The sequence below is a fragment of the Canis lupus genome, chromosome 11 (genome assembly GCF_011100685.1).
Source record: "Canis lupus familiaris isolate Mischka breed German Shepherd chromosome 11, alternate assembly UU_Cfam_GSD_1.0, whole genome shotgun sequence".
In the NCBI taxonomy this organism is placed as follows: domain Eukaryota; kingdom Metazoa; phylum Chordata; class Mammalia; order Carnivora; family Canidae; genus Canis; species Canis lupus.
Genome location: NC_049232.1, coordinates 1,387,462 through 1,457,299, shown reverse-complemented (window position 1 = coordinate 1,457,299; position 69,838 = coordinate 1,387,462). Strand labels below are relative to the sequence as shown.

General features: G+C 51.6%; 1 protein-coding gene, 2 long non-coding RNA genes and 1 other non-coding gene across 10 annotated transcripts; 2 read left to right on the top strand and 2 right to left on the bottom strand.

Annotated features, from left to right (window-relative positions):
* Positions 1–12,071: 12,071 nt before the first annotated feature.
* On the bottom strand, positions 12,072–51,624 carry FLT4 (fms related receptor tyrosine kinase 4). 2 transcript variants are annotated; one of them, XM_038551703.1, is made up of 31 exons: positions 51,495–51,624; positions 38,117–38,213; positions 37,308–37,552; positions 36,992–37,104; positions 36,712–36,874; positions 36,377–36,516; positions 35,888–36,056; positions 35,503–35,620; positions 32,673–32,827; positions 32,424–32,586; positions 30,748–30,874; positions 29,578–29,686; positions 28,233–28,595; positions 27,794–27,940; positions 27,562–27,693; positions 27,289–27,395; positions 26,856–26,991; positions 26,300–26,404; positions 25,903–26,016; positions 25,658–25,746; positions 25,364–25,514; positions 24,757–24,851; positions 24,271–24,393; positions 23,119–23,230; positions 21,736–21,835; positions 21,286–21,391; positions 20,590–20,735; positions 19,366–19,486; positions 18,219–18,304; positions 13,855–13,968; positions 12,072–13,132 (listed from the first exon to the last, which is right to left on the bottom strand). In XM_038551703.1, the coding sequence occupies exons 1-31, from the start codon at positions 51,559–51,561 to the stop codon at positions 13,027–13,029; spliced, it is 4,119 nt and encodes a 1,372-aa protein (XP_038407631.1). In that variant the 5' UTR covers positions 51,562–51,624; the 3' UTR covers positions 12,072–13,026. The 2 variants fall into 2 exon arrangements, with proteins under 2 accessions (XP_038407631.1, XP_038407633.1); XM_038551705.1 differs by having other exon boundaries at positions 12,072–13,968.
* On the top strand, positions 25,903–31,428 carry LOC111097974. Of its 5 annotated transcripts, XR_005366472.1 has the most exons (5): positions 25,903–26,430; positions 27,222–27,426; positions 27,612–27,902; positions 28,246–30,876; positions 31,090–31,428. It is a non-coding gene; the product is annotated as an uncharacterized LOC111097974 (long non-coding RNA). The 5 variants fall into 5 exon arrangements; XR_005366474.1 differs by lacking the exon at positions 31,090–31,428 and having other exon boundaries at positions 25,912–26,430; positions 27,222–27,529; positions 28,246–29,012; XR_005366476.1 differs by lacking the exon at positions 31,090–31,428 and having other exon boundaries at positions 25,918–26,430; positions 27,222–27,428; positions 28,246–29,012.
* Positions 47,933–55,768, top strand: LOC106559446. 2 transcript variants are annotated; one of them, XR_005366477.1, is made up of 3 exons: positions 47,933–49,044; positions 52,309–52,423; positions 54,171–55,768. It is a non-coding gene; the product is annotated as an uncharacterized LOC106559446 (long non-coding RNA). The 2 variants fall into 2 exon arrangements; XR_005366478.1 differs by lacking the exon at positions 47,933–49,044 and adding an exon at positions 51,920–52,183.
* On the bottom strand, positions 55,122–55,194 carry TRNAK-UUU. Its single transcript has one exon. It is a non-coding gene; the product is annotated as a tRNA-Lys (tRNA).
* Positions 55,769–69,838: the final 14,070 nt, after the last annotated feature.

Genomic DNA, 69,838 nt, shown 5'->3' with positions numbered 1-69,838 from the left:
CTCCGCTAATAGAGCCCTGGCCAGCACAAGCTGGGGGGCCCTGGGAAGCCCGTTCCCCCACCCGGCCTGGGGCCCAGGGACTTCCTGCTGGTAGGATCCCCTGGGCCAGAGGCCGGGCTCTTCAGCCAAAGCATGAATGCAGCTATGCTTTGTGGGCATGAGGCCCACCCAGGCCTTTGCCTTTGCAGAGAGCTTTCTATTTTGACCCCAGCTGGTCTTCCAGCAGTGGGCCCGGGTGAGGAAGGGGCAGAAGTGGCCCCAGTCCATCCCTCCAGCTGCCAGACCATGGAAATGTTGTACAGTGGGGGGTCCTGGCTCCCCAGGTTAGACCTTCCTCCTGGTGGGGCCACAGGCAGTTACCTCTTCAGGTGCTCTGCACTCCCCGCCTACAGATGTGGGGTTTAGGGTAGCCATGATGAGCGTGGGCACACACGAGTGGTCTTCACCCAATCCTTATATTTTTCCTTGGCTATTGGGGGGGGGTCTTTTGCATTATAAATCTATGTTTTGTTGATCATTGAAGTAATTGCAATAGGAAACGCATTTTCAACTTGTGAAACTTCACCTCTGGGAGATTTTTTCCTAAGGGATGCTGGGACACAGTTCGATGGGAGTGCCAGATGGGGTGAAGGGTGCAGCCAGGGGGAAAAGCAGCTCACCCTGCACCGCACCCGCAGTGCCCCCAGCATTCACCAAACAGATGCTTTCTCTGGCCAGCCCCCTCTGGCAAAGCCTGGGCTGGCAGCTGGGATTACGTCCTCCCACCAGTCAGGGTGACTGTGCCTCCTGCCATGGGAAAGGGTGCTGGGGCTGAGGAGAAAGCCAGAAAAGTTTGTGGACACAGCTAGGAGGTCTCGCCTTCTGCTTCAGCGTTTCCTGGCAGTGTCCCCTGCTGGGAACATTGCCTCCACTTGGCTGAGGAGATGTAGCTTAAGGAGAAGCTGCAGAGAATCGCCAGGGAAGTGTGCCAACTGTGTGCATGTGTTGGGTGGGGCGGGTGGCACTGCTGGAATGTTCTCACAGGCCTCTTATTCCTTTGAGGCTTAGACACATGGATCCCAAAAGAGCAGGCGTGGCTCATCCTGGTTTGGGATTGAGAGAAAGCCTTAGCAGCCCCAGGGCCAGCCAACCGCTGGGGTACGGCCGCAGCCTGAGGACCCCAGGCCCACTGGAGCCTTGGGGGTGGGGGTGGGGAATCTCAGCCGGAGCCTCGTGGAGAAATGGAGAGCCAAGGTCAGGCTCCATTCTCTGTGGGGACCTGAGCCACGACTTTCCAGTAACATTTGGTTGTGGGAATTGCAGATGGAGCTGCTCTCTTGTTGGTTAAACCCTGGACATGGTGGCATTGCTGGCTTCACCTAGACTCCTCAGCCACCAGTCGCCGGAGCACACCCCTGACCGCAGAGCTTGGGCAGCACTGAAATAGAGCAGGATTCTGGGTCAATGGGTCCTCAGAGTCGACTTAATTATTGACCCATTTCACAGTTCTGGGGGCTGTATCTCGGGAGCAGATCTCAGGATACAAAGGAGCCATGGACCTGCCTCTGATAGCGGGCGGTCAGGAGGTCCTGATGGCTCTCCCCGCCTGGTCATCCACACTTTTAGCTGTTAGACAGAGTGGGTTTACAGAAAAAAGAACAGGATGGACCAGATTTCCTGCAGGCATAGGAGCTGTGTGGATGCTTGCGCCTGGCCCACTGCTGCCCCCAGAGACAATGGCTCCTGCCAGCCTGTCCGTGTCCTGTGTGGCTGAGGGGTCCTGCTCATTGGTAGTCCCACTGCTCCTTGACTTCTATCCAAGTGGCTGTGGTTCAGCCAGTGCTGGTCCTCTCTGCCCCTTGGCCCCTCATCTTTCATGGGTACAGTCCAGGGAAGCAGCCCCTCGGGCCCACAATCTAGACTCCAGGCTCTGGCCCAGGCTCCAGGCTCTGTGGGTCAGGGCTCCAAGTACTCTGGCATTCTGTTCTTCTCTGCTGTTCCTCCCTGGGGGTCACAAAGGGAGGGCTGAATCAAGGCAGAATTCCTTGGGCTCTTGGGCAAGACCCACCTAATGGCACTACAAGCATAACACTGGGGGACTGGGGCAGGTGGCTTTTCTTTGAGCTTTATCTGACCTTCTCAAATGCACTAAACGAGAACTGGGTCCCAACCAGAGAAGATGGTTAAGAGTTGACGCAGACTCATGGAGCGAAGATACTTGGAATCTGAACTTTCTTGACCTTCCTCTCCAGAGCCAAACCATGTCACTGTGTCCCCAACTGGGCTTCCATCTTTGCTTCTGGTGCCCAGGGCAAGTGCCCCCTGCAAATATTCAATTACATCTGAGATAAGAGGGAGCAATAAAAGTAGTTCATGAGGTCACGTTTAACATTTTTTTGGTAAATTTTTTTCCTGATATCAAACACAAGTGCCTCGTACTTTTATTTTCCAAGTTTTGTCTACTGCTTTTGCTAATTCTTCCCAAACTCCCCAACAGAAGGTTTCATTGGGATCCTCTATAAGATGAGGACATTTACAGAGACACCCCTTCAAGTCTTCTGTCCTTCTGCTCCATTCTGGCGAGAGGGCCCCAGGGGCTGCCCCATTCTGAGAATTCTGTCCAGGAAATTACCTCCTCCTGAGTTACATGTGTCCCACTCTCTCCTCCAGTTTTCCCGAAGGATCAAGGTCAACCTCAGGCTCCAGCCAGGATGAGACTGGGTTGGTCACCAGCTGTGTAGGGTGTGGGAAGGCTCCCTGGGCTTCAGCTGCTCTACTCATAGGACCATCAACCAGTAAGCCCGTGTCCATCCCTTGCCCAACCTACCCGTTCAGAGCCCTACATGGGGCAGTGTCCTCCCAGACCATGGGGTTCCCCTTCCTTGGCACTGCCAATCCCTCCACCTACCACTCCCCCTGGGAAATTATTGCTCTATTGTTTGTCTGCTAAAGTTAAATTCTTATTGAGATGAGATTCACGTAACATACAATTAACTATTTAAAAGCAAACAGTGCTGTGCGACCATAACCTCTATTTAGTTCCAAGACATTTTCATCACTCCAAAATGAAACCCCATACCCATTAAGTTCCTGCCCATTCTTGCCTCCTCCCCACCTCCTGCCAAACCATCACACCGAGGTCTGTCCCTATGAATTTGCTTATTCTGGGTGTCTCATATAAATGTGATAATACAGGGGCACCTGGCAGGCTCTGCCTTCAGCTCAGGTCTTGATTTCAGGGTCCTGGGATCAAGTCCCATGTCGGGGTCTCTGCTCAGCTGTGAGTCTGCTTCTCCCTCTCCTTCTGCCTGCCACTCCCCCTGCTTGTGCTGTCATAGAAATAAAAAAAAAAAATCTTTAAAAAAAAGTGATCATACTATACACAACTTTTTGTGTCTGGCTTCTTTCAGGGAGCATAATACCTTGAGGTTTATCCATGTTGTCGCAGGTGTCATTGCTTCATTCTTTTTTGTGGTTGAGTGTTCTATGTACACATCACCACCTGCTTACCCACCAATGGGAGCTATTTACACCTTTAGGTTCTTGTGAATAGTGCTGTCATGAACATGTATATGCAAGTACTTATTTGAATACCTGCTTCCACTTCTTCCAGTAGATACCCAGGAGTGGAATTGCTGGATCATGTGCTCATTCTATGTTTAACCTATTGAGGAATGCCAAACTGTTTCTACTGTTTTTTATGTGAGGTTTCCAATTCTTTCTCATCCTCACCAATAGTTCCTGGTTTCCTATTCTAAGCATCCTAGTATGAATAAAATTGTACCTTAATTATGTTTTTGATTTGCATTTCCTTAACGATGGATGGCTGTTTATATATCTTCTCTGGAAAAATGTCTATTAAACTCCTTTGTCTATTTGTTGGGAGTTGGGTTCTTTGTCTTTTTGTTTTGAGTTATAAGAGTTCTTTATATATTTTGCATACTAGACCTTTGTCAGATAAATGGTTTGTAAACATTTTCTCTCACTCTGTAGGTTATTTTTCTTTTCACTTTCTTGATAGTGTTCTTTGATGCATGAAAGTTTTTAGTTTGGTGAAGTCCAATTTACCTGCTTTTTCTTTTCTTGTTTGTGCTTTTGTTGTCATATCTTAAAAATCCGTTGCCGAAGCCAAGATTTGTTCATGCAGATTTATCCTGATATTTTCTTCTAAGAGTTTTATGTTTTTTGCTCTTATATCTGGGTTATTGATCAATTTTGAGTTAGTTTTTGTATATGGTATAATGTAAGAGTTCAATTGCATTGTTTTTTTGTTTGTTTGTTTCTGCATGTGAGTATCCCGTTCATCCATTTTATTTATCATTTAGAAAATTTTTGGCTTGTTTTGTCATTGTTGTTTTCTGGCCAGTTTTCTTTGCCTTTGTGGGTTTACAACTTGAAATAATTATTATTAGTCCATTTTTAGTAGAAATTTGGGAGAGAATAAAGTAAGTGCATATGCTTAACGGGAAATCATAAGAATTAAATTTGAAAAGGTCTCTAGTATCTTTCTAATCTCACTGATGGGAGCTAACCTTCTAATTTCTAATGACCATTGTCAAGTCAAGCACAGAGAAAGCAAGCACCATGTTTTCAAGCAAGTAATGACTAAAATTGTTTTGAAATTTCTAATGATTTGATAGAAGACAAGAGAATACTTTGGGACAAAAATTACCAGTGTTTACAAAGTTCTGTAGAAACAGAAATCCCTAGTGGTGTTTAAGAGGCCTCAGAGATCAAGCATCCATCTTGTAATCTCCTTGTGTACAAATCTCATTCTAGAAATTAATCCTACAGACGTAACCGGACATGTCAACAAAAATGCCTTGTGACGATGTCCATGACATTATTATAAAAGGAAGCAGGTCTGTAGTATGGCTTTTGTGGGGTCATCAGTACTTCTGCTTTGGTAGGTGGATATCTTCTTCCATAAATTAAAAAAAAAATTAAAAAATAGGGGCACATGGGTGGTTCTGTTGGTTGAGCATCTGCCTTCAGCTCAGATCATGATCCCAGGAGCCTGGGATCGAGCCTCATGTTGGGCTTCCTGCTCAGGGAGGAGTCTGCTTCCGCCTCTCCCACTCACCCTGCTTGTGCTGTCTCTCTAATAAATAAATAAATAAATAAATAAATAAATAATCAAATAAATAAATATCTTTTAAAAAGTAAATATATATATATATATATTTCATGGCTGCACTGATCAATCTCAGCTGGATCCACTATTATACATATTCATTACTATTATATTGCTTTTTAAAAAAAATTATTTAAAGAGAAACTAACATGAAAACCTTTTCAAGGCCTTAAGTGCCTCACCAGCTCCTGGCTCTGGGCCTACTGTCCCTAGTGCAGAAGCCATCTGCTTCTATTGGAAGTAACTGGGGACAACTTGGTGCATAGTCACGGAAACCACGGGCTGTCTTCATAATGTCACTGCCAAAAATGATGCAGGAAAATGTTGTGCATCTGGACTGGGCTGGGGTATGTGGGGGATCACCTGCTCCTCTGCACTCCACTCTGGCTGTGATGCAGCCTGGGCACTCCAGCATTGCCCAAGCCTGTGTAGCCTGGTCTGGTGGTCGCTGGGTCAGAAGGCCAGGCACTAGGGCCTAGCGCAGGGCCTGGCTCTGCCCTGACTTTCAGTCAAGGTCACAGGCTGTTGATCAAGTCCAACTTGTGCTTCCCCACAGAGGGAAAGCTGACAGAAAAGGTGAGGGTCCTGTTCTTTGTGCGGGGAGAGCTCAGCCTGGCGACCTGGTCATGCTTGCTTCGCTGGCCTGTTTGCCTTCAAGTCCACCTCAAGTACAGAGACAGCTACCATGTTTCTACAAGGTGCTGACTAGGGGGAGTCGGCACTGTGCCGGGTGGGAACCCCTGCATGCCAGGACCTTATCCAGGCTCCTGTCCTGGAGCCTCAGACGTGCTGATCTGTACCTGAGCAGTCTTTGTGTGGGGCCTTGGGACTTGACCCGGGGACACCTTTCACCATGCAGATATGACCAGAGAAGGCTGACAGCCAGCAGAGACTGGAGTGAAGCCAGAGGAGGTAGAGGCTGACAATCTGTGAGTTCCTGGAAGCCCTGGCTTCCTGGTGGCGTTCCAGCAGTACCCCCGCATCCCTGTCCTGAAGTTCTCTGTGTCTAGAGCCCCCACCCCCTCTTCTGTGCCCCCTTCTGGCTGATGGTGGTCAGAGTAGACCTATTCCTCGCTTCCCATGAGCCTGTGCGCAGTGATGGTAGGCCTTCTTCAAATGCACCCCAAGATTTCCAGCTCCAGAAATAGCCCCCCACAGCCAGCCAGCAAAGTGTGTGTCATGGGGGCCCCGTGTTACAACTGAGGCTGAGGGACTGGCCTCAGGTCCCTAAATTGTTAATGGTCAAGGTCAGGACTTCTTTGCGGCCTACCTCACCCTTCGCCTCATGCCCCCACTCCCCACCCTAATCCTCTGCGAACCTCTGGCAGCAGGTGGTGGTGGTGGTGGGTGGGGAGCTGAGGGTCTGTCCTGAGCCTGGGGTGCTGCAGAGCAGGGGATGCTGACACTCCGGGAACAACTCACCACGTACTTAGTGGCTGAAAACAATGTACTTTTATTTGCTCATTGTCTGGAAGCTGGGAGTCCAGTATCTCTGGGTGGAAATGAAGACTGCTGTCAGGGCCAAGCTCCCCCCAGAGGCTCTGTGAGCCTCTCCCAGCTTCTGGTGGCGGCTCAGATCCCTTGGCATGTGTTGGTTCCACTCCCATTTCTGTCTCTGTGGTCATGTAGCCACTTTGTCTTCTGTGTGTGTGTGTGTGTGTGTGTGTGTGTGTGTGTGTGAGAGAGAGAGAGAGAGAGAGAGAGAGAGAGAGATCTTTATGCCTCCTTCTTTGAGGTTACATGCCATACGTGCATTCCGGGCACCAGGATAGTCTCCTCATCTTCGTTTCAGGATGATTAACTTCATCACATCTGCCAACACTCTTTTTCCATATAAGATTAACATTCAGAGGCTCAGGAAATAGGATCTGGATAGTTTTGGGGTACTTCTCCACCCTCCACACCCTCCAAGCTCTGTGTAGCCTCCTCCCCGTGTCAGGCCAGCAGAGGGTGTCCAGAGGGGTGTCCGAGCCTCACCAGCATGAGGAGAGGTGCAGGATGGACAGCAGCTATAGTACACACCTGGGCCTTCCCAAGCGGCTCCAGTACACACCTGCCTTCCGCTGCCAGAGGGGCCACTGACACTGAGGTGCCACTCCTGCAGGTGACACGGTCAGCCTGTCCTGGGCAATGTTCGCAGGACCTCTTTTGGGCCAAAACAAACATTGGCTCGCTCCTCTGGGAATGAGGTGCTGAAGGTGGATGAGACCTTTGGTGGCCTTGGGTGTCGGGGTCAAGTACCGACTTTTGGGCTGCAGAAGGACCATGAAGCCCACCAGACCCCAGAGCTAGGTGCTTGGGTGGGAGGGAGCTCTGGCAATGCTCTGGCAGGGAGCTGGCCGTGTCTGCCGGGGCCCCATGGCTCTGACTTCAGCAGCACTGACAGGGGCTTCCAACAGTCGTCCCTGTGCTGTGACACAGGCGACAGTCCCTTCACATCCGGGTGGGGCCACCTCGTACTGTCCGCTCTATCCCTGACATCCCGGGAGCTCCCTTATTCTCTTATTCCCTTTGTGCCAGGTCAGCGTCTCTATTTCCAAGCCCTGCCTCCTAGCCTGGCTAAGCAAGTGGAGCAAGCTGCAGTGGGCCCTGACACCAGTTCTGTCCCCTAGCAAGGAGCATGGTACTCTGGGCACTCCTGTGGGTGGGTCGAGCCCCCGGTGCAGGCTGAGGCCTTGGTTACCGCACATCACCAGAGCGCCCTGGGTCTCGGGGGGTCCGCCATACCAACCTTCTGCTTTTCCTACAACAGCTCACTGCCGCGGGGTCCCCTGATGGCCACGCACATTTGGGGGCTGCTGAGGCCAGCCCTGGCAGTGTTCCCAGGCTCAGGACAGACCCTCCGCCTGAACCCCCTGTTTGCACCTGCGCGGCCTGTGCGCACACAAGCCTGGAAGCGGTGCCCACGCTGCCCTTCTCATTCTTTCTGGGGTCCTTTCCCACCCAGGAATGGGCAGCGCTGAGGGGCTCCTGGGTCCTGGGACCCCACCCCACCCCGCCCCACGGCAGCCTGGTCTCAGAGACCCCCAAAGGCCGTGGCCATCCTGTCTCCTCCCCGGGAAGCCCTCCTGGGCCGGGCCCGCCGTGCCAGCCCACCGAAAGTGCCCCACTGTCCTGCCTCGAGCCGCCCCCACGAGGACGGGGGGCATGGCCAGGGCTCCCCTGGGAGCGGGGACGCGGCCGTCCAGCAGGGTGTCGGGGCGGCCTTGAGAGGAGCAGGCTGGCTGCGGAGCCCGACCCCGAGGGCTGTGGTGTCCTGGGCCTTGGCCCCACCTCCCCTCGGGCCCCTTCCTCTTTGTCACAGCGTGCACGTCCGGGCCCTGGCGCCTTGCGGCTCTGGGAAGTGTCCCTGTCTCCACGGGGCCTTCTCTCGGGGCAATACTGACCTGGCTTCTCCGCGTGCTTCCTTCTGCCCCTTCCCTGACCAGGGCTGCGTCCCCGCCAAGCCCTGCGGCGGGGGGGGGGGGGGCAGCCGTTGGCCGTGGCCGGAGGCATCAGTGGCCGTGGTGGGAAAGCTGCCCTGCGCGGCTCACGCCAGGTCCGAAGCTCCGGGTTCCCGGGCTCTGGGGGCTCGCGGCGCCGAGAGCCGTGCTGGCCCCGCAGCCGCTGGCTCACATCCGTATAACCAGGCCCCGTTTTCCCATTTGGCCGGGCTGGCGTGGGGCCCCAGCATCCCGGGACCGCAAATGCTGCTGCTGGTGGTTCCCTGAATGGGACGGTGTGGGGTGAAGGGGTGCCTCGTACCACACTCATAGGTCAGAAGAAACGCAGCCCCGAGAACATCAGCGGCCCCTCTGAGGTCTGGCCAGTGGGTGGGTCTGTCTAGTTCCCTGGGCGCCCCCCATGCCAGGTGTCCCTCAGGACTGGGAAGTCCCCCAGCGAGCAGCGCTGCGGCGGGAGCACCCAGCGAGGGGCGGGAGGTGGCTCGGGCCGCAGCAGGGTATGCCAGCCCAGCCTCCGGAGCAGCGCCCCACGACGCAGGGAGGTACTTGCTGCCGTACAAGGAGAGGCCTGCTAGGGGCGGATTCAACACCTTCAAGGGGTTTTAGTAGCAATCCCCTTCTGCTACTCCCATTTCTCAGAGGCCATGGGGGGACCATGACACCTGGCTGCACCCCAGGGAAGGGCAGCTAGGAAGGGGGGGAGGGCAATGCCTGGCTGCCCGCTGCACCCAAACCATCTCTCTCTCTCTTTAAGATTTTATTTATCTGCTCATGAGAGACACAGAGAGAGAGATAGAGACACAGGCAGAGGGAGAAGCAGGCTCCCTGTGGGGAGCCCGATGAGGGACTCGATCCCAGGACCCCAGGATCACGCCCCGGGCCAAAGGCAGATGCTCAACCACTGGTCTCCCCAGCGGCCCCACCCAACCATCTCTGATGGATTTCTGGCCACGTCCAGGGCAGTGCAGAGATGTCACCCTGGGAGCCGCACCCACTTGGCTCTCTAGAGCCTGCGCCCCACGGAGGGCAGCTGAGGCCCTCCAGGATGCTGCTTTACCTTCCAAATCCACACTTCCCTCTCCGCGGTCACCCTTCAGGATTACCCCCACCCCCGACACCTGCATTATGGCAAACTTTGCCACCTCTGGTCCAGCTCTGGCAGGAAAGTAATAGGGTTTCTATGTCTCCCTGCAGACTGGCTCCAAAGGGCCCGAGGTGCACCCGCCTGCGGCCCAGCATGGGGCCCACTTGCTGCCTGCAGTGGGAGGGCTCCAGGGGCTCCCTAGATAAGGAGCAGCAGATCCACAGAGGGTGCCCACTGACTCCCAGGTCAGCCTCATGCCAGGGCTACACTTCCCCCTGGTAACACCACTTTGACTCAAATCCTTCTCAAGACAGACTTCCCACTGCCCTGGCCTGTTTTCTTCCCCAAAGGCCCACCCTGTCTGGTAAACCTGATGTCGACTAGCGACTCCTTTCCTGCTGAACTTTTTCTTTTCCCTTCTGGGTTTCGGCACTTTCCTGGGCCTGAGGAAGCCAGGAAGAGCCTCGGGTGTGAGTCAGGGTTTGTGTCCTGGCTTGCCCCTGGCACTGTGGCTGCTGGGCTGGGAATGCTCTGGGCTTCCGGTGATGCGGGTGCAGCAGGTCTGGGAACCCACTTTGGTAGAAGACCACATAGGAAAAGCGTTTTTTGTTGCTTTTCCTGCATAACCAATCTGATCAGGGACCCAGCTCACAGCGAGCTCCTCCTCTGCTCCTGTGTCTCCCAGAACATCTTCTCCTCCAGCTCAGAGCCCAGCCTGGGGCAGCCCAGCATCTCTCCTCCCATCTGGGCCCTGCTTCCCAGGAGGCCCCACTCTGCTCCTTCAAGAACTGAAATGTAAGTCAGAGCACATCAGTCCTTCCTCAAAACTTTCCTCTGGCCTTAAAATAAGAGGCCACCTCCTCCTAATTTTGGGCTCCCAGGCCCCATGAGATGCCCCTGCCACTCCTACCCCACCTTCCTTCTGAGCTGAGCCTCGCTACCACTCTTCCTCCCAGGCCGAGCTCTGCCCAGTGTCACTCCTGACAGCATGGACTCTGGCCTGTGAGTTCTGTGGGACTGAGACTCTGTGTGCCCCATGGCCTAGGACGATGTGTGGCTCCCTTGGCTGTCAGATGGGTGTCAAGATGTAACAAACAGCATCAAGGGACACTCCAGTGGGCCTTGGCCCCATGCCCCCTAAAGAAGGTGAGCCACGACTCACAGGAGTGTGGGGCTGGGGCAGAGAGGTTCCCAAGGTGGGAACACACTGATGGGATGCCCCAATGCCCCAGTGCGGACTGAGTTCCCATTCACACTTGGTGCTCTGGGGAGTGAGGCAGGGCTGGGACCTTGTGACACTGAGTACAGCCCTGAGCATTCAGCCAGGTAGGACAGAGGAGCCCAGAAATGCGAGCACAGCCCTGCCAGGAACAGGGCACAGTGGTGCTTTCCTTCATGTGTGGGCAGGCTCTGGGCAACCAGGGAGGCATCCCGATGGCTGACACCCGGATTGACGTATCTCTCCAGGAAAAGTGGCTTCATCCAACCCGTAATGTGATAAAGTTGAAATGCCTAAACCTAATTGGTGTGTGTATTCTTTTCTGTACTCACATTTAGATAAGACTTATTATGGAAGTAACAACAGACCCATCCATACAGGTGCCTTTGTGGGGAGGGGCTCTTCCCACTAGAGTCAAAAATAAAGCCAGGACAGTGGGCATCAGAGCCCGAGGAGGAATGCAGGCACCCAGAAGGTTTCCCAACATCGGAAAGGCCTGGACAGGGCAGGCATAAGGCCTGCCCACAGGGTCTGCTCCCTGGGTGAGGTGTCCCCTGCCTATTTTCCACATCCCTAGGTCCAGCCTGAAGCGAAGTCTAGGGCACATGGCTTGCTCTCCCTTCTGAACCCCTGCTGCTGGGCCACATCCATATGGCTAGTGTCATGCCTCAATCTGCAGCCACCTCTAAGCCAGGCGTTCGCCTGTGATGGGAAATCACACAAGCTCAGCAGGGCAGAGCTGTGGAGGGCCCTGCCACACCTGCCTGGCTGGAACGCCTCAGTCTGGGGGTGACTGAAGCTGGGATCCCAGCTCAGACCTTCCTGACCTCAGAGGCCAGGCACACAATTAACTGGGGAGGTGACCCAGGTGCTTGTGGCACCCCTGTGGGCTGTCCCTGTGTGCAGATGGGGGTGGTCGAAGGCACCTGCTAGGCCCAGTGAAACTCAGGGGCCCGGTGGCAGCGACCCAGCCTGGGCCGTGCTCCCCGGCCATGAGTCACGGGTCCTCAGGGCCTGAGGCCACATTTGGCTCTAACAGGCAGGGACGGAGAGCCATGGCCCTTCACATCAGGACAGGTTTGCAGCAGGCCAGGCTGGGGGAGCAAGGCTTCCTGAGCGCCCCCTGCTGGTGGCCTCCGGGGACTGCCGACCCTGTGGGAGGGAGCCTGGAATCCAACCTTCCCGGGCAGCTGAGACTTAGCGGAGAACCCATTCACCGTAACTCAAAGACTGGCATCAAATTTATTATTATCTTTTGTTAAATACTTTAGATATTTTCAGAACATACGGTCTACAAGGCTGTGGTCGGTTTTCTTCCCAGTACAGTTTTGTGTGTGCAGTTACGTGACAGGAAGAGAGGTGACATACGTGGTATGCATGGAGGGAGGGTTCCAGGGCACCGCCCCTGCACCTGCATCATGAACCTTGCTCTTCTGCTTAAGAACAGCCTTGGGATGTCGACCATGTAAACCTGAGACCCCTGTCTCCTGGCCAGGTGACATCAGAGAAGGAGGGCCACTGGAGACAGCGAGGATGTCACACGTGCATTCGACATATCTCAAAGGAACAATACACAGCAGGCAGAGGGGTGGGGGGTTCTGCGGCAAGCCCCTGCTCGCTGCACGGCCGCCTGTCCTGCAAGCGCCTCATGGCGAGGGTGGAGGGACTGTCCACTTCCGTGGTGCTATCTGGAGAAGGCTCTGTCTCCAGCTGGGAGTAGGGGTAACTGGGCAGTAGGTGCTGCATTGGGGAGGGGACCTGGGCAGAACAGCTCCAGCCTCCAGAGGGCCCTGGGCTGCTCCCTGAGAGAGCAGAGTCTTGGCCGGCCAGGGCACCATCAGGCACAGACCGGGGGGAAGCACGCAGGCACCCCCAGGGCCACAAGAACACCTGCTGACAGCCTCTTGGCACAGAGCAATGTCCCTGGTTCCTCTGGGCCAGCACTAGAGACCTTCCTCAGTGGGTCCACGGTGTTTGCTTCTCAAAAGGCTATTCACAGCTTGGAAGGTGCCTTGGGTGGCAGATCCAGGGGGAAGAACCAGGCATTTCTCAGCTCTGGACCATCAGGTGCTTCTTCCAATTTTGGGCCAGGCAGGTGAGGCCAGAGCGGCTTGTGCTATGTGGGCACCTGACTGGGGCAGGGTTCAGAGGCAAGAATCATCTAAATTCACAAAAACCTTCCCTGGGCCCCCCTCAGACTAAAGTTTAGAAAGAGAAACTCTTCACAGCAGCCCAGTCTCTGAAGTTCTAATGAAAAATCATCTGTGGAAGAGCTGTCAAAAAAAAACAAACAAACAAAAAAAAAAAAAAAAAAAAAAAGAAGAGCTGTCAACACCCAGTGGAGGTACATGGTGACGCCTGGCACTGCACAGACCATGGCCCCCGGGAGGGTGAGCTGTCTGGCCAGGCTCAGGAGAGGACACCCTACCCCTCCAGTTCCTCATCTGTTATTTGAGATGGAAATATGGCACCTGACCTCAGCTTCGGAGAGGCAAGAAAGCCATTTCCACAGGACAGTGGTGTGGGACCTGGAGACCCCAGCCCATGTTGGCTCCACCCCCACCTCTGTTACTCGCAGACCCTCAGTGTCCTCCTCAGAAGATGGGGATCATGCTACCACCCACCATGGTGGGAGGAGGCAATCAGGATGCCCTGTGGATGTGGGGGTGAATGGAATCTGAATCTGGAGGGACGAAGGCCCTGGAGGAGCCACAAGGTGGCCTGGGTCACGTGTGGTGATGGAACCTAGGGGAGCCCCTGGAGCCTGGGTTTGGCTCTTCCTAAGTAGGGAGGAGGAAACACCTCATGGTTCAAGCTGAGGGAGAAGAGTTCTCAGCCTGGGCCTTCAGCCAGGCGTGGCCCCCACCAACTCTTAGACTTGAGGTCTTGGGGGCCTTGCCCAGGACTGACTCAGTAACTGTTGTCGGTGAAAAAGGGAGTGCGGGCCAACGGGGGGCAGTCGCCCTCATCGTGTGGCCCCGCCAGCTCCCCGTACTCGCTGTTGTAGAACACCTGGCCTCCCTGCGCCCCCTGGTCTGGCCGCTGTCGCCACCCCTGGCTGTCGGGGTGCACCCTGGTCATGTCCACATTCCGGCCCGATCCTTTACAGCTGCGGAGACAGGGAAGGTGACGGTCAGTAAGACAAAGAGAAAATGGGGACAAGACCCTGGTTGGGGTCTGGCTGGAATCACCCAAGACAGAGCTGGAGCATCAAGGGAGCCCAGAGACCTTGGGAGCACAGACCTGACTCACATCGAATGGGACTGACGGGAATGTTGGCAAACACGGAAGCTTCCTCTGTCCTGAACCCGGGGGCAGGACAACAGACAACGTCCCCCAGACCCGCTTCTCTCTCAGACTCGCCCATCTCTGTAAATGCACCGAGACTCAGGCCCCCGGGCATCATTCTTGTTCTGCCCTTATCCCCGAACCCTTCACACCCAATCCGGAAGTTCTGCCTGTGCTGACTCCAGAATGTGCCCAAGACCCTCTCTGCGTGCCCTGCTTGGCTCCACCTCCAATGCCCTGCACTATCCTGGCCCATCTCCTCTTCTCCCAACCCTGCTTCAGAACCCCTTCCTCCGGAGAATGTCCTTCTCCTCCTGACAGGCCCTCCAATGGCTCTTCGTCACTCTCAGAATGAGCCCTGGGCTTCTTTCTCCCACCTGGGAGGCCCTGCTAAGGCCAGCCGCCACCCTTGCCTCCTCACTGAGGGCCCTAGGATCTCCCTACTTAGCTCTTTCTTTGAGATTACAAAACAAAACAAAACAAAACAAAAACAAAAACAAAACATTTACTTATTTACTTGAGAGATAGAGCATGAGTTGGGAGAGGGGTAGCAGGAGAGGGAGAGACAGAATCCTCAAGTGGACTCCCCACTGAATGCAGAGCTGGATCTCAGGATCCTGAGATCATGACCTGAGCTGAAACCAAGAGTTGCATGCTTAACCAACTGAGCCAGCCAGGCGCCCCATTCTTTGAGATTTTTGAACACATGGCTTTGTTGCTACTAGTTTTGATTTTCCTTTGTATGCTACTAAGCATTGATTTGACTTTTTTTTCCTTCATAAATGACTCAGCCTTTTTGCCTGAGTTCCCAGAATGTTCATTTTGAAAATCTAACAGTTCAACGAAGATGTGCATCCAAGTCTACTGCTCTGGAGTATTTTTCCCAGACCCTCTTCTGATATGTAGATTCAGTTCTTCTTTCACTTAAGAGGGGCCCTTGAATTACAAGTTTAAAATATTAGTTCTGTTTCACTGCTGGCATCGTGTTTCTTGGAGGCTCCAATTTTACATATCCTGGATCTTTCCTACTCAGCTACTGCATTTACCAACTTTCGGATCTTCCTAACCTCCTTATTTATTTTGGTTTTCTTTTCTTTTTGTCTTTTCATGTTCATCCTCAGTGTCTTTCCCTGGAAGGAAGAATCGATCCTACCTATCGATCCTTGGGTACCCTAATTATATCTACTGATCCTTGGGCATCTCATTTTTGAGGGGATTTGTCTTTTATTTCAATATCTTTCCTTCACACTGGTCATTTCCATCCTAATGGAATTCCATTCTAATTGGAGTTTCTAGTTCCCAGTGCAACTTCTTGTTTAATTATATATTTAAGTCACATTGTAGTATTGTATCCACTTTTCCCTGCTTTTTTTTTTTTTTTTGTCTTTAAACCTACTGAAAAGTTTTCATTCTCATTCTTTTTATTCTTATATGTATGGATAGAGCTTATTTTTTCTGTTCATGATTATTCATGCTGAGGTTTCCTGGACTAGAAATATCTGGTTATCCTATGGAAGGGGGTTGGGAATGTGAATGGTTTCAGAAGCTTCTTCATTTAGGAGTGTTGCATTAGAACCACATCTGTGATATCACATTGAATTTCTTCAACTGCATCCTTCTTTGCAAAGGTTCTATTCATGTCCTGTGTTGTATGGCCACCAGGGACCAACCAGTCACTTTGCTGGGAGTGCCAGGTCCTGCCTGGCTGCTACTGTGCAGCCATGCCAACCTACCACAAGTCCAAGGCTTCTAGGTCTTCCTCTTACCTACACGCTTGGAGGAAATGTCACACTGCAGGGTGTGTGGATCTGCTATACTGCATGGCCACTGAAAGGGACAGATGAGTGACTCAGAAGTGAGGACCCCATGGTAGGGGTTGCTGATCAGTGGTTCACAGGAGACAGGAAAAGAACTAGGCAGGTAGACTCCCTCCTTCTTCTCCCCTACAGCGCCCTCCAAGGCATGTTCTATCCTTGCACCTGTTTGGAGAATGTTCCACCTGCGTGAATGTACCTGCCAGGTGACCTGTTGCACCTCTCAGGGGCTGGTCATATGTTTCCAAGGCAACCTGTGTGGACAATAGGGCTGTTGCTACTCCTGTAGGTGCAGTTTCTGTAATAAATGGTTTCCTTGGGTGTATATCTGTCTTCTGGATTCTTTTTTATTTTATTTATTCATGAGAGACACAGAGAGAGAGAGGCAGAGACATAGGCAGGGGGAGAAGTGGGCTCCCTGTGGGGAGCCTGATGCAGGACTTGATCTCAGGACCCTAGGATCACGACCTGAGCCGAAAGCAGACGCTCAACCACTGAGCCACCCAGGTTCCCTTGTCTTCTGGATTCTTACTTTTGGAGGATTCTTATTTTCTGCAACTTTCTTCTTCCTTCACCACTAAGCACTCACTTCCTGCTCACTGGCTGTTCAGAAGCAATGCCTTTACAAGACGGCTGCGTCTGGTGCCTTAGATTTGCCCTGGAGCCCTGCTCTCCTTCACCAGACCTCTGTCTCCTTCATCATCCCCCTGGTTTGTCCCAAGGACCTTGAAACACTTCTCTTTCCCAGGGCAGTCCTTCTCTTTCTCTCCTTCCACCATGACTCAGGTATGGCTCTGCTGGTCCCAGTACTGAGTTCCCTACTTGCACATAAACTCCAGTCTCTCTCCTGCTTATGTCATGGGCATGGGCTCTAAGTGGCCTTGCTCCAAGTGTTTTTATGAAGATGTGTGGAGATTAGAATTTAAGTGGCAATCATCCTCTGGCTAACCCTTTTATGGAATTACTGTTTTTTTTTTTTTTGAGATATAAAATACTGTTTGGTAAAGAAATATTAGCCAGAAACTATTTCCAAAAATGCAATTAGCATTAAACTAGGTTACTAACAGGGATGCCTGGGTGGCTCAGTGGTTGAGCTTCTGCCTTCAGCTCAGGTCATGATCCGGGGCCTGGGATCAAGTCTCATATAGGGCTCCCTGCAGGGAGTCTGCTTCTCCCTCTGACTGTGTCTCTGCCTCTCTCTCTGTGTCTCTCATGAGTAAATAAACTAGGTTACTAACAGAGATCACCTGATAGAATCAATAGAAACAAAAAAAGGAGGTCAAGATGCATGGTGCAGATGCAGTAATTATGGCTGGGTATGTGACCCCCACATCCACCAGCATCCCCAGCTTTGCAAACACATCCTTTGTAGGCAGCTGGGAAAAGAACCCCTACTTGGTTCAGTTGCACAGATCATAAATGCACCTACCAGAAAGGTGAAGAATCACATCAACTATTCTAATGTGATACACATAAATACTTGGGGTCTGGGGTAAAATACTTAATGACAACATCATACAATGATTAATAAACAGCATAGGCAGAGGCCAGGATTTGTTCTGGAAAATTGTGTCAGATGACCCAAAAAAGGGCTCCTGACAAAGGCACAGATCAAGAGTCCCATGCTTTACTGACAGAGGCAGTCAGGTGCCCCATAGGTCCTGTCATTTAAACAGCTATGTGCAAGTTGATTAATTGAGCGAATGGATAGACATGTAACTATAATGTCTATAACTTCATCTATACCTTTAAAAGATTAAACGTTCAGGGATTTTTTTTTGGTGGGGGGGCTAGCTTCTTAGATGAGGGTTTCTCTGTGACTGCATTCTTATCAACATAGGACACCAGCCAACTCCAGGTCACATGATCTGTCTGGCTCCTGCACCATCAAGCTTAAACGTAGTGGGGCCTGGGGATGGTGGTGGTGTCCCCCAGCTGTGGAGGGGTGTGCATGTACGGTGGGCATGGTGATCATACTTGGTTCACAGAGAGGTGGCATCTGAGCATCTGTCAAATGGAAGGGGGTGTAGGGATGAGCAGCAGGTGTGCTGGGCCAGGATGGTGATGGTTAGGGGGGGGCTTCTCTGGGAGGGCTGGTGGCCAAAGGCCTAGAGTTCTAGGGAAGCTTGCTTTGAATACACAGAAAAGCAGTAGGGAGCCATAAAAGGTTTCAGGTGAGTCAGTGATGGGTGCACACAGGCCCAGCCAGCTTCCCCCTCCCGGCCCCCTGCAGGGAAAGAGGCTCTGGATGCCCTACCTGAGCCCGCTTTCTTGTCTGTACCTGCTCTCCAGCTGCTCAAACTCCTCAGAGGCCAGCACCATCCCACTGTCCGTCTGGTTATCCTGTGTACAGAGAACAAGGCCATCTGCTGGCAGCTGCCCCTCAGTCAGGATGGCATGGGTGGCACGGACCCACATGCTGGCCTGACACCTGTCCTGCAGAAAGTGAGCGGAAAGCAGGTGGCCACTCCTCACTGGAGTGCACAGTGAGGGTCACACAGCCCTGCCAAGGAGGGGAAACTGAGGCCGGGGATCATGCCTGGTCTGTACTCAGGAGGCGGCAAACCTGGGATAGTGCACACACGCTGAGGAACCTACAAGGTGGCCATGCAAGTGCTCAGGGTGCAGACAGAGCAGGAATACAAGGACAAACAGGGAGTGCATAGAAAGAATCCAGTGTAAAAAAAATGGTCCTCATGCAGACACATCCCAGGTTTAGTGGGGCTCTGTAATCCTTAGATGGTGAGGGACTTGGCATGGTTCTCGTTTTGAATGACATGGAGGGGAACGGCAGTCCTGTCAGAGCTGGGGCCCCCCCAACATTCTTTGTGTGGTGCTTGGCAACATGAGCCTGGGGCCAGCGCTCACTGAGCAGGCCTTTCTGGAGGGAGGCTGTGTGTACTGGCACCAAGCTGAGGATGTATCTGTCCTTTTACGAAATGGATGCAGGGGCTCCAGCCTCATGGTGCCAGGAGAGGCCCACTCTGCTTGACTAGATCTGAGGACACAGCTGTGCCCTGGGCCCCATACCCCGGTTTCCTCCTCTAGGGACACTGTCCCCTTCTCTTTGGCCACATGGCTTGGAGGCCACCAAAGGGAAGCCCTGCCTCGGGCTAATCCAATAATAATCCAACCAATCCTCTGGGTTTCTCTGCTGTGTGGAGGGGAGACCCGGTGTGAGTGAGGTTACAGGAGAAAGCAGTAGAAAGACGGTGGCATTGCAGGGGCACATAGACCCCAACATGCCCGAGGCATAATCTGTGCTTGAAATTTCGAGGGGCAGTTGGTACCCTTTCCTGAGCTGGTTTCCCCTGCTGCACTCGGGAGTCCCTGATAGTTCCTCTTGGCAGAGAAAGCTTAGCCACCCTGATCTGGGGGGTGCAGGCGCACCCCACCCCACTTACCACGGAAGCCTTGTAGGTGGTCAGGGTCATGGGAAATTCTTCGAATGTTTTCATCCTGGAGGGGCCCTGGGTCTGAGTCCCTCTGGCTAGGCACCCCGGAAAAGACACACAGTTGTAATATCTGAGGGGAGAAAACAGTGCTGAAGAAATGTGCCCCAGAGAGTTCTCTCTGCCTCTCCTTCTGCTCCTCTCCTCCCAGAAGGACTCCAGGCTGGAGCTATGAGGATGGGGCCTGGATTTGACTGCTGGTCTGGGCTCCTCTCGGGGTCCCCCCTGTGCTGAGCTATCTCCTCTCCTGTGCAAGAGGAGGGACATGGGAGCTGAGGGGTATGGCATGGAGCTGGTGAGATGTGGGGAGGCTTTCACCCCAGAACGGGCCACTCCGGGCAAGGCAGGCAGTCTGGTGTGTGCAGGACTGTGCATGTGTACGTGTGTGTATGTTCACATTCACATGTGTGCTGGGGTGGCTGGTGGAAGGAGCCTGGTGGGAGCCCGCTGGCTGTTCCTGTCCTGGGACACGAGGGTGGCAGGTCTCAGAGCCCTTCTCTTGGCAACACCAGTGGGAATGTGAACAGCCTTCCTGGAGTGTAAATAGCCATCAGCAAGAGACCTCAGATCCAGAACTCCAGGAACTTAGGCTGCATTCTAAAACCTGAATATCAGGGACGCCTGGGTGCCTCAGTGGTTGAGCATCTGCCTTTGGCTCAGGTTGTGATCTCAGGGTCCTGGGATCGAGTCCTGCACTGGGCTCCCTGCAGGGAGCCTGCTTCTCCCTCTGCCTGTGTCTCTGCCTCTCTCTCTGTGTCTCTTATAAGTAAATAAATAAAATCTTAAAAAAAAAATCCTGAATACTAGTGAGTGGCTGGCCTGCTCTGCTCCCAGGATCCCAGATTTCAAATTGCAGGGAGGGGCTTTCAGGGAGTAGGAGTACCAGAACCAGAGGAGGCTTGCAGGGCAGGGAGAAGGTCTGAGGGGGTGCAGAGAAAAGCCAAGGCGCAGGCTACACGGCCTTGGAGGGGCCCCAAGGCTAAGCAGGCCCTCTAGGGAGCCACTGTTCCCAGTACTGTCACTTAAAATCACTGTGTTCTTTGAGTTGGTGTACAATGGCCTCTCAAGTCCTTATAGTTTGCGGTTCCTTGATGACTAGTGAGAATAAAATATACCACGTCCAAACTGCTTTCTCCCTGCCCCAGGGAATCCTGGGATCTGGGCAGGGCGGCTGACCTGGTGGCCAGGCTGTGTGGGTGCAGGCTCAGTGGGCTGTCCTCGATGTCGGCCTTGGCAGCATGCAGGGCCGTGGTGGACGCCTGCAAGAAGCTGCCCTCCTCCAAGCTCTGAGAGCCACAGGGGGCCATGCAGTCCTCATCCTCCTGGAAGGAATGGCAGAGGCCACCAGTATCAGAGACTGCCGTGCCTCCTCAGCCCCCACCCCTGTGCCTGGGACTGCTGGGGCTCCTGGCTGGTGAATTACTGTGCTTCCAGGCACTCTGAGGGTTAAATGAGCCTGTCTGGTAAATTCTCCCAATAGCCCTCCATTTACAAGGAGGAGGGCACAGCGGGGGGCCCCTGTTTGGGGGCAGAATTGGACTCCAAGTGCTGCAGGCAGTCCCTGCTCTCTCCCCTAGACCCCAAAGCATCGGGGAAGCCCTGGTCTGGCTTTGCTCCCTGCACCCCCAGGCACACAGTGAGAGGGAGACAGAAGTCAGGGTGGGCGCGGGGGGTGGGGCTGCAGGACATGGAAGTGCAAAGAGGCAGGGGAACACCTTATCCTTCTATGGGACACAGGGGCTCCTTGAAGACCCCTTGAAGACCAGCCTGGGGACTACTCGTGGCCAAAGACGGACCCTGGCCACCTGCTTGATGGCTCTGGGGCTGGGGCCAGAGGTTGCCACAGCTGGATGGGGCAGGCAGAGGACTTACCTGTTGGCCCCTGCCCTGGAGCAGGTCCCCCAGGATCTCCACCAGCTCCGAGAATGCAGGCCTCTCTTTGGGGTCTCCTGACCAGCAGCTCAGCATGATGCTGCGTCTGCAGGCAAAACTGGCTCTGGCCTGTGGTCGGAGCGCACCTGCACTCTGCACCAGCAGACCCCGGCTCCCCTGCGTGACCTCGGTCCCTCAAACCCCTCTGCCCACCCAGTCTCTTCTGCCTGCAGGGAGGAGAGCCCTCAATGGACCAGTGGGTGGGTCAGGGGTGGAGTAAGATCTTCATCTGCAGGCCTCTACCCCAGCCCTGTGCCTGCACCACCTCCCCACGGCTGCCCCTTGCCTGCATCCTGCTCTTCCTATGCCTGCATCCAAGAACCCCCACCTGTGGCAATGCCCCCTTTTGGCCCCTCTTCCCCCACCTGCAGAGCCAGCAGGGAGACTCACATGGCAGGAGTGGCCAGCTCCGGGGCTCTCATCCGTGTGCCCTCTTTCAGCCTCTGGCAGAACTCCTCATTGATCTGCACCCCCGGGTAGGGGGAGGCCCCTGAGGGCAGAACAGGATGAGGTAGGGGTGGGTGGGGAGCCAGCACCTGCTCAGCCAAGCTCCCCAAATTGCCTCTGTCCTGGCCCCCTGTGGCAGGGGACTGGTCCTGCTGCTTCCAGGCCAGAGTTGAGGGGGGTGGGCAGCCAAGGCACTTCTGCTCCCAATGATAGTTCCCCACTTGGTTAAGAGAGGATGATGGATGAAAACAGGGGGGGATCACCAGGGTCAGGGAGCCACACTGAGCCAATTGAGCCATGCCTGTCACAATGAACCTTCTTCAGAGACGCCCTCCCTGGCCACTCAGTCCAATCCTTTCCTAAATCTTGAGGCTTTGCCAAGATACCCAGGACCTAACTCCTCCTTGCCCTACAGCACCTCGCCTCTTCTGACCATAGGAAGAACAGCCCCGAAGAGCCTGTCTCCACAGAAGCAGGCTTATCTTTGCAAGATAAGTCACACTGCTCTCTCCCTTGCTCAAAGCCCTGAGCGGCTCCCCTGAGACCTAGTCCAGGTCGTCACCCTGGCTGGCTTGCAGGGGCTACACGGACCTCCCATCCTCCTGCCTGCTGCACCTCCTGATGCCCCTGCTCACCCCTGGCCCACCTCCAACAGGTGGGGACCTGTACCCCCGACCCTGGACTGCTGTCTTCCAGCCTGCCTGCCTGACCCAAAACCCCTTCATCAGCTGGGCCCTCCCCAGCTCACACACAGCTCCTGCCCTCCCTGTGCTCTCCAGGCCCTCGCATTTTTAGCGATAGCGTTCATCATAGTGGCTCTTTGGTGCTTTTACTTCTCCTTTTGTTCACTGCCTGCCTCTGCCCTGGCGCGGGGGCTTCATCTTGCTCCCGGGGGAAGGGCCCAGGGCCCTATGCGGAGCTCTCATAAGTAGGTACACTCTTTGAGTGAGCATCCAGTCTTCTCCAGGGCGCTCCCCAGCCCTTGAAGGCAGGAGAAGCATCCCCAGTGACAGGTCATTCAGGGAGGTGAAGATCTGGGGAACACATGAGGCCGCTCCTCGGGGACCTGTGGTGATCCCGGGGACCAGGTAGTAAACATAGGCTCTGCCTCATCAGAAGCTCGAGCACAGCACCCTCCAGGGGTGGGGCCAGCGTGGCCCATGCTGGAGGCAGAGGAGAGACAGGGAGGGCTCTTGAACCACTTGCCATTGAATGACTGCTCCAGGTGCACACCTCTGGGCCACCAGCCCCCACCCCGCTTCATTCAGAAGGGCTGCAGCCTGTGACCCTGCCTCTCCCCTCCCCCACACCCTGCCCTGCACTTACCCAGGGAGAAGATCTCCCAGAGCAGCACCCCAAAGGACCATACATCACTCTGCGTGGTATACACCTTATCGAAGATGCTCTCAGGGGCCATCCACTTCAGTGGCAGCCGGGCCTGGGGGAGGCCGAAGGAAGTATGTCTCCATGGAGGGAGGGCAGAGAGGGAGAGGCCAAACCCTTGGGTAGCCCCTCTCTCACCTGTAGCCTCCCCAGAACCCTGCAGCCACACCCCAAGAAAGACCTATGGCCAAATCCACCCCTTGTGTGTTCAGAAGACGGTCACAATCGGCCCCCACCCCGTAGGTGCCTGGTGTCTTCCTTGAAGGCTTTTGCCCTGCTGCTTTTCTCCTGGGTCTGTCTGGGCCCCTTTCTTCCTCTGTGCACTGTTGGGGGGGCACTTGGGACCCCTCCTCGTTCAGACCCGAGACCCAGTCTCTGGAGGAAATGGGACCCTGCACACCCTCACCATCCCCCCTCAGTTGTTCACTTGGCCCCCCACCGGAAGCTGGGCATCACTCCTGATCCCTCGTCCTGTGGCTCCTGATGTGCTTTCCCCATCCACTGCCGGTGTCTCTACCTCTAGGGCCTCTACCTGGGAGCCCTGAGGGTCCTGGCCCCCATGATAGGCCTCTGCCTTCACCCCCAGCACACTGACTCCTCTTTCCTCATAGTCTGCAGATGGGGCTTCACCTGACTCTCCCCTCTACCTGCCTCTGCCCACTCGCGAGTTAGAATGAAGGGCAAAAACCTTGCAGGCTGACCCACCACATCCTAGCCCCACGCTGCCCACTACCCCCTCTCTGCAAGCCTTTTCCTTCCTCCTCTGGGGATGAACCCCCAATTTGCTTTGAGTGTTCATCCAAGTGCCTCTTGCCACCTCTGAGCACCACCAATGAGACACACGCTGCTCCCAGCACCCATATACTTTTCAATGGCCATCCTGCTCAGCAGACATGCAGTCAGCTGTGTCCACCTAATGGGCACAGCCATGGGGCCAAACACAGGCTCCAGTTGTCAGCTCCCATCTCTGTGCCCCTGCCCCATGTGCCCTGTTGGGGCCACTAAGGTCCCTGTAGGTGGTTCTCAGACCTTCCATGTAGATGGCACTGAGTCCCCCAGCTGACTCTCGGCCCTCCCTCTGTGGCCTGCACTCACACTGCCCTTTCGCACATAGTCAGGGTCTTTGTAGATGTCTCGGGCCAGGCCGAAGTCACAGATCTTCACCACATCGCTTTCTGACAGCAAGATGTTCCGAGCAGCCAGGTCCCTGTGGATACACTAGGGGTACAGGATGGGAGGGGTGCGAGAGGGTGGTCAGCACAGATCCCTGAGGCCCCCTCATTCCCCCCCCACCTGAGCCCTGCTCTTTCTGGGAGAGGTTTCCATGCTCTCCCAGAATTCTCCATGCAGAGGGTTCATGGAAATGGGGAGGCAGAGGAGGCTGTGGGGTAGGACAGATCCTACAACCCTTCTGTACACTGACTGGCTAGAGATATCATGAAATCACTCGCACACTCTGGTCACAGTTCCCTCCTCTGCAAAGTGGGAGAAACGTGTGCTGACCACAGCATCGCTGTGCAGTGAGATGAACAGGGCGTATGCACCCTTCTCCCTTCTGGAGGGGCCTGCTGGGGCGGTCACCTTGCGTGAGGCCAGGAACTCCATCCCTCGGGCCACCTGGAAGCTGTAGCAGACAAGGTCTTCCATGGTCAGCGGGCTCAGCCACAAGTCCTGGGCTGCACAGAGGAGCAAGGCAGGCTCAGCTGGTGGGGGTGGGCAGTGGGGGGTGGGGCTCTTCCATGACTCCCATCAATACCCTTCCCCAAAGAGGGCACTCGATCACTAAGCCTGGCCTCATCCCTCCTGGTCAGGCCCCTGAAGCTCCTGGCACTAGCTCACAAGCGGGTGGGCCCCCTCTCCTGCCCCTCAGCATCTAGCGCTCTGCAAACCCACGAACCACTCCCAGAAAGGTGAATACTGTTGCATCCTCGTACCTTGCACCTGCTACTTTTGCCTGTCCGCTCCCACCCTTGCCTGGAAGGCCAATGCCTAGATAGCCAGTGCTGATGCCCAAACGTCAAAAGTCTCTGTGGAAACTGCCCCTGTGGGGTCCTCCTCCCTTCCAAAGGAAAATCCATTACACGCTCACCCATGCAAGCCCCTCCAGGAGGGCCTGGGGCCCGCTTCTCCCGTGGTCCCCGATCGTGCCTAAGGCCCCTCCCTGGGCAAGGGGAAGCCAGGCTCTCACCTCCCGGGCCCGGAGGCGCCCGCCCTGCCCCGCCCTTGCCCATGAGGAGCCGGGACAGTAGGGCCCTCTCGCTGCTTCCCGGCCTCCTCCGGTCAGCTCTGGCACCTTCCACCAGGGTGCGGAAGCGCCTTCGCTGCTCAGGGGACTTCTCCTGCGAGTGCAGAGCGGGCGTGAGGGGGCTCCGCGCCCACGCCGGGCGCCCCCGCCCCGCCCCCCCCCGCCCCCGCCCGCCCCCGCCCCCGCGTCCCTGCAGGCTCCCGGCAGGACTCGGGCCTTCGGCAGGGCCCCACGTACCGCACAGGGGCTGAAGGCCTCCCGCTTGGCCCGCAGGAAGTTGGAGAGATTGCCGTACTTGCAGAACTCCACGATCACCATGAGGGGGCCTAGGGCCGCGCGGGAGCGGGGCGGTTGGGAGCGCGAGCGGGGCAGCTCGGACCCCGCCCCCCGCCCCGGGAGCCCCGCGAGCCCCGCCCCCCGCCCCCCGCCCCGGGAGCCCCGCCAGCCCCGCCAGCCCCGCGAGCCCCGGCCGAGCTCCCTACCGTTGGGCTTGGTGCACGCGCCCAAGAGGTTGACCACGTTGAGGTGGTTACCGATGTGGATTAGGATCTTGAGCTCCGACATCAGGGCGCGGTGCTCGCTGGCTGTGGCGCCCTCTGGAGGGGACACGGGGGCTTCGCGCGGTGCCGGGCCCGCCGCCCCCACCCCTGCCGCCGGCCCAGACGAGGCGCAGCTAGGGCGCCTGCCGCGGCGGGCCAGGGTCCCCGGCTTGACCCGCTCGCCTCCTGAGGCCGCAGTTCCAGGCCGGATTGGGAAGGACTGCTCAGATCTGAGTCTAACGCCTCCGTGAAAAGCCCGGGGTAGACTCTGGCTCTGTGCCTCGGTTTCCCCTCCTGAACCACGGCCCCACCAGCCCACTCAGAGTCGCTGACCCCGCACCTTTCAGCATTTTCACAGCCACGGTGTCACAGCTGCTGCCCTTGTGAATTCCAAAAGCCGAGGCTTCCACCACCTTCCCGAAGGCTCCATGGCCTAGGACTCTCCCTGTGGGAGCGGGGAGCCGGGTCCAGGTGAGCTGTATGAGGGCAAGGGTGGGGAGGGACTGGCAGCAGGGGCAACTCCTGTGGAGGGCCAGGAAGGAAGGCCAGGAGGGGGAGGAAACCTGGGAGCCTCTCTGCCAAACAGGAAGAGCAGGGAGATCAGGAGTGGGAAGAGAGGGAGGAGAGAAGTGGACAGGAAGGCCTGCATCCTCTCCCGGCAGGTGTGTTGGGTCCACCCTGCTGAGAGCTGTGGGAAGTGACCCTAGGGGGCCTGAGAACTGGAGCCCTGGCCAAGTTCTTGGGGTGCCCGCCCAGATGGCAGGACAGACCAGGTGGGGGCCAGGCATAACTTTCTGGCCTGAGAACGGAGGCATCTCAGCACTTCAGAAGAAAGCAGTCTACAAGGGCAGGATAGGATGGATGGGTGGGTGAGGGGTGCTGGCTGATCCCCTCACCAAGGTGCAGCCGCTCCCGGGGGAACTCCCACTGGCTGGCATCATAGGACAGGTATTCACACTGCTCCTCCAGAGGCACCTCCCCCGGGTCCATGATGATGGACAGGTAGCCCGTCTTGATATCTGCGTGGGCTGGCTGGGGTGGGGTGGGGACAACTAATTGATTTGGCCATTCCACCATCTTGGGTGAACTTTTCCCCAGGACAGGTGGGATGTCCTTTGGGACTCTCAGGCAAGGAGGAGACAGGCAGACTGACAATCTCTGGTTGTGTAGGAGCCCAGCATGGAGGGGTCAGAGAGGCTTCCTGGGAGGTGAGACTTCCAGGTGAGCCAGGATGGTGGAGGACCCCATTCCTTATCTTACAGGCTGTGAATGGCCTAGAGAGACCCCACAGGAGCAGTGAAGAGGCTCAGTTGGGGGAGGAGCACTCACCCTCCTCATGTTACAGAAGATGAGGAGAAGGAGGACCCAGAAGAAGACAGCGATGACCCCAGTGCCGACAAGGATCACGATCTCCATGCTGCCTTTATCCTCGGAGCCTGTGCGGGCAGAAAAGGGGCCAGTCTGCGTGTGTGTGTTAGGGGGAAGGGGGTGAACCCTGCAGGAAGCCCCCCTTCTAGTGGGCACGGCTTGAGGGAAGTGGTTATGAGAAGGCACCAAGTGCAGGTGGCAGGTGGGTGGCAGGGCGCTAAGGGGAGGCCGGACCTTCCACGGCCACGCTGGCAGAGGAGTTGACGCAGCCCTTGGCATTGCAGACGCTGCACAGATAGCGGCCCGCGTCCTCCTCACGCACGCGCTGTATGCTGAGCTTCTGGTTCGAGTCTGCCAGGTCGATTCCTGTAGGGGACGGTGTGTGGCTTCGAGTTCAAGTAGGTCTAGGGCCTTGACCTGGTAAGCGTCTGCACCCCGCCCTTCGCCCCGGGGTCCACCACTCTACCGGACTCTTCCTCCAGCAGCCTCTCGTCTTTGTACCACAAGATACTGGGCACGTGTGCCCCGGCCACCGGGCACCTCATCTCCAGGGAGTCGCTCACGTTCACCAGGAGGTCGGTCAAGTTCTGCGTGAGCCGCGGGGCTTCCAGGGCTGGGGGGGGGGGGGGGGTCAAGGGGGAGCTAAGCGGGATTGCAGGAAACAAGAGGGCGTTCGGGGAAGGGGCCCTCCAGGGCTGGAAGCCGAGAGGGGGGACGGATTGTGCCAAGCTCTGGGAAGGATCGGATTTGAGCGCAGGGTCGTGTGGGCTGTGGACCTCCACCGTAGGGATGGGGAGGAGGACCCTCCTGCAGATTCAGGCTCCCGGAAAGACAGGGTTCTGGGCGGGGAGGAAGGCTCCTCGCGGGGCTCTGCCAGCCCTCCCCTGCAGCGCTGCCCGCCTCACCCTGCACCGACAGGTACTTCTTGTGGCAGTGCTTGTCGTGGCTGCGACGGTCCTGCACCTCGCATACGTAGTCGCCTTCGTGCTCAGGTGCCACGCTGGGGATGGTCAGGCTGAGCGTGGTGTGGCGCGCCCCTGGCGCCACCTCCTCCAGGCGGGCTGCCAGCGGCGTAGCGAAGAGGTGCACGTTTTTGCAGTCGAGCAGCAGCGGGTTCCCATGAGCATCGTGCAGCGTGGACAAGTTGAGGCGGTACCAACGCAGATGCTCGTAGGTGTAGTTGTCTGCCCGGCAGCTCAGGCGCACCTCTTGGCCCTCTAGGGGCTCCTCCGATGGTTCGGATTCTATGCTGAAGCCATCGGGGATGTCTGCGGAGCGAGGAGGAGCCTCTGTGACGGGCACCCGGAGCTGGCTCACCCACCTGCCCACGCTGGTGCTTGCTCTCGCTTTTCCAACTGCTTTTGAACTCACTCTGCCCTCAGCCAAGACTTGTACCACCTAAGTCTGGACTGGGGACTTTCTGGGTACTCTTTTCCCCAGCACTGACCAACGGGGCCCTCCCTGAAGTCAGCCCCACTGACTTCTCCTGCCTCACCTTCTTCTAGCTCTCTACCGTCTGAGCCCCAACCTGGCTGCTGCCCCTACACTCCCGGGAGCCCAGGTCATCCGTGTGGTTCTTGTCAGCACACTTGGTGCGGTCCCGTTGCATCCTGCCTTGCTGCTGACCACGCTCCACCACTGGCCTCTCCTTGAAATTATCTTGTTGTTTCATTAGCTTGTGGCAATGCCTCGCTCCTGATTCCTTTTGTCTGTCTGGCCACACTCCTTGTCAGGCTTGTGTGGGCTCCTCTCCCCTCCTCCCTCCTGCAGGGTTCTCTCTGGCCCCATGTCCCTTCCAGGTGCCTCATTTACACTCCTGGGCCCAGCAACTGTCCCTTTAATGGGCTTCTTAGCTTTCCTGGGGTCACTAACACATTTGAAAATTGGACGAAACTATGGACCTTTCCCCCGGGAAGTGTACCTGTGAGCCAGCTGCTCTGTTGGAAGGGGACTGGGAGGGAGGTGGAGCCATAGGGAGAGGAAGGGCACCGGTGGGGAGGCACCTCCAAGGCTGGAGGCAGAGAGTGCCACTCCATGCTGGAGGATCAGCACCCCAGTCCATAGGCTCATGACCTCCAAATCTATCCTGCCTGCTCAGACCCAGGGGCCCAGTGGGCCCTAAGTATCTCTCCTGGACACCCCACTTCATCAGAAACTCAATGGGCCCGACCTGGCCTCACTGTCCTCTCTCAGGCCTTCTCGCCTTCCTCTTGTTCCTGACCTCCACCCAGACCTGCCCAGGTCACTCACTGGTCACGTAGAAGTAGATGAGCCGCTCGTCCTGGCCCACTTTGTTGAAGACCACACACTTGTACATGGCAGACACGTTGGCATCCTGGATCACCAGCTTGCTCACCGTCTAAGCAGAGCACAAGCACACGGATCCATGTCCTGCCCAAGTTCCTCCCAGCTTGACCGTCCTCCCTACCTGCAGGGAGGCTGCCATGGTCAGCTGAGTATCAGGGATGCTAGAGGCCCAGAGCTGAGAAGGACCAAAGCTCAGAGGCAGGACCCGGAAGGGTGAGGTGGGGAGTGGAAGGTGAAGCCCTTGCACAGCAGAGGTGGCTCTCTGGGAAAGTCCAGGGCATAGCTATGAACAGCTGGCATCGGCTGTGGCTGAGGTCCGAGGACAATGTTAGGCTGAGCAAGAGGGACCTCTGGGCATGGATGGGCTGGGGCTCTGGCCATGTTGAGCAAGGGCACAGACCCAGCAAGCACTGGGCTATGATTTGGAGGGCAGGGCAAGGCTGGTCACTGTGTAAGATCCTTGTGATGTGCCACGTGTCCTGGGGCTGCTCACACCACCTCTCTCAGGGCCCTGCATGGTGGCCAGCGAAGGGAATGAGAATGGGTCCCAGATCTCCAGAAGGCCTCTGGCCTGGGCAGTAAGAAGCTTGGAGGCAGGGGGAGGAGAGAAGGCCTTAGGCCCTGCCTACCATCCAAACAACCTCTCCCCCAACCCCCCTTCCAAGCTGGGCACTTCCTGGCCAGGCCTGGAACAGGAAGAGGCTCTGGAGGTGTGCAGGAAAACAGGAAGTGACTGTAGGAAGTGGGTGCCTTTGTTTGTCCCCTCCCCCGCCTGGCCCCTTCTAGGCACTGCCTCCAGGCTGGGCCAGCAGCTTGGTTGCCTTCAGAGGGGACCTAGCTGGCCGTGGGCCTGACCTTCCTAGCCCTAGGGCCTGTGGGTGGCTGGGGCCCAGGACCTGGCCAGGCCACCTTCCATCAAAGCTTCCCTGTCTGGAAAGCAGCTAGAGGTCCCTCCCCTCCAATGCACATATAGGAAGGGTAGCTGAGGCCCAGAAACACTGCAGAAAGACCACCAACTCTCAGAACTCTGCAGGCCTGGTAGAGATGGAAGCCAGGAGATGGCCCTCCCCACCTCCCTTCTCCTTCCCTGTCAGTGGCATGGCTGGCGTGTACCTTATTCTTCCCCTCCACAAACTCGGTCCAGGTGTCCAGGCTCTCGATGGGGTTCACGGCATCCTGGGTGGTCACCTCTCGCCAGTCCTGGCACTGTGGCATGTGGTCTCTCTGCTGCCGCCGGCTGCTGTGAGCAAGGAGGGGGCAGGGCAGGGCAGGTGTGGGCAGAGAATGCCCCTCAGGGAGTGGGGGTCAAGCTGCTGTCATACTCAGGGTCACCTACTCACATGGGTGGGTAAGGCTGGCTGTCAGGCTGAGGCAAGGGCAGGGATTGGGGCTTTGTGCCTGGAACACTGTCTTCCACCCTTTACGCTCATGGCCCTGCAACAATCTTGTCCCCAGTAGGCAAAGGGTTGCTGCCCTCAGAGTAGCACATACCTGTGGCCCTGTGGTTCATCTCTAGCCTGCTCTACCCACCATCCCCTACTTGAGATGTGCCTCTTCCTGCAAAGTCCACCTGGATCTCCCAGGGGTAGCAAAGTCACCACTTCTGTTCCAGGAAGCCATCTCTCTCCTTCCAGAGCTGCAGCCCCTTCCTGGGCTGGATGTGACCCCAGTACCTTTGGTCTTTTGTTGGAATATGGGTCTGGGACCCCAGGGGAGGCTTTTATCTGCCCCCAGCAAGACCCCAACCCCAGGGTTCTTTTTTTTTTTTAAATAAAAGATTTTATTCATGAGACACACAGAGGCAAAGACACAGGCAGAGGGAAGAGCAGGCTCCCTGCGGGGAGTCTGTGTGGGACTGGATCCTGGGACTCTGGGATCATGCCCTGAGCTGAAGGCAGACCCCAACTGCTGAGCCACCCAAGAGTCCTCCCAACTCCATGGTTCTGTCAGTTGACCCAGAGATTGGGGTAGAGGGAAGGTATCAGAGGGAAACAAATTTGGAAGTGTCTGGTGGTCTAGAAGAATCTCTTATGAGCCTTGGGTGTAGCAGGCCACCCCTATAGAGCCTCCTCCACTGACTGTGTGGGGGCTACAGCCCGTCTCCCGGTGCAGCCACTCTGTCTCCTCCTCGGGTTCCCAGCATCATCCTTCCCCAGGTTGTGGCCTTCCACCTTAGTGCCCTCCAGACCACTGGCTAGCTTGGCAGCCCCCTCCCATCTCTTGCTTGTCCCGAGTTGTCACTGCTCTGAGCATACTCCTAGGGCAGTCTGTCTTGTTGGCACACAAGCTTGGCGGCACTGGGGAGCATGGCCCAGCAGTCGGGCTAGCTCTGCTGCTTACAGCCATGACCTTGGGAAAATCAGATCCCTCCTCCTACCCTCAGCTGCCTCTTCTGTAAGTGGTCATCATGGGCATGGCTCAGAAAAAGCTAACTGGGCATGGTTGGTATGTCCCCAGGCTGAGCACAAGGCTCTTTAATGAGCTCAGGTCCACCCACTTGATGCCCAGGTCCCTAGGTCCTCCTGGATGATGTAATTTTGTGTCCTGGGGGCTTTACTTTCAAGGGTGATGGGTGGGGACTGCGCCATTCCTGTGTCCAGCCCAGCCTGACTGGGGGCATGTGGACCTCAATCAGGAGAGGTGAGGTCAGGGATTGGCTCTAGTTGAATTGTGGTAGGGCTCTGAGCAGGGCTCTGGGGATGGGTGCAGGCAGTGGTAAGAAGGGGCTCACAGCCAAGGTTGGGGACAGGGCTGGGAAGTGAGGAAGGACAGGCCAGAGCCACACTCACAGGCTGCGCTTGGTGAAGGTCTTGCAGGGTGTCCATGGCCGCCAGTGCCACTGGACACTGAGAGGGGGGGGCACCCCGTAGGCAGTGCAGGTGAGGGCCTGGCGACTGTGGCGGGAGTAGGTGCTGGGGGAGGAAGCCTCCTTCTCGTGGATGTGGGGGGGCACTGGGGGCACAGGCAGTTGGCCGGTCAGCAGGCCCCTGCCGGCACACCTGCCACGCACTGTCCTCCCTCCTACTCTGCCCCCATACCATTCACCACCAGCTCCAGGCTGATGTTGCGCTGCAGGCTGGCCGCAGAGTTCCACAGGGCGAGGGTGTAGATGCCCGCGCTGGCCTCCGTCACCTCCTTGAGCACCAGGGCATGTGGACTGTGGCGCCCAGACACTGACTTCTTGTCCTTGTACCTGGCCCAGGAAGGGAGTTCAGGGGACTGCATGGATCCCGCTCCAGCCCCGCCACACCCAGGCTCCACCAACAGCGTACACTGTCTGGGGAGGCGGGAGGAGGCTGGTGCCAGAGTCCTAATGGGCCTGGCTGGAGCAGAAGGCCCCTCCTAGACCTGACCAGAAGGCTTCAGGGAAGGGTGTCAGGGGCTCGGGCTGGGACAGTGACTTGGGATGGAGAGCAGGTGGCCTCAGGGCTATGGGGATGGTAGGTCTCACATCTGCGGGCCCAGAGGCAACTACAGTGCCCAGAGTGCCCCATTTCTCACAGGCTTCAGTGGGGTGTGCTGGGAAGGATCGGAGGTATAGTCCCCTAGAAGCACTGCCCAGACCATCACCACTTTCTGACCCCCAGCTCTGCCCTTTTGGAACTTTTCAGATACAGGAACTTTTGGTCATTCCCATACTCCCACTTGGGGCCTTGGCACTCGCTGTCCCCTCCTTGCTTGGATGCTCAATGCTCTACACACCTGTATGGCTCCCTCTCTCCCATTTATAAATACCCATTCATCCTACCGCCCTATGAACCAGCTCCTGCCCTCTGCTCTGTACCTGCTTGCTCATGAGCATACTGATTTTCACACACGTGTCTATTGACCATCCATCTCCCCCACTAAGCCATGTGGACACCGTCCTCCCTGGACTGCTATGTCCCTCACAAATAGAGCGGTAGAAGCAGGCATTCAGTGCATATTCATATGCAAATAAATGCATATGCGAGTAAGCAGATGCCTCACACCCCACAGGGTGGCTCTTCCCCAGGCCTGAGCTGGGAGTACTTGCAGGGTGGCCACTCTGCAACCCATGCTTTCCGTGGAAATGGTCCTCCCTCAGGCCTGGGGAAGGTGCCTTGACCTGGTATTCAGCCACAGAGCTGTGGCCGAGGCACATCCTTGGTCAGCAACAGTGAAGGGGGATGAAAGCAGGGGACATGACTCATCTGGGGTCACATAGCAGGGCAGGGCAGAACAGACCCGAGGCCATGTGGTCTGCCAGGCTCTGGTGCAAAATCCCGAGTCTGCCACCTGCTGTATCTATGATCAGGGGAAAGCCCTCTCATGGGCCTGGGCACCCAGTGTCCTCATCTGAAAACTGGGGAAACAATGCACTTTCTTGCAGGGGTCGCGAGGTTGAACGGAGTTACGGCATTTCGTGTCAGCACTGCCCCAGACACAGAGTGCTTCGGGAGTGGAGGACCGGCCTGCCTATCTGTCCACTAGATTTCCATCCATTCACGTACTCATAATCATCGCCTGACAACCTAGTAGAGTGGGCCCCTGTGTGCTACAGGGTCCCGGGGCAGGTGTCTCAGTGGACAGTGGGCCCAGCTGAGTGCTTCTTGGAGGCAGATGTTGGTCAAGCGAGAGAAGAAAAACCAGATGTAGTGGGAATGGTGAGAAGCAGCCAGACCCTGAATGAAGAGCTGGGCTTCCCTCTCAGAGCAGGAGCAGTCCTGCTGGCCTTCGGGGGCAGAGGGCAGAGCTCCAGGTGTCTCTAGGAGGCTGATATATGAAGGAGGCTCCAGGCTGTGCCCTGCCCCCCAAATGCTGGTCCTATATTAGGTACCCCTGCAATGGAGCCCAGAGCCTGTGGCCTCAGATGTAGGGTTATACCAGGCCCAGGCCATCCTGGGGCCCTCCTAGGAGAAGCCTGCTGTAAGCCCACGGCCAGCACAGTGAGATCCCAGCTGACAATGTCTGGGGCCTCTGCTTGCTCAGCCCCAGGCTTTCAGAAAAGGTTATCCTGCCTGGAGGGAGGTGCCCCACGCTGGGAAGGGCAGGGCTCCTTTGGCCATCGGGGAAAGGATGAAGCAGAACCCTCCCAGGGGACTCAGTACTCAGGTAGGAATGCCCTGTCCCCTCCCCCACCTGTTTCCTGTCTGTACCATGGGGGGGTCAGGCTAGAGTGTGACCTTCCAGCATTGGGCCACACGGACTGCTCAGATGACCCAAGGGTGTGTGTAGGGATGCTATGCCAACTTGAGCTCTTAGGGAGCTCTCTGGGAGCACCTAGCAAGGGTGGACCATCACTAAGGGACTCCCTCACTGCCTCACTGACCTTTGATACATCCCATAGGAGAGGTCTTACTCTCAGTTCACAGACCAGAGCTGGGACAATGGAGCCTGTGGGCCTCCTGGAAACTCTTGATTACTGCCACACAGCTCCGGCCTGGCCCTGAGCCTTTCTCTACAACAGTTTGTGGAACCCTTGTGGCATCTCAGCTTCTGGTAGGAGGGTCCTCGGGGAGACAAATCTGTCCAGGGAGGCCTGGGAAACCCAAAGCTACTCTGCTGGGCAGGCCAGAGCTCTGTAACACCCTCCCACTGGCAGGGCCCTCCAATACACTGAGCAGGTGCAGGAACCAGTAAGCTAAAGCTCTGCACTGTGCCCACTGCACCCACACATAGAGCAGCCCCGTAGGTGCAAGCTTGCCCAGTTTCGTAGCAAGATAACTTTCCCTCTGGCTTAATTATTGTATTAGGTGCACACTCCTTAGAGTGTCTTCAGAGGCAAGTCCCTGTCAGGGTCTCAGGGCAAAGACCCTAATGGGAGGGGGATGCTGCACTTCTTGCCCGGTGGTCTGTTCTCCTGCTGGACCTGGTGGGTAGCGAGAGGCAGGGGACCAGGGCTGGTACCATTGGAACTCCGGTAGAGGGTATGCCGCTAGCTTCACAGGCAGCTTCACCAGCTCATCTCCTGCCGTGGCCTCCAGGACAGGACCCTTGAGCCATTCGACGCTGATGAAGGGCTTTTCTGCCAGATGGGAGGCATCAGTGTAAAGTCGGGGCCTGAAGGCACTGACCCACCACTGCTCAGGGGCTCTCAGCCACGATCCAGCACGCCCAGGGGCCAGACGCCTGCAGATCGGGCCCTCCTGGGGTCTACTCATTGCCCTCCCTTCCCTCTGGCTAGACTCCACACTGCTCAGGTGCACCCTGACCTCTGCCCCTGCCCCCACTGCACAAGTACCCCGGGGCCCCAGGCCTGATGACTGACACCTGAGCCAGCCGCAAGCCATACCATGCACGATGACCTCGGTGCTCTCCCGGAATCGCTGGATGCCATTGTTGGCCTCACACACATAGGGGCCCAGGTCATTCTGACTGACGTTGTAGATGGTCAGGATGCTGGACAGCTCTGTGTGAGTCTGCTGGGAGCGCCGCTCTGGCACCCACTTACCCCGCTCTGCCTACCCACAGCCAGGGGAAGCCCAGGGTCAGAGCAGGTGGCCTCTGGCAGAACTGAATGCCCAGGGCACATACCCCAGCCCAGAAGTGGGCCTGGAAGCCTTAGGCCCAGACCTAGAATTTTCCTTGGGGTAGCCCCTTTCATCAGACAGGGGCTTCTGAGGCGGGACTGGGTCCACACCTCTTCCATTCAGAGGCTAGGAGGGCGTGGCCAGTGATGGGGACCCCCTGGGGACAGTGCAGGCATAGGGCAGGTGTAGGCAGTGACAAGGACTTTTGGGGATGGTTCCAGTATGGCCCGTGGTGGGGCCGTCGGCTTCACCTGCTTCCCTGGGTAGTCCCAGTCGAAGGTGACACCCGAGTTGAATTCAGCCCACACTGTGCAGTTCAGGACCAGCTTCTCCCCGACCAGCAGCTCCAGCGACTTCTTGGGGAACAGCTGGATGTCATAGAGCTCATTGCCTGGTGATACATGCACAGTGACCCCCATGCTCCTCATGGGATGGCATGCGCAGGGCGCCCACCAAGATCAGTGGTGGCACCTATGGCCGGCCCCACCACTGGGATTTGGGGGATCCCCCGTCCTCCTCCTGCAGTTCTCCTGGGACGTGGGCAGTGGTCACTGGGGGAGGGCCCTGCAGTGCAGGCGGCCCCTACCTGTGATATGCACGAGGAAGGGATTGGAGAGGAAGGCCTGGCCACCCCAGGTGGTCTCGCACTGCAGGTACAGTGCATCGCGCAGCAGTGGCGTGGGCACCCGCATGCCCCGGCGGTCGTCCCACACCAGCTCCTGCCCATCAGGCTGCAGTGCTAAGTTTTGCTGCAGGGACACGGTGGCCGTCAGTACTCTTTCTCCCAGCCAGACCAGTGGGCACCTTTCCCCGGGATGGGACAGGATGGCTGGATCCTGGGCTGGGACTGGGGATAAGGGCTGTACCGATCTCAGCGTGATGTTGAGGCCGGGGAAAGACACCAGGCAGGGCACCCACATGGAATCCTTCCTGTTGACCAGGAGCGTGTCTGGCTTGTTGATGAATGGCTGCTCCAAGTCTGGGGAGAGGGAGCAGGTTGTGAGAGGGGAAGGCGGGGCTCGGGGGTCCTCCACTCAGGTGAGGGGCAGTCGGGCATCCCTTCCCTCCAGGGTCTGCAGGATGGGGCCGGGGGGTGCAAGTGCAGATTACCGCTCCAGGATCCAAGCCCCTGGCCCATGTCTCCTGGGCAGCTGCGGGGCCAGGCAGCCTGGGTCCCCTCACCTCTCACAAACACGTAGGTGCTGGCGGCTGTGGTGCCCTCGATGCGGGCCTTGATGTACTTGTAGTAGCAGCGGTAGCTGCCTGTGTTGTTGGCGTGTGCCTCGGGCAGCAGCAGCACCTTGCAGTAGGGTCTGGTGTCCGTGCCCTCGCAGTCTTGCACAACTCCCATGTCCTCGCCATCCTTCTCCCTGGTGGCTGGCATCTCCTGAGCCCCTGGCCAGGACCACTCAAGGGGGTGCTGCCCCCTGGCAGAGGACACGAGAGCATAACAGAGGCCCCAGCTGTGGTCCCAGGGCACAGTCCCTGGGACCCTTCCTGGGGCCATGCCTTGCCTGCAGCCCATCTCATCCAGAGATCAGATCAGCCCAATTTTGGGGCTCACTGGCTCCTAGGCCTGCATGAGGTAGGCTGGCCTGAAGAGAAGCCTGCTGATCATCCCTGGGGCTACAGGGACTGTAACGGGGCCAGTCTGGGTGGGTGGGCCTGGTGCCAGTGGAGGGTGGCTGGGGTGGATGTAGGGGATCTGGGGTCCATGCAGGGTGACCTGGGAGGTAGGCAAGAAGTGTCCCAGGTGCGAGTGTGGGCAAGGTGGGAGTGGCTGCAAGGTGTCTGCAGGGCCAAGGATGGTCCATGCCTTCGGGTGCCCACCCCCAGGTGACCAGGGAGCCCCACTAAGCATTGAGGTCCCTTTGCCTCGGGGAGGGGCTGCCTTCTGGGCTCTCCTCTACTACCTCCTGCTTTGGCCTTCTCCGGTCCCCTTGGCCTGGGGTGGGGACCCAGGCCCATTTCTCTGGCTGAGGTCTGAGTACCTGCAGGAGATGGATAGGCTGTCACCGGAGTCAATGATGTGTGTCTCCTCCGTGATGTTTAGAGTTGGGGGGGTCATGGAGTAGCCCCTTGCCAGGCCTGGGGTGGAAGACAGGGTTAGTGTGGTGCTGGGTCGTGAGTTCACATGGTGACGTCAATCCAGTACTAAGAGTATACTTTTTCCTGGGGCAGAGACTGCCCCAGCTCCTGGCCCTGGCAGCAGACAGGTCCCAGACCCCAGTGAGCCCTGACCTACCCAACCCCAATCTCTGGCCCCACATAAGCTGAGCTGTCAGCATGAAGTCGACTGGGGAGACTGCAGGCCTGATCCTACACTGGGGGAGACCTGGAATGTGTCACCTTGGCATTGTGACCCTCACATGTCTGCCTGAGGCCCCTCCTTCCTGAACCTCAGATGCACAGCCACTGCTTGTACTGGTGTTACAGTGCAGACCCTCCCCAGATGCCCAGAACCAAGGGCCTCGGCCTTCCCCCAAAATTCTGCCTATGACCTCACTCTTTCCCAGGTCCTGTGGACTTTACCTCATGTCCTTGGCTCCATATGCTTCTGTTCACCCTTGCAGCCCCCTCCAGCTACCCTAGCTCCCCCCTAATCCCTGGCCTTGTTCCTTCATTCCTCCCACTCCTCCAAGCCCCTCCCAGGGCTTGGCCCCAATCGCACAATTAACTGCTTCGCCTGGTTGAAAACCCTCCTGCTGCCCTGCTGCCCATGTAGTTTCTTGCCCACCATCCTCCTCCTGGCAGGGCAGTGTGTGCCCCCGCCTGTGTGCATGTTGATAGGTGAGGGTCCGTGCGCACGTGTGCGTGTGTGTATGTATGTGTCTGTACTTGTGGGTGTGGATATGTGTGCCTATGGAGTGGATGTGTATGCATGTCTTTGGCATGTCAGTGTGTGCGTGCCCATGGGCGTGTGTGTGTGTGTGTGTGTGTGTGTGTGTGTGTGTGCGTGCGATCCCGGTAGGGGTAGGAGCAAGCCTTGGGGGAGGTCTGGACATGGAACTCTGGCAGATGCATCCTGCCAGGACCATCCTGAGACAACAGGAAGAGAGGACTGTGTGGCTGGAGGCCCAGGGCTGTGTCCTGTCCCTCCCCCTGTGTCCCTGTCCTCCTGGGGGGCACTGACCACTACTGGCCCCAGCCTGCCATCCTCTCCAGTCCCACAGATCCAGCTCCTTTGTCCTCTCTGGCCCAGCTCCCTGATGCAGCATTGTCCCACCCTGACAGCTAATTGCAGAACGTGGATCCCAGGGACCCTCCACCTAGTTGGCTTTACACCACCCTGACCCTGACCTGCCCTAGGAGGCAGCACCAGGACGGCATGCTGTGTACACCAAGATCTCATTTCAGATCACATGGACAGGATGGCCACTGGCCAGGGCCTGGCTCGCCCCTCCCTTCCATGCCTCCTGCTGGCCAAAACTTTCTAGGCACCCCACCACGCAGGTCAGAAGGAGAAGGTCTTCACTGAACATCTAGTCTCATTGTACAGACAGGGAAAACGAGGCCCTCTTACTGGGCTGCACCACCACCCTCAGAAGGCCACTCACCTGGCCACTGTTGACCCAGCCTGAACCCAGTGCACCCCTTCCTGGCAGTCAGGCCAGGGGGCTCTGCCACCAGATTCATCCTCCCTAGGGTGAGTGTTAGCCCTCCATGCACACCAGCCTCCACTGCACACCTCCAGGCAAGGCTACTGGGAAGGGGGTGCTCTGCAAAGGGAAAGCTCCCCTCTAGGAGTTAGGGCCTGGGTGTTGAAGGAAAAATAGGATTTTCCAGGGAATGGAAGGTGAATAAAGCCACAGCAAGCAGACAACTGGCCTCTGAGCTATAGAAGAGGAGGGACAGTGGGCTTGGGTCTGGACCTGCAGGGGATGAGAGAATGGGCCCTCCCAGTGGACCAGTTGGGGGTCAGGCCTGAGGCTAGTGTGTGGGCACCAGAGGAGAGGCATGGTTGCCAGCACCCACCTGCCCCAGGCCTGTGCATGCCCATGGTGAGGCCTGCAGCACTGCCCTGGGACACCCAGGGAGGCCCATGGTCCCCTGGGGTACACATCCAAGGCACACACCTGGCACCCCTGGCCATGCAGCTGTGGCAGATGCCAGCCCCACTTCCTTGGGCAGCTCCCTTTTGCTTCCGGATAAAGTAGGGGGATGCCAGGACTCTGCCCACTGCCCTTCTCTCCAGCTTCATCTCCGGATACATTTCTGAGAGGTACAGAGCTCTCACCTTTGTCCCAAAGTGCCAGACTTTTCATATCTTGAAGTCTTGTCTTCACCTGTCTTTTATCCCTGGACATTTGTATTTCCTTTCCTAATGGGAGCCCCCCCCCCCCCCCCCCCCCCCCCCCCCCCCCCCCCCCCCCCCCGCGCTGGGCCCAATTCATACATCTCTTCCCCTGGTGGGGCAATCAGTGTTACTCAAGCAGCTTTGGCTCCCTGGGCCCCTACTGTTAGAACACTTCTCAGACTGAATTATGGTTTTCTGCTCACATTGGGGAGAGGCTATGTTTTCTTCACATTCCTAAATTCAGTACAGAGAAGATACACACCGAAGATGGAAGATTCAATAATGGTAGAATGGGTGATGGATGATCAGATGAATAAATGGGTGGGTGGATAGGTGGGTAGATTGATGGTGGGTAGATGGATAGTGGATGGATGGAATGATGAATCAATGGTGGATGGGTGGATAGTGGATGGGTAAACGAAAGGGTGGTAGGTGGATGGGTTGATAGGGTCTGAATGGTTGGACTGTGGGTGGATAGGAATGGATGGATGGGTGGATTGTGGATGGAAGGGTGGATGCTAGAGTGGGCTGATGGATAGGGAATGGGGCCTGTAGGATCTCCCTTCCCAGAGGCTATCATATTACCAAAGGAAGCGTCCATATCACTATACTAAACAGAGAGACCATCCATTGTCCTTGGCAACCCTTTATCCACCTGTACAAGTCTCTCTTTTCTTGTCCCAGTGCCCCTGTCTTCACTCACGTCCACCAGGCCCTGAATGATCAGCAGACTTTGCTGTGGACCTGACTGTCCTCCTCCATCCCTTCTGCTTAATTGAAACCTCACTTTCCTAAGGACTCCTGCCCCAGAGGTAGTAGTGCTCTCCCCTGCACATGCCTGGCAGTGGAAGCTCCTTGCGGTCATCTCCTTTCTCTAATGGTACCACCTGCTCCCCACTAAGGCTGTCAGCAGCTGCAGTCCTGTTACTTCCCCTCATTCTCTGTTCCTGCCTCTCCAGCTCCCATCACCCCAACTCAGGCCATCCTGTTCCCCATGATTTCAACATCCACACAGATGACTCACCAGCATGCTGGCCTTTGTGGTCCTCATCTCCACTGTCCTCCCTCCTCCTGTCAGCCACTCACTTCCTGGGCACACCCTGGACCTGGTCCTTATCAGAAGCTACACCACCACCAAGTTCCTGCCTTCCTGCGCTGCTTTCCCCATCTCATCTGCCTCTTGTTAGGTGCCCTTGTCCTACCACCGCTAAGTCCTTCAGCCTCATCAAAATTCCCAGTCCAGGGACTCCTCTCCATAGATACCCTCTCCTGGCCTCATCCCTGTCCTGGCACATTATGGCCCTTGGTCCACTAATCGGATTGTTTCCTTGTTTTTCACCTTCCATTCCAACCCTGTGGCACCACCATGGCCCTCAGTGGCTCAGCATGCAGTGCAAAGCCAGAGCCCTATGCTGCTACCCCACCCCTCCTTTCTTGTCCTATAGGCAGATCCTAAATGGGCCCTTGGACTGAAGCACAGGGTGTTCTCTCCTCCCTCACTCTCAGCATTAATGAAATAAAGCCATTAGATGGAGATCTTCCCACATCCAAACTCCACACACCCTGCCTGGGCCCTGGAAACCTTCTGATACTCCCCAAAGCCAAGCCTTCCATCTCCCATCCTATAAATACCTAACCCTTCCCCTCCCAAATTCCTTGATCCTCTATTCCCTTCCAGCCCTGCCCCCTTTCCTATTCCCCTTCATTGCTGTCCCCTCCTCTCATATTTGCTCATCCTCCCTCTGGGGTGCAGATGCTTTATGGAGTCAAGGCATCCCATGATCTCCATGCTGCAGGACCAGTGGGCACTCCAGGCAGGGAATAGGGCTACCACCTCCTCTGCTACCTTCTGTGAGCTCACTGTTGCCTTGTCTTCCTCCTTTCTCTCTGCCCAGCACCTCAGTCTCTTTTCTGTAGATCTCTCCCTTAAGTGTCTAGATACCTCCAGAGTCTCTACGGCCTGTCCTCTCACCTCCAGCCTGAAGTACCCAGTCGCTGTTGCACTTGGACACCCTCCAGACATCCTGGGTCCCACATTTCTGATGCTGAACATCAGACCCACACCCTCTTCACCCCTCCCAAGGCTTCTCCTTGATAGCTCCCATCTCCCCATATGGGAGCAGCTGTAGGATGTGCTTCTCTTTTTTTTTTTTTTTTTTTTAACCCCACCGCATGTTTAGCACAGTACCTGGCACAGAACTAAGACTCTATAAATACTTGTTGAATGAAAAAGTGGATGAGTGGATGGATAGATGGATGAATGAATAAGTGGATGGAAAGATGGCTAGCTGTATTGTTAGATGGACAGATAGAGGAATAGAAGGGTGGGTGGATGGATGGATGGATATATGGATGAAAAGATGGAAGGAAGGCTAGAAGAAGAATAGATGGACAGGCAGATGGATGGATGGGCAGGTAGGTGAGTGGGTGGATGAATGGATGGAAAGATGGATGAAAGGATGGAAGGGGGGGTAGCCAGATAGACGTATAGATGGATAGGTGGATGGATAGATAGAAGGAGGAGTGGATGGATGGATGGATGGATGGATGTAAGGATGAATGGATGCATGCATGCATGGATGGGTGAGTGGATAGAAGGATAGGTGAATGGCTGACTGGCTGGCTAAACCTCAGGTTGTCCTTTATGTTGGAACTAGATTAGACCCTGTTTCCATTTTTATAGACCAAGCTCCCTGGTGACCACGTGTACCCTAGAATGCTCAGCAGCTAAGACAGGTTTGACCCAATGACTGCCTTGCCCAGAGGTTCCACGCTGCCCAGCCCCCACCTGCAACCCCAAAGAAGATGCATCCTTCCTGACTGGCTGTTGTCTGTCCCCACTGTCCTTCCTTTCCCGCAGCAGGAAGCGCTGTCATCCTGGCCTCTGCTGCACTCCCCCTGCCTTCCTGTTCCTGGCCCAGGAACTGGCTTCTTCCTTCCCCTGGCCAGCGGCCCTGGACCCCAGCTTGCAACAGAGCAGTCGGGGCAGGCGCCGGGCAGAGGTCGGAGAGGCCAGAGTGCACACCTTCTCTTCTCTGTGCTGTCAGCAGCCTTGGGCGGTGGGGACCTTGGCGTCAGCCACAGGCAGCCGGCTGTGAGAGCAGCACACTGGGATCCTGGGTGAGGGGCAAGTGGCAGGGGGCGGGGGTGTGGGAAGTCCTGAATATGAGGCACCGACCATAGCCTTGCAGTCGACCATAGCCTTGCAGTCGTTGCTTCCTTTGCTCCTCACACAGCCCAGGAGGAAGGGAAGAATCCGAGGCCAGTTGGCAATGAGGAAACTGAGGCCCCAGGACTCACGGAGGCAGTGGGCTGGCAGCTGTGCAGGAGCTCATGTCTGGCCGAGTCTGGGCCTGTCCCTGCCCAGGTCCCAGTCCTCACATCTCTGGCCGCTACTCTCCCAGAACTACCTGCCTCTCTATTCCTCAGCAGCCTCCCTTTTGGCCTCCAATTGGTCCCTCGGCCCAGAGGGGCGTCATGGCCTGAAGACACATTCACCGGGTCCCTGTGGCCCTTGGGAACTGTGCATGCCCTTGGCCTGGCCTCCAGGGTGAAGTCCATCCCAACAGGCTCCACCTTCCTGGCCGGCTTCAACCTCCAGTGCACCTGCCACATCCAGCATCTACCACATCCTTGCCAGCCTTGCCCACCTCCCTGCAGGCCTCACGTTGTGTCCTTTATTCTTTCCTGCTCTCAGTGCCCAGTGCTTAGATGATGGCTACTGCTACTCACTGGGAGACCTAAGGCTGAGTGCCTTGTCCTTGCCCCAGCCCCGTCATTGGTCACTGCTCTGTCCTCAGGTCCAGCATGGATGGCCAACCCAGGGATGAAGTTGGGATGGTCTGTGAGCTCAGGGGTATCCCTCCACATGCTGACAGTTTCTTACTGCAGACAACTGCCATGGTCACCTTGTGGGGGATGGGGACTATGTGGCAGTCATGCCAGTCTCATCTGAACTCTCCTTCACAGCTGTGCCCAGGAGGACGGAGGTGAGCCCAAGAAGGAACATGGGGAACAGCTGGCCAGGCGAGGCTGGGCCTGGGGCCTCTATGCATCTGTCTGAGAGCCGGGCAGTTTTGGGGAGACCTGCTCCAGGTTGCTCTCCCTTCACTCTTAGAGGGAGAATCACAAGGGTGTTCGGTCCTAGAGTCCCCCCATACCTGGCAGCTAACTTCTGTGCCTCCAGAGGTCAAGGGTGAGGGCCAAGAGGCCACAGTCCCCTGACCCTACAAGACTGAGAAGGCTGAGATAAGAGGGGTTGTTCATTCCCAGGATGTGCTTGGGGCCCCCTGAGCCTGACTGTGTGCTCCATGATGCCACTCTCTGACTTGCTCTTTCCAAGCCCCGGTTTTCCCACTTGCAAAATGAGAATCGTCCCCAGAATTATCAGGAACACAAACAACATAATACTACGTCAAGAACAAATGCATACTGGGCCCTTGGCTGTCACTGCCTGCTGAGTGTTTTGTATGTCACAGCAGGCTGCAGTGGGGAGGGGGCAGTGTGGGGTCAGAGAAAGCCTTGCTGGTAGGAGGAGCTGAAAAGTGCTTTGTGGACTGAGTAGGAGCTCGCTGGCTCAGGAGAACACACAGGGCAGAAGGAATGTGCAAGGCTGGAATATGGGTGACCTGGAGCTGTCAGGTAGATGGAACAGATGTGGGGCAATGAGGCCACAGCAAAGGGTCCTGGGTCACAGGCCAGCCAGAGGCTCTTGGCCTTGCTCACTGGTGTGCTCCCTTCTCCTGGTGATGGCAGCCTCCAGGGCTCCACCTCTACTTTTGAGCTATTCCACCCTCTCTGGGTCGCTTTCCTGAGCCCTAGTCCTGAGGGGCACCTGGCTTCCAAAATGTCTCTTGGCAGGGAACCTCCACCCCTCAGACCGCACCACACCCACCACTGAGCAGGACACCTGGAGCCACAGGGCACACACAACTCTCCACCCTACAAGATGAGCAAGTGTTTCAAGGATAGAGAATTCCCATGTTGGCAAGGGTGTGGGCAAATAGGCAAACAGGCGCTCACAGTGATAGAAGAATGCTTATACTCCTTGACTCCCAAATTCTGCTTCCCCCATACATCCTGTTAGGATAATAATAGCAAACATGGATTTAGCACTTTCTGTGTGTCAGCCCAGGCTTTGCACCTGTGCACACCACACCCTTCTAATGCCCCCTGAGGTGGGTGCTATTCTTGTCATTTTGAAATTGAGAAGACAAAGGCACAGAGATGATCTTCAGGGGACAGGATTATGGGAAGCAACTCCTGACTCTACGTGTCTGCATTCCTTGCATTTCTGCAGTTTATGGAATGTAAAGGCCATAAGCTGATCGAACCACCTTTTCTCCACCAGTCCTGGAAGCACTGGCTCTCCCTTTTGCTAGGTTTGCCATCTTAGCGGCTGGCGGTCATCTGTTAAGCGTTCCTGACGCCACTCATCCCCCACAGGCAATTAACTGGTCACGAAGTCATATCCATTCTCAGAGGCAGCACCAAAGGCGGGGTAGCTGGGAGCTCCAGGCTTACCCCTCTTCTCTCCCTGCCCCTCTGGCAAAGTGCTTTGTACTTCTAGCGCTCAGACACCTAGCAGTGGACGCCTTCCACCCAGAGAGCCAGATCCTGGGACAGCCCCACTCCAGACCCCGCCTCTCCAACCCACTGTTTGGCCTGCCTCAACGTCCATCCCCTGGCTTGCCACGCCAGTGTCTCCCCACACCAGTCTCTCCTCACTGGTTCAGACTTTACCCAATGGTTAGATTCTCTCTCTAGAACACAAGGCCCTCTCCCACCTAACACCATTATGCTACTTGGGAGCAAAAGCTGTGTTCTTTGCATGGCCTTACAGATGACTGGTGACCATTCCAACCCTAGTGTCACATGTTGAGGCCCTCTCATTGTGGGGGGAGGGGCTCAACCCTCGCAGTGGTTGGCTCATTGCATTTGACAACTGCTTAGTGCAAGGATAAGGGGGCTTATGTTTGCCTTTCGTGGTGGTATCCCCAGCATGAGATTGGCCTGTGATTGTCCCGACTCCCCGTGAGGATCTGGGGAGCAAAGGGACAGCACAGAGTGTTTGGGCAGGTGTGGAGGTGAGGGACAGAGGTGGAGATGTAGGCACTGAGGTAGGCGTGTTGGTCAGGGGTGGACTTGGGGAAAGGCAACGTGTCTGTGGGGCATGCTGCTTTTGAAAGGTCTCTGGAGCAATCAAGGTAAAAATGTCCAAGAGGTGGTCAGAAATTTAGGACTGCACCTGCCTCCCCCACCCAGACTCTTCCTTGGGGAATGTGGACAGCCACCTGTCCCTTCAAACCCCTGGGCCCCCATGCCATCTGAGACCAGATAGCTGATGCCTGACATTCCTACAAAGCTTCTCTAGCACCTTGTGAGCCATTTCATCCCTCTGGCCTTAACTCCTAATCTCCAAAATGGACACAATAAGCCTGTGATATGGAGCTAAAGCCTTCACAAACCCTAGGGTAAAATGGTTTAATTAACCATTTTACACTGAGGGGAGGCTCCACTGCTAGACACTTCAAATATGCATCTGTGGGTGCGTGTGTGCTGCTTAATATGAATGAATCTCTGTTTGGTAGAACTTACAGTAGCTCTAAGGATGGTGCTTTAAGTTGGGGAAGGATAAGAGCTTCCTCTAATCCCTCCTGAAAGCCCACATTCCATGCTCTGGGGGCACACAGTAAGTGGGAATGGAACCCCCTCTCACCCACCCACTTGAAGCAGCACCATCCTCTGCCTGGAGTTCTTGGCAGCCTCCCCAAGGGCAGGGTGAGAGGCAGGGTGTCTCTAGAGCAGGTGAAAGGTCATGTGCTAAGGTCTGGGGTGTGTGGTGGGGCAGGCTACGTGGACTGGTTAGGGTTGCCCTTGGGACCCCAGAAGAAGCTGGTGCTTATCAATGGGGGTGCCACTGAAAGATCAGACCTGTGTTTTAGAGATGTCCCGCTGGGGCACCTTGGAGGCAATTTCTGGAAGCAGAGAGGGAGGTGGGGGCTGAGTGGGAGCAGGGGCTGCCTGAGTACCCCCTGAGGTTGACCTGGAGGTAGGGGCACCCTGGCAGATCTGAGCTCCCAGCCCCAGCACAGCTGTGGGTGCAGCCAGCTGTGCCAGGCAGCTGCCCCGGGCCTGCCTGGGGTCAGGGCTCTGCTCCCCAGAGACAGGACGGGCGGTGTTATCAGACAGTCCAGCTGGCTCAGAGGTGGCCCCCCAGCGCTGCTAAATCGGGGCCGTGGGCTCCTGCTGCAGGAAGAGGGAAACGCAGGCAGGATGTCCTCTCCTGTGGCCGGCAAGTCCTTTCCCATGAACCCCTGCTGACCTCCTGGCCGCGTGGCGGGACTCCCCCACTGGCCACCCTGCCCTGCGCCTGCTCGTGGCCGCCCACATCGGGGGCCTGGCCCGAGGGGTGGGGGCAGAGGTGGCCTGGGGCGCGGGGGCGGGGCGGGCGCTGCCAGCCCTGAATGCCCGCACCTTCCTGCTCCCAGACTTCTCCCTTCGGCCTGGCCGGAAAACTGAGATCCCAGAGGAAGCCAGTGTCTGAAAAGGATCGAAACTCAGGAATCCCTGGCTCCAGCTGGACACGTCGGCTGCCTCTGGCTGAAGTTAGGGCAGGGAGTGTGAGGGGGCTCTCCAGACCCCTGCCTCCCCGGGAGGCACCCCTGAGAGCTGGGGGGACAGGCAGGGAGAAACCTGCAATGGGGACGGTTACGCTCCAGTGACAGCGGGAGGAGTGTCGGCTAGACCCAGAGAAGAACCTTAGCCCTTGTGGCTGAGACCCACTTAATTTTCCTGGATCCCCCGATTCCCCTCTGCCTTATTACAGTCAGGTGCTCCCAAGTGTCCTCCTTCCTTATCTGGCCCAGATTGGTCAACTGGGGTCTCCCGGGAAGTCCTGCTGGACATCTCTTGGAGGACCTGCCTCCCAGGGCAGCGACTCATCTTTCCCCACATACTCTCCTCCTCCCAGGGTCCCCATCTAGTAAACAACCTTCATGACCCATTCTGTGGCTTAAGCCACAGACTAGCACACATCCCCCTACCCCACACCCCAATCCCTCCACCTTCTGCCCCCTCCTCCCCTGCTTCATCTTCCTTGTGGTGGGCTCCTGTGTTGTTTGCCCCTCTGACCGTGCCTTCAGGGGACGTGGCCCAGAACTTTCCATTATTAGGTGTGCTGCTGGCTCCTACCATCTCCATCTCCAGCTGCCTCACCTCCCCAACCCTACCCGTGGCCCCCTCTAGACTTTCCTGACTGCGCTTTTGAGGAGTTCTTTTCGATACTTGGAATTCCCTTCCCTAGAGTCCGCAGATCCCTTCAGGAAGCCTTCAGCTAGAAGTGATGCCATCTTCCTATGCAGCCCCCAGCTACCAACTGGGGCTCAAAGGGGTCACTGAGCACTTTTGTCCCTACTATACAGGTGTCTGATACCATGCCTACGTTCCTGCTAGTCTGGCACTCAGGAAATCCCTGCAGGATGGAGCTGGTCCAAATCCTCCCTGAGCCACCCTGAGCAGGCACCATGGCTTGTGACCTGCATAGAACTGCAGTCTCCTTCCTGGGGTCGGGGTCCCACTGCCTGGGGCCGGTTGGGAATGGAACATCAGGAAGCTGGCCAGGTAATCCTCTTGTTGCACGTCATTCTCAGTCTAATGCCTGGTCGTGTGGGCACTGTGCCCTGTGCACGGTCCTCTTCTGGGAGGGAGCCTTTCAGCCACAGTGACTGAGCTGGAACCAGCAGCCCACAGGACCAAGTAAGGCGGCCCCCACATCCTGCCTACCCTGGCTGGCATGCCCCGTCCCTTCCCCATACCTCTGTCCACACCTGAATCTAGCTCAGGGCTGAGGAACAGAGCCAGGGGAATGCACAATGACTGGCCACACGAGCCTCAGCAAGGGCCAGTCCTCAGGCCAGGGCAACCCAGCTTCTCTTTAGACTAAGCCCTGAAGACAAAGCCTCTTGGGCCTGTCCTCTGCCACCTGCCCTCTCCACAGGGACATTGCCAAGGAACTACTTTTTGGAACTAGAATAGGACCCAAGCCATAAAGTCCAGCCCAAGCACAGCCTCTCAAGTGCTTGCCCATTGCCCTGCTATGCATGTGGAAACTGAGATGCAGGGAGAGGAAGTTGGGGCCCAGGCCACACAGCCAGGAATTTAGGGGAAGAGCTGGAACAGAAATCTGGATGTAGGGCTACTGCATACCTTTGAGGGTTAAGGGCTACTGCATACCTTTGAGGGTTAAGCTTCAGCATCCCTGAAATTCTCACCTACCAGTACCTGGCCACCCACTCTGGCTCCCCTGACACTTGGTTACACTTAAAGTGTTTATGCTTCTGCTCTAGCATCCTCCATCAGGCTGGGAGCTTCAGGACAAATGCAGGGCACATTTCCCACCAGCCATGCCATGGTCCAGTTAGGCCACCCTCCTCCATGGGCCCCTTCAGCTAACATCCTCTCTCCTCCTCTTCACTGTCTGACTTAGGTAAGAACCACCTGAACTCCCCCACAGGACCAGCCTCATCCCTGTTTCCTCCTCCATCTCTTGATCACCCAACACCAGGCTCACCTTGCAGAATGTTCCCTGTCTCCCTGAAAGCCTCTTCCCGTTTAGCTCCCATCCTGGACTCTGCTCTGCTCCTTTTCCAGCTCCCCAGCCCAGGCTCTCTTGAGCTTCAGGCACTATACCCAACTGGCTGCTAGATGTCTTCTCAAAGGGGTGTGTAGGGGGTTCTCCCACTCCTCAGCCTGACCCACTTCACTTCTCTCTCCACACTCCTTCGGTCACTTAGCAAGCACACTAAGTATCTGTGAGAGCCTGGCCCTGGGCTGGATGCAGGGGAGCAAGGAAGGGCAAAGGGGCAGCTCCTCATCTCTGACCTGCCCCAACTCAGAGGCCCCAGCCAGATAGATGTCCTCCTCCATCCTGCCTCTAGATTCATCCACACCTCCTTCATCTCCCCTGTCCTCTGCCCTTCAGCCTGTGAAGGCATAGAGAATAGAGAGCTCTGTTATCCTACAGACCTGGGTTGACTACTGCTCTTATTGCTGGCCTTCGGGAGCATTGGAGAAGTTACATATGTCCCTGTTCTATGCTTCCTCCTCTGTAAAATGGGTCTAACACTCCCTTGTGAGGATCATTAAAAAAGAGGAAGCATGTCAAGCCATATTCAATATCTGCGGTGTTCAAAAATAGCAAGGACCCCTCCACCCCAGCCCTTCCAGTACTTTCTCCCCAGCCATTGGGGGGGGACTCATGACCCTCTCTCTACCCTCTGATTGCCTGGCTCACTAGAGCTTATCCTCACCGACGCCCTGGCATCTCTGTGCAATGATACTTCTCTGCTCCCTTTCTCATCTCCCACACTCCCTTTTCTCCACCTGCACAGGGGCAACTTCTGGTCCTATTCCTGTCACAGACCCTACCCCGGCCTCTCCTGTGCTCATGAGCTTTCCGTGGCTGCTCCTGCCTTGGAGTCCAAGCTCTTGAGTGTGGCCTTCAAGGCTGCTGCCCCGCCCAGTGCAGGGCGCGCGGGCATCCTGCCTCTTCCGCCACGCCACGCCGATCGCTGTCCTGCGACGCCAACTCAAGATCCCCAAGTTCCCACGGGCAGCTGCGCCCAGTCCGCCCTGCGGCGCGGGTCTCCGCGGCCCCCAGAACCCCGCCTCCGCAATCCCCGGCCGGGGAGGTGGACACCTGCGGGGAGCGCCCTCTGCGGACTGCGAGGCGCCGGGAAGTGCGCACCCGGGCTGCCCGGCGGGGACGGCTACGTCCCGTTCGCGGGCGGGTCTCCGGGCAGGGCCGTGCGGCGCCGCGAAGGTAGTGCGCGAGCGAAGGGCCCAGCGGGGATGCGGGGCGCCGGGCCCGGCTCCAAAGGCGCTGAGCCGCCGCGGTCCCGGCCCGTCCGCAGGCTCCGCCCGCCCTTCCCCAGCCCGCTGGCCGGCTCCGCCGCGCCCCATCCGGTGTCCGCGGCCCCCGGCGCCCAGCACCGGCCCCCTGCCCCCGGGGCCTGAGGCTCCCGCGCCCCGCCGCGCCCCGCCGCGCCCCGCCGCGCCCCGCCCGGCCTCACCGCACTCGCCGTCGAGCAGTCCGAGGCAGAGCCACAGGCGCAGGCACAGCGCGGCTCCCCGCTGCATCTCCGGCCGCGCCGCTCGCTCCGACCCGCGCTGCCGCTGCCCGGGGCGCCGAGTGCGGGCGCGGGGACCCGCGGGCGGCCGGGCCTGGGCGACACCCCTCCCAGGGGCGGGGCCGGGCCTTGGCGCCGCCCCGCGCACCTCCCGGCCGCCGGGCGTGGGGAGCCTGCCCGGTGCGCCCCGCCGGCGGCCCGAGGGGGTCCGAGTCCGGCTTCCGAGCCCCACCCCGGGACCGCCCCGGGCGGCGCCCGCAGGTAGCGCCCCAGCCCCGCCCCAGCCCCGCCCCAGCCCCGCCCCAGCCCCGCCTCCGCCGCTCGCGGAGAAGGCGGCGACCCCCGCGGCCAAGATTAGACCCAGCGTGTCCGCGCGCGTCGTTCCGTAATTTCCTTTAATCGGTGTTTAAGAAGAAAAAATAAAGCGGCGAACACGACTAAGAAACAGCCGTGTGTCAAATCTCCGAGAACATTCGGCAAGCTCTCTGCGACCACCCACTTGATGCGGATGAAAGTTGTACCCTTGGGCGAGGCTCCCAGGGTAACAGACCTCCACCCTGCAGGCCCGGCCTCTTCCTTAGATCTCCTCCAAATAGTTTTACTCTGAGCTCATTCAAAAGTTCTTGTATCAGGTGACACTTTACTCTGACTTGGCAACCCTCTCACAGACTTCCTTTCTCTTTTCAGTTCTGTTTCTAGAATTTTCCTATTTAAAAATAAATCCCATGACGATAACTATCGCATCTTCCCTCCCCAGCAATTCTATTCTACTTTATTCACACTCCAGCCCCACCCCGTACGCAAAAGTCCGTTCATCCCGGCCAAAAACCAAGACCAGATTGTCGATAACCACTACTGACTCTCAACTGCGAGTAAGTATTAAATATGTTTTAAGTTGGAATCACAAATCAGTGGGGATAGTTCAGATGACTTAAAAAATAATGTTGGAGAAACTAGACAACCCAAAAAATGAAGCTAGACTTTTTCTCAGCTATATATTTATTTTCTTCCAGCATTTTTAGCTTTAAAATAAAAACTTATTTTAAGATATAATACAGGGATCCCTGGGTGGCTCAGCGGTTTAGCGCCTGCCTTTGGCCCGGGATCGAGTCCCACGTCGGGCTCCCGGTACATGGAGCCTGCTTCTCCCTCTGCCTATCTCTGCCTCTCTCTCTCTCTCTGTGTGACTATCATAAATAAATAAAATTTAAAAAAAAGATATAATACACATATGGAAAGTATAGGTCAATGTATTATAAATATATATTTAAAAGCCTATGTCTCCACTGCCCACATCAGTTGATATAGAATGGCATCAGCATTCCAGATAGAAGCCCCCAAGATATCCCATCACAGACTCCTCCCTAACCACCAAATCCTGGCTTTAATTTCTCTGCTTTTCTTTATCTTTTTAGTACTCAAATATATGTGCTGTTTTTTTTTAACTTTGTTTTAATTGACTCCTATATATTCTTTTGTTCAGCATCTTTTGTGAGATTCATCTGTACCAATATGAGGATCTATGCTTCACTATTTTCATCATTGTGGAGATGACCACAATTTATTTGTCCATTTACTGTTGATGGAAGTTTCAGTTGTTATTAGTTTCCAAATTTTGCTGCTATGAACATGCTTCTTTATGTTTCTTGGTGTACATGTGCCTGTTTTCTAGGTGTGTGTCTAGGAGTGAAACTGCTAGGTCAGAGAATGTGTATCTTCAATTTCTGTGACAGTGCCAACTATTTTTTGTTGTTGTTATTTGTACCATTTTGGACTCCACAGTAGTGTAACTGGTAGATGTGGTATTGTCAGTTTTGATTTTTTTTTTTTTAATTTAGCCATTCCAGTTGGCTTGTAGTGGCATCCCATTAGAGCTTTAATTAACTTATCCCTAATTATTGTTGAAGTTAAGCACTTTTTTTCAGATTTATTGACTTGAGAGAGAGAATGAGAGAGAGAGAGAGAGTGCAGGGCGAGGGTTGGAGGCAGAGGGAGAGAGAGAATCTCAAGCAGACTCCATGGTGTGTGAGTAGCCTCATATGGGGCTTGATCTCTCAATCCTGAGATGGTGATCTTACGTGAAATCAAGAGTTGGTCATTTTTTTAAAAAGACTTTTTTATTTATTTACTCATGAGACAGACAGACACACACACACACACACACACACAGGCAGAGACACATGCAGAGAGAGAAGTAGACTCCATGCAGAGAGCCTGATGTGGGACTCAATCCCAGCACTTCAGGATCATGCCCTGGACCGAAGGCAGGCGCTAAACTGCTGAGCCACCCAGGCGTCCCAAGAGTTGGTCATTTAACTGACTGAGAAACCAGATGCCTCCATTTTTTTCATATTGTTATTTAATTAATTCAGTATAATTTGTTGAAATAACCAAGCTTTCTCCCCTGCATCATAGAAGCACATTTGTTATAAACCGTGTTACCTTACATGGAGAGATGTCTCTGGACATCATTTGTGTACTGGCATATTCTTGTCCAATACCAAGTGGTTTTATGACCACTTTTAATATGTGATATTCTCAGTGCTTAAAATTCTTGCTTCCCTTTCCAGAGTGTCTTACTTTTTTTATTGGTTGTTTGCATTTCCATGTTCATTTTAGAACCAGCTTGTGAATTTTCAGAATTGAAAAATTGGCCGGAAATTTGAACAGAATTCCATTGAATAGATTTGGAGGAATTACCATCTTAATAACTTTCAATCATGAATACACTATGTCCATCCATTTATCTAATCTTTTATTTTTATCTCTAGTGTTTTATAGTTTTGATTGCTATGTTTATTATAATTCAGATCATAACATTTTAAAGTTTCCAGTGTGCTTTCTTCTGTGAATTATGAATTATTTAGAAATACATTACTTAATTTATAAATATCTGGGGATTTTTAGGTTAACTTTGATTTTTAGTTTGGTTATTCTTTGATCAGAGAATGTATTCTCAGTGAGTTCAATCCAATGAAATTTGCTGAAGCTTCCTTTAGGCTCAGGATGTGGTCTATCTTGGTAAACAGCCCATAATTACTTGGAAATAATGTTTGAAAAGGTTGTTTAGTGTAGCATGGCACCTAAATTAAGTTGATTAATTATGTTATGCAGAGCTCCTGTATCTTTAACTTTTTGGGTTTTGCCCTGTTCAGTCAGTTACTGAAAGAGATATGTTAAAATTCTATCTGCAATTTGGATTTGTAAATTTTCTCTTTAGTTTTGTTAATTTTTGCTTTATGTAATTTAAATATACATTATCATGTATTTATGTATTTATTTTTCTATGAGTTAATGAAGTGCTTTTTTCCTTTTTAATAGATTAATCAAGTATTATAATTACGTTTTTTCTTCTATTAATGTGGAAGGTTGCAAAGATAGCCACCTTTATTTCATTCTGTATTCATGCCCTTTACAATGTGATTGGCAACTCTTCCTTTCATGTATTCTGGAGGAATATTTTTGGGGGCATGTGAATTTAAGGTTGTTATAACTTCCTGTTAAATTGACCTTTTTAGCTGTATGTAATACTTGCGTTTTTTGTTTTGTTTTGTTTTTAAGTAAGCTGCATGCCAAACATGGGGCTTGAACTCACAACCCTGAGATTAAAAGTCACATGCTCTACCAACTGAGCCAGCCAGGTGCCCCTGTATGTAATACTTATAACTTTTATCTCTTGTAATACATCTTAACATAAAGTCTATTTGGTCTGACATTATTATAGCCACACCAACTTTTTCTGTTGGCTAGTAGGTGAGTAGGTGTTGGTCTATCTCTTATCCATTTTCTTCCAACTTACAATCAATTCTCTACTTCAACATATGCATTGCTAAAAGTCACCAGACTACACAAATCTCACAACAAAAACCACAATGTAGAGGGGAAATGAGACCAGGGGCATAATACTCAAAAACTTCAGCCAGACACAATAAAAAAAGAAAAGGAGATAGGAATCTAGTAAAAAATGGTATCAGAGGTTCTACTTTTGGCATAGCAACATAAGGAGTCTGTAGACACTGGTGAAAATTATTGTAAAATAATAATTAGGTCAATAAATAAAAAAAGACAAAATCAGACAGGGAGACAAATCTTAAGAGACTCTTAATCATAAGGAACAAACTGAGAGTCACTAGAGGGAAGGGGTATGGGGAGATAGGATAACTGGGTGATGGACATTAAGGAGGGCATGGGATGTAATGAGCACTGGGTATTATATGACTGACGAATCACTGACCTCTACCTCTGAAACCAATAATACATTATATGCTAATTGAATTTAAATAAAATTTAAAAAGGCAATTCTCTGGAAATGGTCCTAAGGGTATACAGAAAACGAAGAAACACTTATTCAAGAAAACGTATGAAATTCAGTAAAAACAGTGAGAGCTCTGGCTAAAGTACAGTCTGCATATTCCCTCCCCTCCCCAAGCTCAGAGTGATGGAAATTCCACTACAGACATGTGTAGCCAAGAGTATAAGGCACCCTACCCTCTAGCCCTCAATCAGAGGCCCATGGTTTCTTTCCGGAAGGGGTAGGGCATCAACATCTCTCATCCTGCCCCTGGGTACCTGTTACCTGTTGCAGAAGCTAGGTTTGGGGTGAGTGTATGTAGCCAGAGGTGAAGCCCCCACATTCTACCCAGTCCCCATTCATAAGACAGAGGATCTACCTCAAGTATGGTACACTGAGAATCCAGGAGCCCTGATTGCCTTCACCACAGTTAGTTTGTAAAGTGAGGGTCCCGATGATAGGAGAGGCAAACCAAGAAGAACAGAAGCTGCAGCTTCCCCTCCTTTTCTGTGGAGCATCAAGCTCCTAAAGCAGGTATTTTTCCCAGAAAGAAGCATATTACTGTTCTCACTCTTAACTCTAGAGTCTGGATCAGAGATTTTTCCCAAAGGGAGAGGTGGGTGTAAGATAGAATACTTTGAAGCTCTTCCAAAAAGAACTAAGTTCATTCACAACAGAAAGTAAGAAAGATCAAGCCTAAGGGTATATTTAAAAAACAATGGAGGTTTTGGGGAAAATAAGAGAAGGGAACACTCATAGATTTATTAGAGGTCTAAAATAAACCATAAGGGCCAAGAAGAGCTCCTTTGAGGTCAGAACAAATTTCTGACTTCAAAATCTATTCCTGTTAAGGAGCCCAAGTTTAATTTGATCAGTCTGTGCAAAAATTAAAGCCCCAGAGCATTGTTAAAAACAATAGAGTATTCAGTCAGCAATAATGGAGCTTAGCATCTGGGTGTGGATGGGAACGAAAGAATCAAAAGGGCCCAAATCCCTGTCATCCCAGGGTAACTGTACATGTTCTGGCTGTACCTGCTAAGGAGCAATATAACATTTACACTGATGGAGAACAATGGAGGCCACTAAAATAATCCAGTTAATTGCTAAACAAATCAACAAACAACAAATCTTGGGGAAGGTGAAGGTGGAGACCAGTACCTTAAGTTGCTACAATATATTCCCTGAAATGTCCAGTTTCCAACAAAAAAAATTTATAAGACATGCAAAAAACCAGGAAAGTCTGACTCGGAAGAAAAAAGCTGGCAGTACAAACTTTCTGTGAGAAAGACTAGATGTCTGAGTTAACAAAATTCAAAGTAGCCACAAATATCTTTAAAGAACTCAGCTAAATCATGCTTATAATAAAGGATATATCATGACAAATGTCTCATTAAATGAAGAACATCGATAAAAGTAGAAATTATTAAAAAGAATCTAATGGAAATTCTAGAGCAGAAAAGTATAATTGAAATAATTTTACTATAGTAGGCTTAACACTAGATTTGAACTAGCAAAAGAATCAGTGATCTTGATGATAGATGGATAGAGATCATACAATCAGAAGAACAGAGAGAAAAAAGAATAAAGAAAAATGAACGAGAGCCTCATAGAAATGTGGGACACCAGTACTGTGCCAATATACGTGTAATAAAAATGCCAGACGAATAGAAGGAAATGAAAGGAAGAAATACATTTGAAGAAAAATTGGCTGAAAATCTCCCAAATTTGAAAGAAAACTTCACATTTGAGAACCTTAAAAAATGATAGGTAGGATAAACACAAAGGTATCTACAAGCAGATATATCCTAGTAGAAATGCTGAAAGCCAAAGACAAAGAGAAAATCTTTAAAGCAGCAAGAGAAAAATGAATCATCACATACAGGAACCCCCCCAATAAGATTAATGGCTGACTTCTCAGCAGAAACAATGGATGCCAGAAGACACTTGGATGACATATTTCAGGTGTCTAAAGAAAAAAACTTGTCAACCAGGAATCCTATAGACAATAAAACTTTCAAAAAATGAAGGCATAATAAAGACATTCCCAGATAAACAAAATCTGAAAGAATTTATTGCTAGAAAATCCACCTCACAAAAAAATACTACAGAATTTCTCCAGACTGGAAGCAAGTGATCACAGATAATTCAATTCCACATGAAAAAAAAAACAAAGAACACCAATAAATGTAATTATAAAAGACAGTGTAAATGCATATTTCTTTTCCTTTCTACTACTAACAGATTTAAAAATGATTATATAAAACGATATGTATATAATTACTTGTTGATCCCTTAACATGTAGAAATGTAACGTATTTTCAATACTAGCACAAGGGAGGGAGATGTGGACAAAGCTATATTAGGTTGAAGACATCACTATGGACAGTAATTCAAAGCCATAGTAACAAATAGAGCCAGAAATGGTAAATAAGAAACCTAAAATGACAGATGCTGTAACTATATATTTGATATCATTTTGTATCTCAGCTTCTTTAAAAGACATAAAATTAATAAGATGTGGTACACACACACACACACACACACACACTGGAATATTTTTCAACCATAAAAAATAATTAAAAAAGAATGAAATCTTGCCATTTGCAGCAACACAGAATCAATGCTAAGTAAAATAAGCCAGTCAGGGAAAGAGGAATCTCATATGATTTCATTTAATTATGGAATTTAGGAAACAAAACAAATGAGCAAAGGAAAAAAAGGAAAAAGAGATAAATCAAGTAATACAGTCTTAACAAACTGATGACTATACCATATGGGAGAAGAATGGGAGGATGGGTGAAATAAGTGATGGGGATTAAGGAGTGCACTTATCATAAGGAACACTGAGTAATGCATAGAATTGTTGAATCACTATATTGTATACCTGAAACTAATATCACACTGTATGTTAACTATACTGGCATTAAAATAAAAAATTTAATTAAAAAATAAAAGACAAAATTATGTAAAGTTCTAATTAAAACTTTAAAGTTTTAACATTGTATTGTATTTGTAACAGGGATGAAATATGTATAACTATAATACCACAAAAAAGAGGGAAAAAGGAAATGAGCTATATAGTACTAACAGTCCCATATTTTACTGGAATTAATTTTGTATAAATATGAGTAGATTTGGGGCATATGGAAGGCTCAGTCAGTTAAGTGTCTGCCTTTGACTCAGGTCATGATCTCAGGGTCTTGAGATTGAGCCCCTCATTGGGCTCCCTGCTCATCAGGAAAGCTCATTTCTCCTTTTTTTTTTTCCTCCTCTCCCCTCCACTTGTGCTCCCTCTCTCTCAAATAAATATAAAATATTTTTAAAAAGATAAGTAGAGGAATCCCTGGGTGGCGCAGCGGTTTGGCGCCTGCCTTTGGCCCAGGGCGCGATCCTGGAGACCCGGGATCAAATCCCACATCAGGCTCCCGGTGCATGGAGCCTGCTTCTCCCTCTGCCTGTGTCTCTGCCTCTCTCTCTCTCTCTCTGTGACTATCATAAAAAAAAAAAAAAGATAAGTAGATTCTGATGGTTCAGATGTATGTGTAAGCCCAAGAGCAATAACGAAGGAAATAACAAAAAAGTAGTTTGACAACTCATTAAAGGAATTAAAATGTTAGATAAGAAAATATTCACTTACAGGCACCTGGGTGGCACAGTCAGTTAAGTGTCCGACTCTTGGTTTTAGCTCAAGTAGCAGTCTCAGGGTTGTGAGATCAAGCCCTTAGTCAGGCTCTGCACTCAGTGCAGAGTCTGTTTCAGATTCTCTCTCCTTCCCTCTGTCCTTCCCACTCATGATCTCTCTCTCTCTCCCTTTCTCTCCCTAAAATAAATAAACATTTTAAAAAAGAAAATAAAGAGAATAGAAAAAGAAATAGTAAAAGAATAGAAGAGAAATAGAAGAAAATAGAAGAACAAAAAAGACATGAGATATATAGAAAACAGGAAATTGAAATGGCAAATAAATAAACCCATCATATTAATAACAACATTAAATGTGAGTGGATTAAATCCAATAAAAAAATAGAGATGATCAAAATGTACAAAAACAAGACCCAACAATAGGCTGTCTACAGGATACATACTTTAGATTCAAAGACACAAATTGATTGAAAAGAAAAAGGATAGAAAAAGATACATCATATTAACAGCCACCATACAAAACCTGGAATGGTAGGCTAATCTCAGACAAAATAAACTTCAAAACAGATGATGTTACTAGAGATAAAGAGGAACATTTTATAATGATAAAAGGATTAATCCGTCCTGAAGGTATAGCAATTATAGACAAATATGCACCTAACAACAAAGCATTAAAACACACAAATCAAAAACTGACAGCAAGACAGGGAGAAATAGACTATTACAGAGTTGGAGACTTTTTAAAAAAATTTATTAATTTATTCATGAGAGACACAAAGAGAGAGGGAAAGAGACAGAGATACAGGCAGAGGGAGAAGCAGGCTCCATGCAGGGAGCCTGACGTGGGACTCAGTCCCAGAGTTGGAGACTTTAAACCCTACTTCTAACTTAAAAAAAAAAAAAAAATCAGAGTTCAACCCTGAGATCAAGACCTGGGCCAAGATCAAATCAGATGCTCACTTGACTGAGCAACCCAGGTGCCCCTAAACCCTACTTTTAACAATAGAGAGAATAACAAGATCAACAAGGAAATAGAAGACCTGAATGACACTATAAACCAGTTGGATCCATAGAACCTATAGAACACTCAACCTTTCAACAGCAGAAACCTTCTCTAGTGCACAAGTAAGATTCTCCTGAGGAAACCATGTGGTAGGACATAAAGCAAATGCCAGTAAATGTAAAATAATTGAAATCAGATGAAGTATGTTCTCTCACCACAGTAGATGAAAAATCAATCACAGAGAGAAATTTGAGAAACTCAGAAATTAAACAACATATATCTAAATACCCAGTGGTCAAAGAAGAAATAAAAAAGGAAATTAGAAAATACTTTGAGGTGAATGAGGGGTGCCTGGGTGACTCAGTTAGTTAAGCATCTGACTCTTGATTTTGGCTCGGGTCATGATCTCAGTGTTGTGAGATCAAGCCCCATGTTGGGCTCTGCATTCAGTAAGGAGTCTGATTGAGATTCACTCTCTCCCTCTCTTTTGACCCCTCTCCACCACATTCTCAAATAAAAAAATAAATCTTAATAAAATACTTTGAGGTAAATAAAATAAAGACAACATACAAAACTTATGGGATACAGCTAAGGTCTTATCAGTGATCTAAGACACCAGAAAAAGAAGAGCACATTAAACTTTATGAAAGAAAATGTAAAGAAATAACAAAGATACAGTTGGAAATTAATGAAATTGAGAGTAGAAAAACAATATAGAAAATTAATAGGATAGAAAGTTAATTCTATGAAAAAATCAACAATACTGACCAACTTTTAGCTAGACTGATTATGAGAAAAGAGACAATTTAAATTTGTAGAATAAAAAATAAAATATGGGATAGTACCACTGACTTACAAGAACAAAAAGGAGTATAAAGGAGTACTATGAACATAGTGTGCCAGTAATTAGATAATGGAGGTGGAATGTACAAATTCTTAGAAATACACACACTACCAAAATTGACTCAAGAAAGAATAGGTAATCTGAATATACCTATAATAAGCAAAGAGATTTGAATTAGGAACCCAAAAAACCACCCACAAGGAAAAAACTCAGGCCCAGATAGCTTCCCTACTATATCCGGTGAAACATTTAAAGAATTAATACCAATGGTTCATAAACTCTCCTGAGATATAGAAGAGGGAGGGAACACCTTCCAACTCATTCTCAAGGTCATTATTATCCCGATACCAAAACAAGATAAAAACATCACTCGGAAAGAAAGCTACACCCTAATATTTTCTCTTTTTTAAAAAATATTTTATTTATTTATTTGAGAGAGAGAGAAAGAAGGAATGAGTAAGAGAGAGAGAGAGTACAAGTAGAGGGAGAAACAGACTCCCCACTGAGCAGGGAGCTCAGTGCAGGGCTCAGTCTCAGGACCCTGAGATCATGACCTGAACTGAAGGCAGATGCTAAACAATTGAGCCACCCAGGTGCCCCATACACCCTAATATTTTCTATGAATATAGATGCAACAATCCTCAACAAAATGCTAACAAATAATATCTATCAACATGTACATGTAACTATATGCTGTAACCAAGAGGGATTCATTCCAGTAATGCAAGGTTGGTTTAACATTTGAAAATCAATTAATATAGTACACATTTCAAAAGCCAAAAAACAAAATGAACAACATTATATCAATTGATGCAGAAAATGCATTTGACAAAATTCAGCACCTTTTCATGATAAAAACATTAAAAAAAATGGGACTAGAAGGAAACCAACACTAATAAAGAGCATCTATGAAAATCACACAATTCATGTATTCTTAATGGTGAGAGACTGGATGATTTGTGTTTGTCTCCATCAGGAACAAGAGAAAGATTGATGATTCAATAATGATTCAATAATTCCACTATTAAGTGTTTACCCAAAGAAAATGAAAACACCAAATCAAAAGGATATATGCACCTTTATGTTAACTGCTGCATTATTTACAATGGCCAAAATATGGAAGCAATCTAAGTGTCCACTGATAGATGAATGGACAAGTGGCTGATATGTACAATAGAATATTACACAATCATATAAAAGGATGATATTGGGGATCACTGGGTGGCTCACTGGTTTGGCACCTGCCTTCCGCCCAGGGTATGCTCCTAGATTCCCGGGATGGAGTCCCGCATTGGGCTTCCTTCACGGAGCCTGCTTCTCCCTCTGCCTGTGTCTTTGCCTCTCTCTGTCTCTCTGGGTCTCTCATGAATGAATAAATAAAATCTTTAAAAATAAATAAATAAATAAATAAATAAATAAATAAATAAATAAATGGATGAGATTGTGCCATTTGAAACAACATGGATGGACCTATAGGGTATTATGCTAAGTGAAATAAGTCAGAGAAAGACAAATACCATATGACTTCATTCATATGTGGAATCTAAAAAAAAAAAAAAACAACCCAAGTGATTAATAAACAAAGAGCAGAATAAGACCTATAAATACAGAGGAAAAATTGATAGCTGCCAGAGGGGAGAATGGTGGAATGGTTGGGCAAAATGGGTGAAGGGGACTGGGAGATACATTCCTATTTATTCCTAAATACATTTAACAAAAGAAGTGAAAAACTTACACTCTGAAAACTACAAGATATTGTTGAAACTTCTAAGATCTAAATAAATGGAATTTCATGTTCTAGGATTGGAAGACTTATACTGTGAAGATGACAATACTCCCCAAACTATAGAACTATAGATTCAATGTAATTCCTATAACATTCCAATGACCCTTTTGCAGATATGGACAGGCTGTTCTAAAATTTATATTGAAACCTAAGGTATCCAGGATTGCCAACAATCTTGAAAAGGAAGAACAAAGTTAAAGGACTCACAACTTCCTGTTTTCAAAATTTACCACCGAACAATGATAATCCATTGGCATAATGTGCATATAAAGATCAATGGGATAGAATTGAGAGTCCAGTAATAAACTTATTTGTATATGGCCAACTGATTTTTGACAGCTGCCAACTGACCAATTCAATGAGAAAGGAATAGTCTATTTAGCAAACTGCTCAGTTAATTGGATAGTCACATGCAAAAGAATTAAGTCGGACCTTTTCCTCACACCATATACAAAAAATAACTCAAAATGTATCAAGATCTGAATGTAAGAGCTAGAACTGTAAAACTCTTGAAAAAAACCAAAGGGGTAAACCTTTTTGGCTTTGGATTTGGTAAGCAATTCTTAGATATGACACCAAAAGCAGAAGCAACAGAAGAAAAACATGGATAAATTGAGGTTTATCAAAAGTAGCAAATTTTGTACACCAAAAGATACCAGCAAGAGGATGAAATGACAGATTACAGAATGGGAGAAAATACTTTCAAATCATACATATGATGAGGCACTTGTATCTAGAATCTATAAAAAACTCTTATAACAGTAATAAAAAGACAAATAATTCAGTTAAACATGGACAAAGGATCTGAGTAGAGATTTCTCCAAAGAAGAGACACACAAATGGCTAATAAGAACATGAAAGATGCTCAACATCATTAGTCATCAAAGTAATGAAATCAAAATCACAATGAAATGCTACTTCATCCCTCCTAGGATGACCATGATCAAAACAATGGAAAATAACAAGTTTTGCAGAGGAAGTGAAGAAATTGGAATTCTCATCTACTGCTTGTGGGAACTACTTTGGAAACCATCCGGTAGTTCCTCAAAAAGTTAAGTAGAATTACCATATGACCCAACAACTTCACTGGCGGGTGTATATACAGGAGAAATGAATACATATATCCACACAAATTGTATAAACACATGTTCATAGCAGCATTATTCAGAATAGTCCAAAGGTGAAACAACTCAAATTTCTACCAACTGATGAATGGATAAGTTAAATGGGGGTATATCAATACAATGGACTGTTGTTCTGCTATGAAAAGGAATGAAGTAATGATTCATGCTACAACATGGATGAACCTTGAAACATTACGCTAAATGCCAGTCACAAAAGACCATATGTTATACGAATCCACTTACACAAAATTTCCAGAATGTGCAAATATATAGCAACAGAAAGGTATATTGGCAGTTGCTTAGGGTTGGTGCATGAGAGTAGAAGAGAGTGATAGCTAGAGTACCAGGTTTTTTTTTTTTTTTTTTTAAGTAATAAAACCTAAAATTGATTCTGGGATGGTTGTACAACTGTCTGAACATACAAAAAAGCATTGAATTATATGCTTTAAATGGATGAATTTTATGGTACATGAATTAGTAGCACAGTTTTATACACATTAAATAGTTAAGAAGTAGATAAACACTGCAATAAATATGGCATTTTTACCCCAAATAAGACTCAAGGTTGCTTGAGTCTCAATGGTTGTTGGAACTGTTGCAGCTTATGAGTCAGTGTGAAGTGGTGGAAGGGAGGTTATCTGAAATCATACAGAATGGAAAATTGTTACACCAAATATGGGTGGATATGGCTCATAAAACACATGGTGAAGCCAGGTGGCTGCTAGGTGTTAGAGGTTTGTGCCTTTGTGCTTTTGTGCACTTCTACATGGCTGAATCAGTTGGGATTGGGTACAATTTTCTGCATTTACTAATGTTTCTTGCAAATGAACTCACACATGAGCAAATGCAAAATTTGTGTTATGGTCAAATTGTTTCCTAATCTATCAACTGTGTTGCATAAAATTCAAATATTCAAAACAAGCATTATAGCATAACAGACTGTAGCTCTTCCCTTATGTTCAAAAAGTTTCATAAATGCCATTTAGTTGACTTAAAAAAAAAAAAACAAACCTAGACTGACAATCTTTGGCTTTAGGCCATTCGTTATATTTAATGTAATGACTAAGATATTTAGGTTTATGTCTATCATCTTGCCATTTATTTCCTTTTTGTCCTATATTTTTGTTAATTTATTTCTTCTTTCCTATCTTTATGAACCAATGGAATGTTTTTCAATAGATTTTTTTTTCATTTTGTGTAACTTATTTAGCTCAGATTTTTTGGAACTCCAGGAATATCTTATCAAGACCTACTTTTCAGACTGTCAAAGGCAAATTTTTTAAAATTTATTTTTATTAGAGTTCAATTGCCAACATACAGAATAACACCCAGTGCTCATCCCGTCAAATGCCCCCCTCAGTGCCTGCCCCCCACTCACCCCCACCTCCCTTTCCACCACCCCTTGTTCCTTTCCCAGAGGTAGGAGTCTCTCATGTTCTGTCTCCCTTTCTGATATTTCCCATTCATTTTTTCTCCTTTCCCCTTTATTCCCTTTCACTACTTTTTATATTCCCCAAATGAATGAGACCATATAATGATTATCCTTCTCCGATTGACTTATTTCACTCAGCATAATACCCTCCAGTTCCATCCACGTCGAAGCAAATGGTGGGTATTTGTCATTTCTAATGGCTGAGTAATATTCTATTGTATACATAGACCACATCTTCTTTATCCATTCATCTATTGATGGACACTGAGGCTCCTTCCACAGTTTGGCTGTTGTGGACATTGCTGCTAGAAACATTGGGGTGCAGGTGTCCCAGCGTTTTCCTGCATCTGTATCTTTGGGGTAAATCCCCATAAGTGCAATTGCTGGGTCATAGGGCAGGTCTATTTTTAACTCTTTGAGGAACCTCCACACAGTTTTCCAGAGTGGCTGCACCAGTTCACATTCCCACCAACAGTGTAAGAGGTTTCCCTTTTCTCCGCATCCTCTCCAACATTTGTGGTTTCCTGCCTTGTTAATTTTCCCCATTCTCACTGGTGTGAGGTGGTATCTCATTGTGGTTTTGATTTGTATTTCCCTGATGGCAAGTGATGCAGAGCATTTTCTCATGTGCATGTTGGCCATGTCTATGTCTTCCTCTGTGAGATTTCTGTTCATGTCTTTTGCCCATTTCATGATTGGATTGTTTGTTTCTTTGCTGTTGAGTTTAAGAAGTTCTTTATAGATCTTGGAAACTAGCCCTTTATCTGATATGTCATTTGCAAATATCTTCTCCCATTCTGTAGGTTGTCTTTTAGTTTTGTTGACTGTTTCTTTTGCTGTGCAGAAGCTTCTTATCTTGATGAAGTCCCAAGAGTTTATTTTTGCTTTTGTTTCTCTTGCCTTCATGGATGTATCTTGCAAGAAGTTACTGTGGCCAAGTTCATAAAAGGTGTTGCCTGTGTTCTCCTCTAGGATTTTGATGGAATCTTGTCTCACATTTAGATCTTTCATCCATTTTGAGTTTATCTTTGTGTATGGTGAAAGAGAGTGGTCTAGTTTCATTCTTCTGCATGTGGATGTCCAATTTTCCCAGCACCATTTATTGAAGAGACTGTCTTCCAGTGGATAGTCTTTCCTCCTTTGTCGAATATTAGTTGACCATAAAGTTGAGGGTCCACTTCTGGATTCTCTATTCTGTTCCATTGATCTATGTGTCTGTTTTTGTGCCAGTACCACGCTGTCTTGATGACCACAGCTTTGTAGTACAACCTGAAATCTGGCATTGTGATGCCCCCAGATATGGTTTTCTTTTTTAATATTCCCCTGGCTATTTGGGGTCTTTCTGATTCCACACAAATCTTAAGATAATTTGTTCCAACTCTCTGAAGAAAGTCCAAGGTATTTTGATAGGGATTGCATTAAATGTGTAAATTACCCTGGGTAACATTGACATCTTCACAATATTAATTCCGCCAATCCATGAGCATGGAATATTTTTCCATCTCTTTGTGTCTTCCTCAATTTCTTTCAGAAGTGTTCTGTAGTTTTTAGGGTATAGATCCTTTATTTCTTTGGTTAGATTTATTCCTGGGTATCTTATGCTTTCGGGTGCAATTGTAAATGAGTTGACTCCTTAATTTCTCTTTCTTCAGTCTCATTGTTAGCGTACAGAAATGCCACTGACTTCTGGGCATTGATTTTGTATCCTGCCACACTGCCAAATTGCTGGATGAGTTCTAGCAATCTTGGGGTGGAGTCTCTTGGGTTTTCTATGTACAGTATCATGTCCAATGGAATGTTTTTTGGTAGATTTTATTTTTTAGAGTAATTTTAGGTTCACAGCAAAAGCACAGACATTTTCCATATATCCCCTGCTTCCACACATGTGTAGCCTTCCCCACTATCAACATTCTTCACCACAGTGCTACATTTATTATAATTGGTAAACCTACATTAACACATTATCACCCAAAGCCCATGGTTGACATTAGGGTTAATGATGGGTTGTACATTCTATGGGTGTTGACAAATATCCACTATTACAGGCTAGTTTCACTGCTCTAAAAACTCCTCTATGCTGTGCCTGTTCGACCTCCCTTAAACCTCAGCCCCTGGCAATAACTCATCTTTGCACTGTCTCCATAGTTTTTTCTTTTTCCAGAATGTCATATAGTTAGAATCATGCAGTATGTAGGCTTTTCAGATTGGGTTCTTTCATTTAGTGATATAAATTTAAATTTCCTCTATATCTTCATAGTTTGATAGCTCGTTTCTTTTTAGCACTGAATAATATTTCACTGTCTGGATATACCACAGTTTATTTATCCACTCACCCACTGAAGGACATCTTGGTTGTTTCCAGGTTTTGGCAATGATAAAGCAAGCTGCTATAAACATCTGTGTGCAACTTTTTGTGTGAGCATACATTTTCAGCTCTTTGTTGGATCATGTGGTATGTGTGTGTTTAGTTAAAAAAAAAACCCACTAAACTTTCTTTCAAAATTGATTGTACCATTTTGCATTCCCATCAGCACTTAGTGAGAGTTCTTGTTGTTCCATATCCTCATCAGCATTTTGTGGTGTCAGTGGTCTGGATTTTAGCCATTCTTATTTGGTATCTCATTGTTGTTTTAATTTGCAATGTCCTGATGACAGATGATACTGAGCATCTTTTCATGTGCTTACTTGCTATCCATAAGTCATCTTTGGTGAGATGCCTGTTCATGTTTTTGGCTCACTTTTTAAATTGTTTTTATTATTGAGTTTTAAGTGTTCTTTTAATATTTTGGTTAGCAGTTCTTTATCAGAGGTGTCTTTTGCAAATATTTTCCCCCAGTTTGTGACTTGTCTCACTGTTCTCTTCACATTGCCTTTCACAGAGCAGAAATTTTTAAGTTTAGTGAAGTCTGATTATTTCTTTTATGGACCACATTTTTGTTGTTGCATCTAAAAAGTCATTGCTATACCCAGGGTCATCTAGCTTTTTTCCTATGTTACCTTCCAGTAGTACTATAGTTTTGCATTTTACATTTAGGTCTATGCTCCGTTCTGAGTTAATTTTTGTGAAGGGTATAAGGTCTGTTTGGATTTATTTTTCTCCGTGTGGTTGTCTAATTGTTCTAAATGTGCCATTTATTGAAAAGAATCTTTTCCATTGTCTTGCCTTGGATCTTTTGTCAAAGATCAGTTGACTATATCTATGTGCGCCTATTTCTCTACTCTCTATTCTAGTCCACTGATCTATTTACCTATTCTTTTGCTGATACACACTGTCTTGATTGCTGTATCTTTATAGTAAGTCTTGTAGTTAAGTAGTGCCAGGCCTCTGGCTTTGTTTTTCACTTTCAATATTGAGTTGGCTATTGTGGTCTTTTGCCTCTCCACTTAAACTTTAATATCAGTTTGTCCATATCCACAAAATAACTTGCTGGGAATTTGATTTGGATTCCATCCAATCTATAGCTCAAGTTGGGTTCAATGGTTTTTAAAAAATTATTATTACATTTTTCCCTTCTATTAATGTGGTATATTGCAAAGATGGCCACCATCCCTTACATGTCCCTGTATCCATACACTTTTACAATGTGACTTTGCTACTTCTCGCATAAGGAGTTGATGTTGATATCTTGTCTCTTGATCCTCTTGTCTTACTTTGGTCCAGAGAATTCAGTGAAATTGACAGCATGAAGACCTTTTCTCTTTGCACCCTTACAACTTGCCACCATCCATGTACATGCCCAGAATAGTCTTCTGGAGGATGGGAAGCAAAAGGATCACCAAGTAATGACTGTCCTTTGACTTTGAAATTCAATGTCTTAAAGCTCAGAGCAGAGAGAAGTGTTGGGAAAGATGGCAGAGTAAGAGAACTGAGCTTACCACATCCCAGGTTTACAGCTAGATATCATCCACAACCAAGTCAACAAACTGGAGAGTGATCCAAAGACAGAACAAACTCCACAACTAAATATAGAGAAGAAGCTACAGGTAAAAGTTGAGGAAGGTCAGAAATGCCTGGCTGGTTCAGTTGGTAGAGCATGTGGCTCCTGATCTCATAGTCATGAGTTCAAACCCCATGCTGGTCAAGGACCCTACATAAGAAAAAGAAAAAGGAAAAGAAAAAGGAAAAGAAAAAGAAAAAGGAAAATAAAAAGAAAAAGAAAAAGAAAAA

Bases quoted from the DNA above. Each gene is read 5' to 3' on its own strand.
- FLT4 (XM_038551703.1), bottom strand. From the start codon at position 51,561: ATGCAGCGGGGAGCCGCGCTGTGCCTGCGCCTGTGGCTCTGCCTCGGA. The intron at 25,747-25,902 runs GTAGGGAGCTCG...GCGCGGCCCTAG, and splicing joins CGCGTGCACCAAGCCCAACG to GCCCCCTCATGGTGATCGTG. The intron at 21,836-23,118 runs GTAAGTGCAGGG...TTCTGCCCTCAG, and splicing joins CTGGGAGATCTTCTCCCTGG to GGGCCTCCCCCTACCCGGGG.